At 38.3% G+C, this 72,089-nt stretch overlaps 1 pseudogene; it reads left to right on the top strand.

Annotated features, from left to right (window-relative positions):
• The first annotated feature begins 37,172 nt into the window (after positions 1–37,172).
• On the top strand, positions 37,173–44,116 carry LOC131642598 (uncharacterized; annotated as a pseudogene).
• The last annotated feature ends 27,973 nt before the right edge of the window (positions 44,117–72,089 follow it).

Below are 72,089 nucleotides of genomic sequence, written 5' to 3'. Positions count from 1 at the left end.
GGCAAGGTGTGTAATTTGCTCTGTAATAACCCTGAATCCTATTTGAGATCTCTTCAACAAGTTCATGATATTCAATTACTAAATCTTTAGAGTGTTTGCCCCTAAATCCTTATTGGGCAAACCTTTGGTTTTGCATCTACAAACCCTAAGTCCTTAGAGAAATTAGATAAAACCAAGCTTATTTTCTATCAAGAGTTCTTAGTGACCGTAGGGTATCCCTAGTCCTAGGTGATATCTACTAAGGTTCAATTTAATACAAACCTTAACAATTGCGATCCGGCAAATTGTTAATCATAAAACAATTTTTATTTGTCTGATAAAAAAGGCATTAAAAACGGTATAAAATTGAACTGAATAACATAAACATGAAGTCGATCAAATCAAAATATCAAAGTCATTACAAACCAAATCAGGGACACACCCCTAGCATTGGGGGTTTAGCTACTCATATTGTTCAAAAGAAATTCAAAAGTATCAAAGTTAAACATTACAGATAATTGGGGAATTTGTGATCTTCAATTGCTCTTGCTCATGAATGATCTCTCTTCTCCAATAATCTCCTATGTTGCTCTGCTTCAGATTCAATTTCTTTGGTTGTGTAAAAGATACCCCTTCTCTTCTCCATCCTTCACTATATATTGCAAACACTTCTTTTTAAGTCGGAAAGTACCAAAACGCCCTTCTGGATCACTTTTTGAGTAAAAATCATAAAAACATGAAAATCAGCGTAACAAGCCAACACGGGTCGTGTTGGGCAACACGGGTGCCCGTGTTGGTACTCTGGATCCTTTAAAAAATATTTTGCGCTCAGTAGCAGCAACACGGGTCGTGTTAGGCAACACTGGTGCCCGTGTTGCACCACTGCTTCTCCACTTTTGCCTCTTGCTTGCATGCCCAGCAACACGGGTCGTGTTACTCAACAAGGGCGCCCGTGTTGCACCACTGATTCTCTCCTTTCTTCTTTGTCTTGCTCTTTACTTCCGACATTTCTTGCACTGGGTCGAGTGAAGAATCTCCTAGATCTAAAATACCATTAAACAACCAAACCAACGCATAAAATGGGAAAATAAACTCGAAAACTAATAAACGGATAAAACTTGCAAACACAAACATAATTACTTAAACAGATTAAAAAGACTACACTATGACATTAAGCAGTGCAAAATACCTGGATTATCATCAGGAAAGTGACAAAAACATAGTGAGAATCGTGACTGATCACAACCCCAAACTTACTTCATTGCTTGTCCTCAAGTGATGCTCGAGAAACTAGCAAGGGTCCCCCAAATTATCCGCAGATATCTTACCACAGTACTGCTGAGATCTTTCGCAACTTTCTTTCTGTTGGCCTTTCAATTGATTCCTTCTTCCCTGAATTGAGCGATTCAGCTATACTTCCACAATGAGGTGTCTTTTTACCTGTAAGCTTATTCACACTCTCACCAAAACTCTCGGGTTAAAGTGTTTGCACTCAATGTTCAAGGCATGCAAAGTCAGCTCATAGGTTTGTATAACATTTATCTTCATCTCCTACGCACAAGAAACACACTTTTTGAGGTCTTTTACGGTTGTAACGGGGCTAAGGGACAAGGTGGGATGAACAAACAAACGGGAGAACTAGTGGCTTTTGGCTTAGAATCAGAGTTATTATCTCGCTCACTGTGTTAGTATGAAGTTCAGAATCACAAATGTCGGACACCGTTTCTTAAGATCCTTGACTGACTACTCATGTATTTCTTTGAGCATCTCTTTTCTTTCGCATTTTTATTATTAGATCAAATTCTCCTATAGGTAAGTGCCCCTTTTTGTATTTATCATTTCTTTTTATCTTTTTTTTTTCTTTTTGGTTCTTTTGCACTTACCTACTTTTCTGATTTCAGTGTACCGACCCCAAACTTAAATTGTTTCACAGCTTGCAACCATAACAACTCTTATCTAAGCAGGGTAAGGAAGTGTTTGGGTTATTGGTTAATTCATGCATGTAATCAAACAAACAAAAGGCTGTATGGCTCAAACGGGGTGAACAAGGGATAACGTGAAAAGGTTAGCTTGAAAGGCTCAGGTGTAAAACAAACAAGTGCCTCAGTGTGTAAACAGGTGCATTAGAAATTCCGACAAATACGTACACAAACCAAGAGTGACGATGACATACCTGACAACTCTCATGATGATTTTGTATTTGGCTTTTTATGATCCTCACCATGTTTGGTCAAGCTCACAGGGTCCAGGAACACTTCTTGTATGGTCCAACTTTATCGCTTCATCAGTTCTACAAGTCTATCGTCTGGTCCAAAGCTTAAAAGTGCGTCCAATCATTAAGTTCAACAGTACTAACTCTTTGGGGGTTCCTTTCATCACTGTGGGGTGCAATTTGGTTCACTATCTCCGGTTCTCATCACTTGTCCTGCTAATAATATCAGCATCCTGCACTGACATGTCATAGCTAACACACAAACTAACATAAAGTACTGACAAATTTAAAAGAAAAACGAAATAAAAAAAAAGAAACTACTAAAAGCGATAAATAGAACTCCCCCCCACACTTGAACTAAACATTGTCCGCAATGTTTTTGTACAAGCGTGAGAGGTACATACCGGACCTACTGAGGAGGGGGAGGAAACTACAACATCAGACGCTGCATCATCTCATGCATATCAGTGATCATAATTCCTTGCCGGGTCTGCTCCTCGCCTTGCCGGGTTTGCTCAGTTCGTAGATGCCTAATTTCAGATTGAATCCATTCCCATTGATTCGGAGCCATAGAGGAAGATCCTGAACCATAGGTGTTAAAATGAGAGGGCTCCTGTGGGAACTGATGCTGAGTCGAGTCTTCGCCGTCTCCTTGATTACCTGCATCAAAATCATCATATTGGTCGTGTCCTTCCGGAGCGACATTAGTGTAGAGCCAGTTAGCACGATTAGTCGTGCTGGCTTTTGCCGGGTCAAGTAATTCAAACAAGAATCGACTTCTGCTTGTCAACCAATAGCCACCATTAGAAATAGTAATCATGGATTGATGAATAAGGGATTCCATATCAATCTTAGTTTTACCTGCAATAGGAGTGTCAGTGTCCAATAATTCTTTGTAACCAAAATGAACCGCAATTTGGGTGATAAGACCACCCACAGAAATTCCACCCGACGAGGCACGACCTACTTTGCCTAGAAAATCAGCCACGAACGCGGCGGCATTAAGCGCATCATGATGAAGCATTGCATAGAGGAAAAAGAGTTCCCTCATGGTCGCAACACCATGACTATCACCCCGGCCAAATACAATGTATGCAAGACCCTTTTGGGCATAGCGAATACATGGATTCTGAATCCATGAGGACTTAGCACTCGCGGCGACATACGCCTCCAATCCTGTGATATCGCCCCAAAATTGTTGTCCCGGGAATTCATCCGGAACAGCCCCTGGTCCATAGATGGGCAAACTGAGGACACCCCCTAACTCCTCTACGGTTAACTCATGAGCTTGGTTAAACATGTGGAACTTAAGAGTACCAAAGAAGTACATAATAGACCCATTCCACTTTCTTTCTAAATGAAACTCTATTGTGCTTAGAAACTCAAGAGTGAGGCGTTCATAGGATGGTGCCTCCATATACATAAATTCCAGCATACCCACAGAATGAAATAGCCTATCAATTTCGGTTTTAATGCCTAGGGTATTCATAGTGTTTTCACAGATATACCTTGTGGGAATGAGCTTCCGTTTGACATGAGCCAAATATCTTTGGTGATGCTTAGGGTCCTCAAAGAGAATGTCATGAGGGTTGGATTGGCGGACCGGCCTTTTGCGAGTGCCTGCAGACTCAGCGACTTGCTTACCCGTGTTGGTTCTTTTCTTTTGTGGCATTATGTGTACCTACAAGAAAAAAATTCAAAACGAAAAATTGATGAATTAGGATAAAAAGTTACCGTAGGGTTGGAGAGAGTGAGGAGTAGAACAACTTTTGTGAAGGTTGATAAGGGTTTTGAGTAGTGTAGAAGGAGAAGTTGGAAGCTTTAGGGAAGAGTTGTAATGGAGGTTTAGGTTTTCGGTGAGAAAGAGAGAGGTTGAAGAAGAAGGTTTATGAGAGAAAGAGAAAATAGAATAAAAAGAAAATAGGGATATTTGGAGAGAGAGTCGATTCTGATTGGATGGAAGTGAGGTGGGATGGGTGGGGTCCATGGGCCCATTTTAAAAAAATTTGAAAAATTTTCACGCACAGGCAACACGGCCCGTGTTACGCAACACGGCCACCCGTGTTGCCTCACTGATTGGTTTTGAAAAAAAAGGCTTGCTTCCAGTGGACGCAACACAGCCCGTGTTGTGCAACACGGCCACCCGTGTTGCTCCACTATTTTTCACCCCTTCTTCTCCCTTTTTTTTTTAGTTTTACGTTTGGGGCAACACGGCCCGTGTTCTACAACACGGCCACCCGTGTTCTACAACACGGCCACCCGTGTTGCACCCCTGGTTCCACTTCACAAAATTTTGCTTCTTCACTTTTCCTTGTCTTTCCTCACCTTGTATCCACCACTGGACTAGCTTTTCCTGAAAAATTAAAAAAACACACAAAAAAGAAAACAACGAGAATACATTAGGGAAAATCCATGGGTTGCCTCCCACGAAGCGCTTCGTTTAACATCGCTTGGCTCGACGGTCGTTCATCTTATCCTGTAAGACGAACACTGTGAATCAGACCACTTTCTTGTCCTTGATAATACGGCTTCACCCGCTGTCCATTCACTTTAAATGTATCCCCGTTGGTTTGATTTTTTAATTCTATTGCTCCATGAGGGAATACTTTGTGAATTAGGAATGGTCTTGACCATCGTGACTTTAACTTTCCAGGGAATAGTTTCAACCTGGAATTAAACAGCAATACCAATTGACCTTCCCGCAGTTCCTTTTTCTGAATCCTCTGATCATGCCATATTTTTGTTTGTTCCTTGTAGATTTTGGCATTCTCGTATTCTTGATTTCGGAACTCTTCCAATTCATGAATTTGAGTCGTTCGAGTTTCACCGGCTTTCAGAAAATCACAGTTCAGGAGTTTGGTGGCCCAAAACGCTTTGTGTTCGAGTTCGAGCGGTAGGTGACATGCCTTACCATACACCAATTGATACGGAGACATACCTATTGGGGTCTTGTACGCTGTTCTGTATGCCCAGAGAGTATCATCTAACTTGATCGACCAGTCTTTGCGAGAGGCACTGACAGTTTTTTCCAAAATTTGTTTTATTTGCCTGTTAGAAACCTCGACTTGCCCACTTGTTTGAGGATGATATGGGGTGGCGATCTTGTATTTCACATTGTATTTTTTTATCAAATTCTCCATTAGTCTATTTAAGAAGTGAGTACCTTCATCACTGATTAGTGCTCTAGGTACTCCAAACCTAGAGAAGATGTTATGCTTGAGAAAAGTCACCACCACTTTCGCATCATTGGTGGGTAAGGCCACAACTTCCACCCACTTTGATACGTAGTCAACTGCCACCAAAATATAATTCTTCCCGAAGGACGGTGGAAACGGTCCCATAAAATCAATCCCTCATAAGTCGAACAGTTCTACTTCCAACATAGCATTCTGAGGCATCTGATTTCGCTTTGAGATGTTCCCTGTTCTTTGACATCTGTCACATTCTCGAACAACATGGTGAGCATCCTTGAATAAGGTCAGCCAGTATAACCCAGATTGTAAGACTTTCGCAGCAGTTCTATCTCCACTAAAGTGTCCCTCATAGTCTGAGTCATGGCATGCTTTTAGCACATCCCTTTGTTCCTCCTCTGGTACGCACCTTCTGACCAGCCCATCTATCCCTTTCTTGTATAGGAAGGGGTCATCCCATAAGTAGAACCTGCAATCATGTAGAAACTTTTACTTGCGGTTAGAATCAAAATCTTCTGGAATTACCCCACCTACCAGATAATTTGCATAATCGGCAAACCAAGGTGCACCAATAACAGCAAGGATATGCTCATCTGCGAATTCATCCTGTATTGGGCGTTTTTCCTCTGTTTCCTCGATAGGCGACATTCGGGAAAGGTGGTCTGCGACTGTGTTTTCGCATCCTTTTTTATCACGAATCTCCATATCAAACTCCTGAAGGATTAAGATCCATCTCAGAAGCCTTGGCTTAGAATCCTGTTTGGCAAAAAGATACTTCAAAGCAGCATGGTCAGTGTAAACAATAACTTTGGAACCCAACAGATATTGCCTGAATTTATCAAAGGCATAAACAACAGCTAGCAACTCTTTTTCAGTTGTTGCGTAATTTATCTGTGCAGGGTTTAAAACATGACTAGCATAGTAAATAACATGTAACAATTTGTCCCTACGTTGTCCTAGAACCGCCCCTACTGCAATGTCACTTGCATCACACATGATCTCGAAAGGAAGAGACCAATCTGGGGCCACAACAATTGGTGCCGAAACTAGTTTTTTCTTAATTGTTTCAAATGCTACGACACACTCATTATCAAAATTAAAGACCCTGTCCTTAACCAACAGTGTAGTTAAGGATTTAGCTATTTTAGAAAAATCTCTTATGAACCGGCGGTAGAAACCCGCATGCCCTAAGAAACTTCGAATACCTTTCTCATTCATTGGTGGCGGTAGCTTTGATATGACTTCTATTTTTGCTTGGTCAACTTCTATTCCTTTGTGGGAAATTTTGTGACCCAACACTATACCTTCACGCACCATGAAGTGACACTTCTCCTAGTTGAGGATCAAGTTGGTCTGTTGACATCTTTCTAACACAAGAGAAAGATTAGTTAAACAATTATCAAAAGACTTACCAAAAACCGAGAAGTCGTCCATAAATACTTCCATATGCTTTTCAAGCATATCATCAAAGATGGCTTGCATGCATCTTTAAGAAGTAGCTGGAGCATTACATAACCCGAATGGCATCCTTCTATAGGCAAAAATACCAAACGGGCAAGTGAAGGCCGTCTTTTCTTGATCTTCTGGTGCGACCGCTATTTGATTATACCCCGAATACCCATCGAGGAAGCAATAGTAGTCATGACCCGCTAACCTTTCCAACATTTGGTCTATGAAAGGTAACGGGAAGTGATCCTTTCTTGTCGCCAGATTTAGCCTTCTGTAATCAATGCAAACTCTCCACCCTGTTACTGTCCTTGTAGGAATTAACTCATTTTCCTCATTTTTTATCACTGTAGTTCCTCCCTTTTTCGGCACTACATGTACAGGACTCACCCAAGCACTATCAGATATAGGGTAGATCATCCCCGCATCCAATAGTTTCACCACTTCTTTTCTGACAACCTCCTTCATTGCTGGATTCAACCTCCGTTGAGGTTGGACTACAGGTTTGTGATCATCCTCCATGAGAATTTTGTGCATGCAAACCGTAGGACTAATACCTTTCAAATCGTCAATCGACCATCCCATGGCCCCTTTGTGCTTTTTCAGAACTTCAACAAGTTTGTTCTCTTGGATAACTTCAAGGTGTGAACTTATGATAGCCGGACATTTGCTTTCTGTGTCTAGGAAGACATATTTGAGGTTTTCCGGTAGTTGTTTCAATTCAGCCCACTTCTTTGGTTCATCTTTCTTTTCCTCTACTAATGGTTGCCTTAAATCCTCCCACCGATTTTGTCGAGAACTTTTAAAGAAAAGTTTTGCTTCCATCATATTCAACACTTCTATCTCTTTTTCGTCAACCTCTTCAGTTTCGTTGAAAATCGATAAACTCAACACTCTTTCTAAAGGTAGTTGTTGTGACTTCAAAGCATTCTCATTGTTAACAATTTGATCAATCACCTCAATATGTTGACTAGTAGCAACATCATCCTTGTATTCCATGGTGTTTCGCACATCAATTTTTAACTCTTCATCATACACGTTCAAGGTCATCGTGCCCTCTTCTATGTCTATCAAACATCTCCCGGTCTCTAAGAATGGTCTCCCCAAAATGATCGGAATTTCTTCATCTTCTGGCATCTCTAAAATTACAAAATCCACTGGAAACACCAACTTGTCAATTTTTACGAGCACATCTTCTACTATCCCGTACGGTCTTTTTACGGAATGATCTGCAAATTGGAGTGTCATTCTTGTATCTTGAACTTTACCAATTCCCAATCTCTTGTAGATGGACAACGACATAAGGCTAACACTTGCTCCTAAATCAATAAGAGCCTTTTTAAATGATCTATCCCCAATAGTACAAGGAATATTTACAGAGCCGCGATCTTTCTTCTTCACCGGAATCTTCATACCCTGCAAAATAGCACTACAAGTTTCAGTTAGAATAATTGGGTCACAATCGGTTGTCCTTTTCTTGGAGATGATATCTTTCATGAACTTGGCATATGTAGGCATTTGTTCTAATGCCTCCAGGAATGGTATGTTCAACTCAAGTTTCTTAAACATTTCCAAGAATTTTTGGAAATTTTTCTCGTGCTGCCCTTTCTTCTTATTTCTTGTTGGAAAAGGTAATTTAATTTCTGGTTTTTCTTCACTAGTCTTCCCTTTAGTTGTTGGTTCCAACACACCTAAGTCTTCCACTTCTGCCTCACTCTCTTTTATTTCTACATCCACTTCAAGCAATGGCTCTCCTTCTTCAACACTCTCCTCTACAACTTCTTTCGCTTTACCATTTCTAGTTACTATAGCGCTCACATTATTATGGTCTTTGGGATTCGTAACCGTGGCACTAGGTAGAGCACCAGGTTGCTGAGGACTTGCCAATTGTTGTGCTATTTGACTCATCTGAATTTCAAGATTTTTAATTGATGCTCCTGTATTCCGAAAATTACTTCTTGTTTCTTCTTGAAATTGGGAGCTTTGAGCAGCCATTTTTTCAATGGCAATCTCCCAATCTGCTTTTCTTGGCCCTTGTTGCTGGAATTGTTGTTGAGGTTGCTGATAAGGTTGTTGATATGGTTGTTGTTGTTGTGGCCGATATTGTTGTTGTTGGTGTGGAAGACTTTGATAAGGAGAAGCCCCTTGTTTTGGAACGTTCCCTTGTTGATCTTTCCATGAGAAATTCGGATGATTCTTCCACCCTGGATTGTAAGTATTAGAGTAAGGGTTGTTCTGTTTCAAAAAGTTGATTTCTTCCACCTGCTGGGTTGTTACCACACAATGCACAGCAAAGTGAGGTCCTCCACATATTTCATAATTCACTGCTTGCATCGGTTGAACCGGCTGAACTTGAGCCACCGTTTGTTTTTCAAGAGCCATTAGTTTTATTCTACGCTCAACTTCAGCTGCGATCTGCTCTTCCATCTTAATAACTTGATTCGTTAACTTCAAATCAACTAACCCTTCTGGTTGATTTACACTGCGGTCATACAGCTCTAAGTGTTCGTTTGCTGCAATAGCATCAATGATCTTCTTTATCTCAGTGGCTGTTTTAAAATTCGTTGAACCACCAGCAGCTGTGTCAATTAGTTGTTTAGTCTTAAGCTTAAGACCATTCACAAAATTCTGCATTTGTTCGGTTGCATCCATATTATAAGTAGGGCATGCCACCAACAACCGCTTGAATCTCTTATATGCATCTCCAAGTGATTCTCCTTCCTTTTGTTTGAAATTGACTATATCATATCTTTTGCGGATATACACAGAAGCTGGAAAATATTCATTCAGAAATGTTGTCTCCATTTGTTGCCAAGTTGTGATACTTCCAGCAGGTAAAGAGTAAAACCACTCTTCAGCATCGTCTGACAATGTAAATGGAAACATCACCAATTTCTTGGCTTCTTCAGAATGCCCCTCTATCTTTAATGACGTTGTCATAGTAAGAAACCTTTGTAAGTTCTTATTTGCATCTTCATTGATTCTTCCAGAGAACGGTTTCTTTTCTAGTTGTCTTATTGTTGCCGGGTGTAGTTGAAAATGGGCAACATTGACCGGTTGGTTAACAATTGTCATCCGGCCAAGAGGTGCATTTGCTCTTCCATAATCACCTAAAAGCCTTTCCACAGGAGGTGGGTCTTCGGCCATAGTTTCAGGTTCAGAATCTGAATGCTCAGAATGGATTGAATTAGTCTTCTCTGTTTCGGGATCTGAAACTATCAGCGGTTCTTCTTTTGCTTCCAGTTCTCTTTGTTTAGCTTCTCGGCGTCTTGCTCGAAATAATCTTTCTGGTTCTGCGTCAAAAAGAAGTTCAGTTGAGGCCTTACCTCGCATACAAAGATTAGATGAATATTAGTACGAGCAATTCAAATAACAAAAAATCAAATTTTGGTTGCAGAGCAACAAAAATTCAATTGAATTATTATTTAACTTATATTTGGCAGTCCCCGACAACGGCGCCAAAATCTTGATCGGAAAAATAGCAAGTGTACTATTTTTACGAAGTAGTAATAAAAGGTTAAAACCATGTATCGATCTCGAGGACTGCGTTGGAATATAAGTTTTACAATTATTCAATTAAATAAAAAGTCAACTGGGGTTTTTGATTGAGTTATAGTTTCTAAATTTAGAATAAAAATAGCAGACAGTAAATTTAAACCTTTTTCACTAATATGAGTAAATGCCAAGGCAAGGTGTGTAATTTTCTCTGTAATAACCCTGAATCCTATTTGAGATCTCTTCAACAAGTTCATGATATTCAATTACTAAATCTTTAGAGTGTTTGCCCCTAAATCCTTATTGGGCAAACCTTTGGTTTTGCATCTACAAACCCTAAGTCTTTAGAGAAATTAGATAAAACCAAGCTTATTTTCTATCAAGAGTTCTTAGTGACCATAGGGTATCCCTAGTCCTAGGTGATATCTACTAAGGTTCAATTTAATACAAACCTTAAGAATTGCGATCTGGCAAATTGTTAATCATAAAACAATCTTTATTTGTCCGATAAAGAAGGCATTAAAAACGGTATAAAATTGAACTGAATAACATAAACATGAAGTCGATCAAATCAAAATATCAAAGTCATTACAAACCAAATCAGGGACACCCCCCTAGCATTGGGAGGTTTAGCTACTCATATTGTTCAAAAGAAATTCAAAAGTATCAAAGTTAAACATTACAGATAATTGGGGAATTTGTGATCTTCAATTGCTCTTGCTCATGAATGATCTCTCTTCTCCAATAATCTCCTACGTTGCTCTGCTTTAGATTCAATTTCTTTGGTTGTGTAAAAGATACCCCTTCTCTTCTCCATCCTTCACTATATATTGCAAACCCTTCTTTTTAAGTCGGAAAGTACCAAAACGCCCTTTTGGATCACTTTTTGAGTAAAAACCATAAAAACATGAAAATCAGCGTAACAAGCCAACACGGGTCGTGTTGGGCAACACGGGTGCCCGTGTTGGTACTCTGGATCCTTTAAAAAAGATTTTGCGCTCAGTAGCAGCAACACGGGTCGTGTTAGGCAACACGGGTGCCCGTGTTGCACCACTGCTTCTCCACTTTTGCTTCTTGCTTGCATGCCCAACAACACGGGTCGTGTTACTCAACACGGGCGCCCGTGTTGCACCCCTGATTCTCTCCTTTCTTCTTTGTCTTGCTCTTTACTTCCGACATTTCTTGCACTGGGTCGAGTGAAGAATCTCTTAGATTTGAAATACCATTAAACAACCAAACCAATGCATAAAATGGGAAAATAAACTCGTAAACTAATAAATGGATTAAACTTGCAAACACAAACATAATTACTTAAACAGATTAAAAAGACTACACTATGACATTAAGCAGTGCAAAATACCTGGATTATCATTAGGAAAGTGACAAAAACATAGTGAGAATCGTGACCGATCAGAATTCCAACAATAGTGATGGCAGGACTGCACGACAGTTATTCGATGTTTATTGAAAATTCGGCATCAAAGTTCTCACCCTATCAGGTGTCGAGCCCTTTAGGAAATTAGTTTGATCATCCAACTTGTTTAGGATTTTCGTCCCAAGCAAGAGAAGAAGTTGTATGCAAAGTTATCCAAGTGTGAGTTCTAGTTGCGAGAAGTGAGTTTTCTTGGCCATGGGATTTCTAGTGGTGGTAGTGTTATTGATCCTTCAAAGGTTGATGTTGTGTTATAGTAGGAAAGTCCGAAGTCTGTTACTAAGATCAGAAGTTTTGTGAGTTTGGCTGGTTATTACAGAAGGTTTATTGAAGGCTTTTCAAAGTTAGTGTTTCCTTTAACTCATTTGACTCAAAAGGTTCAAGCTCATGTTTGGGATGTGTAGTGTGGAGAGAGTTTTCAAGAACTCAAGAAGAGTTAAATTCTGCTCAAATTTTAATTTTTCCAAGTCTAAGTGAATATTTTGTTGTGTATTGTGATGCTTCGAACATAGGTCTAGGTGGTGTGCTTATGCAGAATGGTTAGGTCGTGGCTTTATGCTTTGAAACAGTTGAAGGTTCAAGAGAAGAATTACCCTTGCATGATCTAGAGTTGACTGTAGTGATGTTTGTGTTAAAAATTTGGAGGCATTATCTATTTGGTTCCAGATTTGTAGTGTTCAATAGTCACAAGAGTTTGAAGTACTTATTCGATCAAAATGAGTTGAATATGGGGATGAGGAGGTGGCTCGAATTTCTGAAGGATTATGATTTTGTTTCAGTTACCATTGTAACACCCTAGAACTTGAAACTTATATATTAAGCATTACACAACATTCTAAGGTGTCACCAATGAAACTCCTTTAATAATTCAAACACCTAGAAAATATGCAGCAGAAATAACAACGTGACACAACACATGGCATCACACCCTCAACTTCACTTAGGGTATCATTGTGGTGGTATCTACGTTGTTTCTAATAAATAAAACATCACAACTTAGGACATTTAGTTTCAATATTCAAATTATATAAAACTGCTTTCAAGGAAATGAGTTATCATATTCAACTATCAACAACTTCAAACATAAACCGAGTAATTAATTAAACTCCAACAGTAACATAATAAGCAAAACAAGTATTCTCAACCCCAATGTTACAAAATAAGAGCAAGATTTCAAAAAATAATGTCAAAACTAAAAGTAGTAACTCCAAGAGCTATCTTCCATTTACAACGACAAATTTCTTGAGAATCTACAAGATGTTCATGGTGGACAACATCAAAGCAAATGAATGAGAATTCACATCAACAATTAAACGACATAAGCTGCAAGGCATAATCACAAACATCTACATACATATTCCATAAAACACCACACTAACATATTCCCACACCCAACTCATTATCATACACGTCGTAATCACACACATCTCATCATCATATAATTCATAATCACACATCAATCATTTAAACGTATTCAATAGGGATCAGAAAGTCCAATAGACTCATATGTATGTGTTACCAAATCATCAACAATTGGTTCACTAAGGAATCGGGTTCACCCAGATCGAACCTGAATCCAACCTATTTGTACACCATATAAAACCAAATTTATGCATACTGTTGCACCCCAAAATTTGCCCATTTATTTATATCCAATCGGCTTTCATATCACATTCATGTACATATCGCATGTAGGTCATTCATCTAACACATTCATCCATATCACAGTTATTGCCCAAGAAAATTGACAAAAAAAGGCCGAGGTTGAGAAAACCCCTTGGTTCAGAAGAAAGGATCTGAAGTCTGATTATAGAGGATCATTTCCATCAGCATACTCCTAAAATCAGGGTTTTATTCTCTCCAAATCAAAGCTCAAGTTAAAAGATACAAATCTCATATTCATCAGGGCTTTCAGATTAAGGTTTTGACCAAATTCAACCCTGTTGACGTCCTGGTCAGGATTTAATCAGGAGGTGTCTGTGGACGTGAAATATGGCTGTCTTGAAGAAATATCATTCACTGGAGTTCATCTGGTTGGAAGTTGATTGAGAATTGGTTCCGAAATGGATTAATCAGGAAATTCATCCGAAGTTAGAAAAATCAGAAAATGTTGACTTTTTGGTCAAAGTCAAAGTCAAACAGTCAAACATTGACTTTTTGTGGGTAATCGGTCAAGGAAAAGTCAAAGAAATAAATAAAATCAAGTAAATCATCAAAAATTCCATTTGTGGAAAGTTAGTTGAAATTTAAGATTTCTAAAAAGGGCAAGTTCTATACTTAGAAAAATTTGGGGAGTTTTGGAATTCTCAAATTTAGCTGGGCAGCTGACTTCAGAGCATATTTACACAAGGATCTAGGTCTTATTTCAAGACAAGTTCAAGAGCAACATTGTTCCTTTCATGGCCCTCTACAACATTGTAGTTGGGAATTTTTTCATATGGGGCAAGGAACGAGAGATAAAGAGGCTCAAAATCAGAAGATTTCACTAAATCAAGGCAAGTTTCCAGGCAGCTTTTTCGCCAATGCATGCAAATGATCAAGCACGTGGCGTGCTTACTTTGAGATTGGTTTTAGAGAAATATAAAGGCTCACAAAGTACAAATTTAGTATGGATCTCTTCATCTCCATGTTGGCTATCCATTGATTCAAGAATTAAGCAATTGGGATGAATTTTGAATTATTTATAGAGCTCTAAAGTCGTGACTTCACCGAGCCTCGTTTTGACTAAGGCAAAGGCATGTTCCAAGTTACACTCATGAGGGCCCATGCAATGAGGATACAGCATATTTATGATCACATTGCTCATACTTCAAAGCTTTATTCCAGAGACCTACAAACATAAAAACTCTTGTCCTCCATACACTCTTTACAATGATCCCAAATCTGAAGCAAATGATGAGCTATGGCATGAGTTATACATGTTGGAAGTTGGTACCTTGGCCTGACATATATAAGGTTCACGTGAGCAATGGTCAAGGGAGAGATTATCACCATAATCCTGTGGCAAAAGGATAGTGTTTGTATGTCAGGGGTGGGCACACCTATTTCCATTTGTAGCCATGCACAAAAGCTGAAACGAAAAGCACGTAAGAACTTACTATAAAAAACAACAACTTGCTCTTTAAGCTGGCAAAAGGAAGGGAATAAATAACTCATAAAAATCTGCTACACCTCATCCTCATGATACAACAATGAACCACCTACCATACACTCCATGCCCTCACTATAAAACCCGAAGTTCACACTACACCAAGGCACACGCTTCACCATGATTTTTCTCTCAATTTCAAATTCTCTTTCACTCTGATCTTTCTCTCTCTCATTACTCTCTCTACGACTCTCTCTCACTTCATCCCTCTCTCACCGTAACAACCTCCTTCAACAAATTCTTCTTGAACCATCCTCACCCCATAACCGAAGCCACAAGGTCCTGCTCCATGAATCATCACCATCTTCAGCACTAGTAGAGTTGCCAAGATCCAAGGTTTTCATCAAACTTGAATGCTCCATAATCATCATCATCTCCTTCAAAGAATAAAGAAAGCAATCTCCTCAAATCTTGATCAATATCTCTCCAAGTAAGTGACTCTCTCCATTGCTTTAGAAGCATATAGGCCTGGAACCCGTCATCAGGGATTGGGTTAGGATTTAGACCACCATGTCTGCATTGAAGTTGTTGCATATTCATTGAGCATGTATTCTGTTTGCGTGATATAGACCTCTTATGAGTGTATGGATTGCGTGTTTGAGTTTCTTGCAGCATGAGGATTGCTTTGGTACCTATTTTGTGTGTTTTAGAGTAGATCTTGAATGTTAGGGTTTACATAATTTGGTTCGGTTTGAATGATAGAGAGAGAATTGGAAGAAACTAATGGTAGATCCTTGATCTACACGAGAAATAGAGTAGGAAGGTGGTGCCTTTTTATTTTTCTGGAAAATTTGACCGAGCTCCGCCGTGGGAGCAAACGGAGAAGACGACCGGAATAGTGACTCCGGCGTCTGTTTCTTTTTCTTTCTTTCTCCGATCTGGATGCGTGGCGCGACGGGACTGGTTCCCTTCCCCATTTTCTGGCTTTTGTTTTCTTTTGCATTATTGAGATGATGAGGTGTAGGCATGTGATTGGTTTGTGGGTGTTCTTTGTCCTATATGACTTAAAATGTGGTGACCAATTGATTTCATGTGAATGTTATATGTGTCACGATACATTTTCTAAAAACTATAGAATAAACAAAATAAATGTTGCATGAAATAAAAGTGGGATAACAAAACAGTCTGGGCCTCAGCTTTTCTTTCTGCACCTCCTCTGATCAGGCCCAAACGCTAACAAATACTTTTTTTAGTTCAAATTGCTTCACTAACACACCCCCTGGTTGACAGATTTTGAGAGTTGTTTTGAAACTTGGTTCTCTTCTAATTTTTTATTCATAATCCAATTTTGGTTAAAATAAAAAATCCATAAAAATATATTTTAGATAGCTTAATGTGTGTAGATAATTGTAATATTTTTCTAAGAATTTTAGGACTTATCTTGGTATTTTTAATGGACTGTTTTCTAAAGTGTAGTCGATTTTGTTTTGGTTTAGATACCTTGTGCATTTAGGCTTGATTGAATAACTTGCAAACTGATTTTTTCCATTCATTTTTGTGTACATTCAATAGAGATATATAGGATGTCATGTATCAAAGAGGAAGTTCTGATTCTAAATTTTAGTAGGGTTTTTAGAGTAGTTCCTTTAGCGTTCGATTATTGTGCATTTATGTACGTTTGTTGTTTGTTTTTGCCCGTAAATGATGATGCAATTGTACAATGCTTTTAATACTTTTTGAGGACATTCCTAGGTTTGTTTAAGAGGTTTTAGGACCTGGAATTAGATTTTTAAATCGTGTCTTCTTATTTCGCTCAAATTTCCTTTCTTACATGTAAATGGCTTGCTTTTAGTTAGCGATTGTATCATAACTTGTCCAAATGACCTATAATTTTGTATGAGACTACTTGACATGATTTTATGGTTGTTTAGAAACCTCTTAGAGGTTATTAACTACTGATTCCCATCATTTGATCACATCTTTCTAACTTCACTCCTAATTTGAATTCTATTAACTAGTTTTGACCTAGTTTTGTGTAGTTTTGTTAGAACTTTGTTTGCTTCAAGTTAATTGACTAACATGGATTGGTATAAGATCTTAGACCTATAAATGAACTAATTGCTACTGACTTTAAGCTTTGTTCATGTTTTTCATTTGCTTTTTGTTTCGATCAATGGATGTTTGTTCGCTAATTGTTAAGTGACGATTTATGCGATACTTTGGTAACTCTTTGTGAATATTTTCGTGTAGTGCCATATGGCTTTTGTGTTTGATTTAGGACACTTATTTCCTTGGTTTGCTACTGCCCTAGGGCTCTCTTCTCATCTTGTTGGAGTTGTAACTCCATTCTTTTGCCATGTTCCCTTAGACTCTTCCTTCTTTGTTAAGAGGAATTGAGATAGGTTAGGATAGTTATCCTTAACCTTAGGGTCATTTGTAGATTAGAATAACTTAGATTAGAAGATAGGTTAGTTCCCCTTTGTTCATTCTTTTCTTTTTCAACATTAAAACACTAATAAATAAAGATCCGAATCACATTAAGAAAGTGATAGAGAAATGAGTGGGATTCATTCCCTAATCTGTTTCTCAATCACTTAGCGGCATAGAAATGAGTGGAATTCATTCCCTAATCTGTTTCTCAATCACTTAGCGGCATAGAAATGAGTGGGATTCATTCCCTAATCTGTTTCTCGGTCACTACTTAATGGGAGAGAAATGAGTGGGATTCATTCCCTAATCTGTTTCTCAAACATTAATTGATGGAATAGAAATGAGTGGGATTCATTTCCTAATCTGTTTCTTGAACATTATATAATGGGATAGAAGTGAGTGGGATTCATTCCCTAATCTGCTTCTCGATCATTATACATTTTTATGTGATTCGAATCGCAAAGTAAATTCCCTTAAAAAATACCCAACCAAAAACATTTAAAACACTTAATAAAGGCTCGAATTAAAACAAAGTAACGAAGTGGTGCGAAACCTTGTATTGGGTTTTGTTCATCATGTAGTTACATAAAAAACACAAACCAAAGTTCATTCTGCTTAAGAACAAGTTAAGTCCTTTCCAAAAATAGGCGTATAAGTCTCCAAAGGTCGAGCGTCGTGGATTGTGACCTTAACCTCTGTTCAACTAAAAAACACAAAACAAATGGAAACTATGGAGCCGAACTACGGTCGTTCTGATTCCTGAAAAGGATACGTAGGCATTGGGTCGCGGGGCCTAAGCGAACACACTTGTAAATAATTCCTTCTTTTCCCAGTGTTTCTTTTGCATTCATTCACATTTAGGCTTTAGACATAGATACACCCTTTAGATAGAAACAAACATAGGTGGATACCATCGAGTACGATGGGCGTGAGGGGTGCTAACACCTTCCCCTTGCGTAACCGACTCCCGTGCCCTGTTCTCTGGTCGAAAGACCTTGTTCTTGTTCTGAGTTAGGTTTTCTGATATTCCTTTCGCGCGATGGGATGAATATATTAGTGGCGACTCTGATTCCATTTTTCGCGGTAGCGACAGCTGGCGACTCTGCTGGGGACGTTGCTAGACCTGTGCTGGTCCGTTCTTAGCGAGTCGATCCTAGCCTTTGTTTGTTTGTTTATTTGGTGTTTCTTTGTTTGTTTGTTTATTTGTTTACATGTTGTATATATGCTTGCATATCATGTTTATTTTCCGCTTGCATATCATGCATCTGGACTATACTATGGGTCCCCGTGGGGGCCACATATTTTTCTGCTTTGTTTTGCAGGTTGGGTGGGATGTTCTATGAGGTAAAAGGCCCAATACCCAGGCCAGAGTTAACACATAGGATACCTAGGATAGAGTGGATAGTCATGACGCCAACAGAATGTTAGGTTCTGTTGATTGCGATCATGAGACCCACGACCAGCCGAGACTCGAATGGGATACCGTTGTTGGCATGTATTTGCAACAATGATGGTGTTTCAGGAGAGTTGCTAACGCTGGAGACCTTTTGACCTACCTTGACCTAGATTCACCTATGAGTGGGGTGGGATATTCATGACAGGTACCGTTGGTGACTGTTCTATTATGTTGGTGACCATGGTTCTTATGGGTTTGTGGTATCTATGCCGGACTTTTGATCCTGCAACATCTGATCTGGTTCAGAAGCAACATACACTTCTCCTATATGGGGAGGATCTTTCATTGCATCATACTCATCATAGCATGTTTAATTTCAAAAAAAAAAAGAAAGAAAAAAAGAAGAAAGAAAAAAAAGAAAAAAAAAAGAAAAAAAAGAGAAAAGAGATTAACATTCATATGCATGTCATTTTTCAGGTATCCAAAGTCAACACTTCTCATCAAGAATGGCTAACAGTGTGACCGTCAACAAAAAGACTACGAAGCATACCTTCTCTTGCAGTTTCTACCGTGAGGATATAACACCTTTGGTTCGATTGAGCACCCGAGTTACTGGGCAAAATTTGGATGAATTCAGAAAGACTTATGGCCACATTCTGCTTATGTTAACTACTCGTATTGATGAGTGGGGTCTCTACACTCTTCTTCGGTTTTATGATTCTGAGCTGCGCTGCTTTACCTTTCAAGATTACCAACTAGCCCCTACCCTCGAAGAGTATGCACATATTCTTCAAATCAAAGTTCAACATAAGGTTCCTTTTGTGTGTGCACCTGAGAAGCCCAAAATGGATCGCATTGCTGATGCTCTTTATTTGAGCATGAAGGACGTTAAGGATAACTAGAAGCCTAATGGTGGGACCCATGGATTCTATGTGAAATTTCTGATGAGGGAAGTTGAAGCCCTTGCTGATAAGGAAAAGTGGAAAGAGTTCAATGCTCTCCTGGCCGTCATGATCTATGGATTAGTGATGTTCCCGAATATTCCAAATTTTGTTGATCTCACTGCCATTTGTCTCTTCATGGATAAAAATCCTGTACCCACTCTGTTGGCCGACACTTATTATGCCATCCATTCTAGGTATGGGAAAAAAGGATCAGTTGGGGGTTGTTTACCGATACTGTACGAATGGTTTTCTTCACATTTTCCTAAAAGCGGAGCATTTGTCACTACAAGAGATTCACAGAAGTGGCCCCAAAGGATTATGGGACTTACTGCAAATGATATTGTTTGGTATCACCTCCGAACAGACATCGAGCAAGTTATAACCAGATGTGGCAGTTTTGGCAATGTTCCTCTCATAGGGACAAAAGGAGTTATCAACTATAATCCGAAGCTAGCACTGCGCCAGTTGGGTTTTGTACTGAAGGACAAGCCGTTGGATAAAGAGATATTTGAGTCCGTTTGCTTTGAAAAAGGAACCGATCCAGAAGGTTTAGAGAAAGTAAGGAGTGCGTGGAACAAAATTCATACAGAAGACCGAACTACCTTGGGGGGAAAGAACGCTATTGCTAAGAAAGCTTATACTGAATGGGTTGAAGAGAGAGTTAAGGAGCGTCTGTTTCCTTTCCCGAAGGTTAGCCCTCTCTATGAACAACCACCTGAGATTTTAACTGCCACTGTACCAGCTGAGGAGTACAACCAAGTACATGTGGAGAATATCAGGTTGCGAGAAAAAGGGGAAGACGCTAAAATAAAGTACTTCTTGGTGGATCAGAAAAGGGCTGAATTAGCACATGAGGTTAAAATACTGAAAGGAGGATCTTCCAGAGTTCAAAAAAGGGCTAGAACTGAAAAGGGTGAAAGAGTTACCACTGTTCGTATTGAGGACCATCAAAGGGTTATAGAAGAAGCGGTGAAGAAAGCAGAAGAAAAGCTCAAGCGAGAGTACAGAGAAGATTTAAGGGCTCACAAGCTCAGAGTAGAGAAAGAGGCTAGGGCCGAAGTAAAGAGTTTGAAAAAGAAGCTTGAAGAGGAAACCACTCAGAGGGTAGCAATCAAGAAGAAGCTTGAAGAGGAAATTACTCAAAGGATAGCCGTGGAGACACAACTTAAAGGTAGTCATCTCCGTTCCGCTCGACTAACAGAAGAGAATGCAAAGCTTAGAAACCAGATAGCAGAAATGGAAAGTACATCTGAAAAGAATACCCTCCCTGATTGCAAAGGATGTGAGAGCTTGGTGGCCCACTGTGATATGTTAGATGGGCAGTTGTTTCGCAAAGATGTGGTGATTCAAAGTTTTGTCAAAGGAATAGATCGAGAAGTGACCAAGAAGATGTTTGATGAAACTAAGAAGTGGAGCGACGAGCACTTTAAACAAGGAGGACCTTTGTTTTACACCAAGATGGATTAGTGTTTGAGCTTGTATTTCATGACCACCACCAGGCTTGTTGGATGGGGTCCTTTATCTTTTCTGTTGTTTGAACTATCTTGTCAATGTATGGGTATGCCCAAACTCAAAAGGAGATTATTAATGAAATTTGAGTCTTTTGTTTCCTCTTGATGCTTATCTTTTGTCACATTGTTAAACATTCTTGATTAATATTAAATATTTTGGATACTCTGAAAATGGCACCTCACATCATATGCACACATGCACCCCATGCACATCATGCACAAACAGGTACATCAGATGGTGTTCTTATCTGACTGATCAGGTTTTCTCTTTCAGCAATTGCACCTCTGCTTACACATCGCTACTTGTTAGCTGAAGATTTCGTTTTATATTATTTATCCTTCGAAGAAGTAGAAAATCGAAGGAAAGATGGTTACTGATGGCCATCCCTTAAAAATAAAAGAATGGCTACTGATGGTCATGCTTCGAGAGTAAAGATTTCTAAGTTCACTATGAAGATAATGAATACTGAAAGCTAGTGAAAAGTATGTGTCTTCGGGGACTTAGACAAATTTGTAAATATATTCAAGTATTACTACTTAGCGTGTTTTTTCGTAGTGTTTGTTTAATACACTGCCACGCGTCGAAGACAGACTCAGGCGGGAAGATTTGAAATTCGAAGACGGTTTCGTAACTGTCCAAGTAACAGATGGCATCGCTAGAAGTCCTTATGAGAAACGTGGCAGCAGATTAGTATAGGACCGTTAAGGTCGAAACTAGTATAAATAGGAGTCTTAATGTTAGGATTCCGTGTGTTCATTTTGTACAAATCACTCACATATTTACTCAAGTATCAAGCGTTAAGAGAAAGAGTTCGCTGAGAAAATGTACGTATGACACCACCATTTTAATACATGTGTATTATCTTTTGTTTTTAAATATTTTCCAGAATTACTGCATTTCGTTTACTTCTTGCCATTTACATTTCTGTATCTTTACTTTAACGTCATTTACTTTCGAATTACTTTCATGTTATTTACTTTCAAAGTCTTTTACATTTCTACAGTTTAAGATTCTTTACGTTTCAATAGTCCTTTTAATTTTTTATGTTATGTTACTTATCTTTTCGTTGAAGTCACATTTATATGTAACAAAGTGATTATCAAGACTATTTGTTCTTTAATCGAACGACGCTTATTGAAGAAGACAAATAATGAATATGGTTCGAATGAACGTTGATGACAATCTTCTTGGCTATGTGTCCTAGGATCAATCTAGTCGATCCTGCGAGTAACCAAATCATATTTATTATAGTTTGGAAGACTACCGGTTGTTTACCGGAAATCACCGTAAACAAATTGGCACGCCCAGTGGGACAGTGTCAAGCAGATTGTTTTAATCAATTGCTTTATTTTTGTCTAGACAATATCAAGATCTTGTATGAACCTTAGGAACGGTAAATTAAAGAACAGTGCACAACCGATTCCCAAACGAAGGTACAACAGGAAAATGGTCGTTACGGCCAGTGCAGGGGGTAATCAAGATCCCCCACAAGGTTCAGGATCAGGAGCGGCAAATTCGACTTCTACTCAAGAAACACGAGATGCAACGGGTCAAAATGGATCGAGACCTGCAGATAATTCCCAAGCTATGCCTAAAAATAATACAGGACCCTCAGGGACTATTCCAGTTTCAGTGTCGACAACCGCACCCTCATCCACAAGCGCAGAGGACGTATTGTTTGCCTCGACAAATGCTGCAAACAATTTGTTTGGTCAAGGCACGAATTCTGCTTTCGAATGGAGACCAAATAATCCATACGGAATGCCATACCAATATGGAACAGGCGTACGAGGGGCAGGACCTATATATGCCCCAACTAACAATGCGACATTTTCACCGAATGTTAGTTCAGTGGGTCGAAGTGCACATAACACTGGTTTTTCTACCCAGGTGCCTCACTTTACCACAAATAACCAAGCAGCATTTCGACAAGAAATGGATGCAAGCAACCATGATATGGTAGGGGTTTTGGCCAGAGAATTGACTTCAGTTTTAAGCCCACTAATGGCAAATGTTACTACTACAAATAGAGAAAACATGGAGATTTTCCAAAAGATATCATCTCAAATGAATCGAATGGCAGAATTCATGGGAATAACACCACCTAAAAGGAAAGACAAACAGCCTTCGAATCAAGAAGAGAGGCCCATTTTAGAACGTGTACAAGACATAGTTCCGTCATCTAGGACAGCCACTAGGGATGTAGGCCCCTCACGAAGAACAGAGATGTTCGAAGGAACTCCAATAATTAACTTAGAAGCTTCAAATCAAAGAACCGTCCCCGTTCGACAAGAAACGGAGGAGGAGCAACCCAGATTAAGGATTGTGGGTAGGAACGAACACCCAGATGAGGTTGTTCAAAGAGTCAGAAGAGAAAATCTGGCTACAGAAAATAACTTAACTGCCATGATAGAAAGGGTTATGGCTAATAATGGCCTTAGTACCGGACTTAGACGTCCAAACTATACATCCCCTATATCAGATTATATCATGCAGACAGAATTGCCTAGGGGCACTAAGGTACCCAAATTTACAAAATTTTCAGGCGAAACTAATGAGTCAACGGTGGAACATATTGCTAGATATTTGACAGAAGCAGGAGACTTAGCGGGAAACGAGGATTTAAGGATCAAATATTTCCCTAGTTCGCTGACAAAAAATGCCTTCATTTGGTTTACTACTTTGCCACCAAATTCGATAGATGCATGGGCATACTTGGAAAGGCTTTTCCATGAGCAATTCTACATGGGTCAAACGAAGATAAGTTTGAAAGAATTGGCCAGTGTTGAAAGAAAATTCACAGAAACAATTGATGATTATTTAAATAGGTTCCGTTTGTTGAAATCAAGGTGTTTTACAACAGTCCCAGAGCATGAACTTGTTGAAATGGCTGCAGGTGGTCTAGATTATTCAATAAGAAAGAAATTAGATACCCAATACCTCAGGGACATGGCCCAATTAGCAGACAGGGTTCGACAAGTCGAACGACTGAAGGCAGAAAAAGTTAGGGCGAATAAAAGTTATAAGAAAGAGAGAGTAGCGTACGTCGAAGCCGAGGACGCTGATGATGAGTCTTTCAATGACTCGTATAGCCCTGAAGAAGTCGAAATAGATTTAGCTGAATTGAAAGAAGCGCCACCTTACGCCTGTAAATTGCTAAATCCTGCCAATGGAAAAAACCCAGTAGAAAACGATAAGAATGATAGGTTCCCTAAGAAAACTTATACATTCGACATTACCAAGTGTGATGAAATATTTGATTTATTGGTAAAAGATGGCCAAATGATACTACCTCCAAATTCAAAAATTCCTCCGTTGGAACAACGGAAGAAAAGAGGTTTTTGTAAATATCATGGGTTTTTAGGCCATAAAACTTCTCAATGTTTTCTTTTCAGGGATCTAATTCAAAATGCTCTCAATGATGGAAGGTTGAAGTTTTCTGACAAGACCAAGAGTCATATGAGGGTCGATACCAATCCCCTAAACATTGCTGACGCTAGCCTCTGCGAGGTAGAAGATATCAACATGGTGGAGGCCTCTGAAGTTGAGGTTGTGGAGACTAAAGCAATGTTCAATGGAAAGCAGGCTACTGAAAGCCTAAAAGGTGAAATAGTCTTCAACACTGTTGTTGAAGAATCTTCCAAGACAGAAATAACCGAAGCATCGAAGGAAGAAAACAGTGAGGCCACTGAAGACCTCAGGATGAAACTCCAAAAAATCCAGATCTCTGAAGTTCCTCCAGCAGTGATTAACATGGTCAGCGCCAGACGACCAGTGTCTGAATTTGGCGAACTAGAGACATGGTTGACGAAGCGAAGTGGGGGCATCGAAGTTCCTCCAAGAACCGAAAGCCTCAAAGAATATCTCTGGAATTGCCACGAGAGAAATGGTGGTAAGCAATGGATGTGTCCAAGGTGTTCGATCATGCTAAATCGAAGGGTCGAAGCCAACTTCGAAAGGGTTCGACGCGAAAGGTGGGAACACCCAGGAAGAGAGCCAAATCCCCTGCTACAACTATACCCAAAGATGGAGGAAAGCTTGGTAGGATTTTTGGTCAGATGCCACAAAGAAAACACTGAAGTTGCTCTCTGCCCAAGATGTGGGGCAGTCTATGACGAAATGCTAGCACGATCGTTCGAACGTGTGTATTGCTACATGAATCAAGAAACTCAGGGGTTACGTCCTAACCTGTACGGTTTCGACATATGGACTCCAACAAAGAGGCCTGATAGCCCACACCCCAGAACTCGAAGGGTAACTTTCAGAATCCCTGCAGATGCGCCAAGAGATAGGTGGGTGCAAGTTGATGCAAGAACCAACAAATGGCGAAGTTGGGACCAAGGTGGTAGAACTGCAATGGCATATAGGAAACAATTTCAAAGACCAAATCGAGAGGCGTACCGATTGGAGAATTATAAAGGAAAAAATCCTATGTCTCGGTCCCAGTGGAGAAGGCATCAGAGAATAAAAAAGGCTCAGAAGGAATACAGGCCAAGAGAAGCTGGAGAATCTAGTAGCAACCAAGTCCCATACCAGGGGGCAAAGTCAAACAAACCTCCGGTGGAACGCAGATTATTCGAAGCTGAAAAACTCTTGGATGAAGAAGAAAAGATGCGTTCAAATTCTTGGAAAGAAGAGGATAGAATGACAAATGATTTTGATTCTGATGGAGTGTCATCTATAAACTTGAATTGCAATGTTGTTTCTGTACTCCCTCACGAGTTTAATCAGGAAACTAAAGTAGAAGACTGTGAAGAGGCTGATATCGAAGAAATGACAAAACACAAACCTGTGTGTTACTATGTGCTGAATAATGGTGCAGTAGAAGAACAGAATGCTTTCTTCGAAAGGCCTGATGAGGGTATGCGAAATCATTTGAAGCCACTCTATATCAGGGCTAAGATTGAGAACGTTGGCATTAATAAAGTCCTAGTTGATGGGGGAGCAGCAGTGAACCTAATGCCTCAATACATGCTAAAAAGAATTGGTATGTTCGATACGGATATAAGGCCACATAACATGGTTTTATCTAACTACGAAGGCAAAATAGGACAAACACTGGGAGTTGTTCAAGTCAATTTGACAGTAGGCTCAGTTACCAGGCCAACCATGTTCATGGTTATACCAGCAAAGGCAAACTACAATCTTTTGCTTGGTAGGGAATGGATTCATGGGGTAGCAGCTGTGCCCTCAACAATGCATCAGAGGGTGACAATTTGGAGAGAATATGGTATAGTGGAGAATATCGAAGGTGATCAGAGTTACTACATGGCTGAGGTCAACCAGGTGAACAAAACCAACTTCGACAGGAACCTGGCAAACATAGGCCCTTGTCATGCTGCAGAAGAAATGTATACCCCAAATAAAAATGCATTATACTATTTAACTTTACACCCAAATGGATTCCAATGGGATAGAGAGATCATGGATGGTCCACCAGATACAGCACCATTGGAGAATTATCCGACAGTACGGCCAACAGGCTGGGACGATGACATTAATCATGTCTGAGTCTTCGTTCTTCGAAAAGATTTCGGCCTATGTGGCCGAGAACAAAAGGAAGGCGGCTCTCGAAGCCGAACTATCAGATACAAAGATAGATGCAGTTTTAACCAAAGAAGGAATAACAGAATTGGAGATACGTGCGAGTTTCGAACTCCCTGAACACACGACTCCAGACGAAGAGATCATAAGAGAAGAACCAAACCAAAGGCTGGATGCAATATACGACGAGGAACCTTTGGGGTTCGAAAAAGACCCAATGGCGTCGAATATAAAGATGTTGGCCCAAGATCCACTTGAAGAAGTAAATCTTGGAGACAATGATCAAAAAAGGATAACATATATCAGCGCGAAACTAGAACCAGAATTGAAAGCAACGGTCATCAAAATGCTGAAAGAAAATAGAGATTGTTTTGCTTGGGACTATGATGAGATGCCTGGTCTAGGAAGGGATTTAGTCGAACTAAAATTACCAATAAAAGAAGGGAAGAAGCCCATAAAGCAAACTCCCAGAAGATTCGCGCCAGAGATTCACTCGAAGATTAAAGCAGAGGTCGAAAGACTCTTACGTTGCAAGTTTATCCAAACTACAAGGTATGTTGAGTGGATTGCTAATATAGTACCTGTAATTAAAAAGAATGGCTCATTAAGAGTATGCATAGACTTTCGTGACCTTAATGCAGCTACTCCTAAAGACGAGTATCCCATGCCTATAGCAGAAATGTTAGTAGACTCAGCCGCAGGTTTTGAGTATTTGAGCATGTTGGATGGGTATTCGGGATACAATCAAATTTTTATAGTAGAAGATGATGTATCCAAGACAGCATTTCGTTGCCCAGGGGCAATAGGCACTTACGAATGGGTTGTGATGCCTTTTGGCTTAAAAAATGCTGGGGCAACTTATCAAAGAGCAATGAATTCTATATTTCATGACTTTATAGAAACATTCATGCAAGTGTATATAGATGACATTGTGGTAAAATCTACCTCGGGTATGAGTCATCTCGATCATCTGAGCCAATCATTCGAAAGAATGAGGAAATATGGCTTGAAGATGAACCCCCTTAAATGTGCTTTCTTTGTGCAGGCAGGTGATTTCTTGGGGTTCGTAGTCCACAAAAAAGGGATAGAAATTAACCAGAACAAGACGAAAGCCATTAGGGAAACCAAGTCCCCATCCACGAAGAAAGAACTACAATCATTATTGGGCAAGATAAATTTCTTAAGGAGATTTATCTCTAACTTGAGTGGACGCACGCAAGTTTTCTCACCTCTACTTCGGCTCAAGCAAGGAAAATTCGAATGGCGTGCTGAACATCAAGAAGCTTTCGATCAGATAAAGCAATACTTGACTTGTCCACCAATTCTGTCTTCCCCAAATGGGAAGAAGCACATGCGCCTATACATTTCAGCATCAGATAAAACAATAGGCAGCATGCTTGCCCAGGAGGATGAGAATGGCATCGAGAGAGCCATTTATTACTTAAGTAGAGTACTCAATGATGATATAGAAAAACTCTGCCTTTGTTTGTATTTCTCCTGTATCAAACTTAAGTATTATATAAAGCCAGTTGATGTTTACGTTTCATCTCATTGTGATGTTGTTAAACATATGTTATCTAAGCCAATATTACATAGTCGAATTGGCAAATGGGCTTTGGCCCTTACTGAATATTCATTAATATTTCAGCCTCTCAAGGCAATGAAAGGTCAGATTGTGTCAGACTTCATTGTCGACCATGCGGTGGTTGAGAATCATCAGCATTATGTGGACTTAAAACCTTGGAAGTTATACTTCGATGGTTCAACGCATAGAGAAGGTACTGGGGTTGGAATATTGATAATTTCTCCTGATGGAATTCCAACAAAGCTCAAGTTTAAAATCGAAGGTCCATTATGCTCCAACAATGAAGCTGAATACGAAGCATTAATTGCTGGACTTGAGGCTTTGTTAGAATTGGGGGCAACCAGAGTCGAAATTAAAGGAGACTCCGAATTGGTCATCAAACAATTGACAAAGGAGTACAAGTGTATCAAAGAGAATTTGATCATGTATTTTGTCATCGCAAATAGGCTACTCAAGAAATTCGAATATGTGGAATTAAAACACGTATCAAGGGTGAATAACCAGGAAGCAAACGACTTGGCACAATTACCTTCAGGATATAAAGTATCAAAAGAAAAGTTGGAGGAATTGATTGAAGTAAGAGGAAGAGCAATGTTTACTAAACTTTTGCCAAGTGATCTAGAGAACTCACAATTGGGTTATGCCAGCAAAGAACAATTCGAAGTACTAAATATAGACTCGTTGGCAGACACAGATTGGAGGAGTCCAATTATTAGCTACCTAAAAAACCCTTCGACGGATACAGACAGGAGAATCAAGTATAGAGCATTGTCATATTTTTTGATGGGAAATGAATTATTCAAGAAAACTCCTGAAGGGGTATTGTTGAAATGCTTGGGTGAAGCAGAAGCATATTTAGCTCTGTCGAACGTACATAGTGGGGCATGTGGTGCACATCAAGCAGGGCACAAAATGAAATGGCTCTTGTTTCGTTATGGGATGTATTGGCCTTCGATGTTAAAGGATTGCATAGAGTTTGCGAAAGGGTGCCAAGAGTGCCAAGAACATGCAGGTATCCAACACGCTCCAGCAAACGAATTAAGTACGATAGTAAAACCATGGCCTTTCAGGGGATGGGCATTAGATTTGATTGGAGAAATTCACCCCAAGTCATCTAAAGGTCAAAGGTACATTTTGGTAGGAATAGACTATTTCACAAAATAGGTCGAAGCAATACCACTGGCAAATATGGACCAAGAGGCTGTGATTGAGTTTATTCAGAAACACATTATATATAGGTTTGGAATCCCAGAAAGTATAACAACTGATCAGGGATCAGTCTTTACTGGACGAAAAATGCAAGATTTTGCCAGAGAAATAGGTTTCAAGTTATTTACTTCTACACCTTATTACGCCCAAGCAAATGGACAGGTTGAAGCAGCAAATAAAGTAATAATTGGCCTTATTAAGAAACATGTGGGAAAGAAACCTAAGAATTGGCATAAGACCTTAGATCAAGCGCTCTGGGCTTGTCGGACATCTCCAAAAGAAGCCACAAATACAACTCCTTTCCAGTTGACGTTTGGACATGATGCAGTACTCCCAATTGAGATATGTTTGCAATCAGTAAGAATACAAAGACAAGCAGACATTCTTCCCAACGTATACTGGGAGTTAATGATGAATGAGTTAGTAGATTTGGACAAAGACAGACTTCGAGCACTGGAAATGATAAAAAGGCAAAAGGAAAGAGTATCCAAAGCATATAATAAAAAGGTGAAAGGTAAAACTTTTGTTAATAATGACTTAGTTTGGAAAGTTATTTTACCTATAGATCGAAAGAGTCAGGCACTTGGTAAATGGTCCCCACATTGGGAAGGACCCTTTCGAATCTTGAAAGTATTCTCGAACAATGCTTACGAAATTGAAGAATTAGCAGAAGATCGTAGGATCTTAAGAGTAAACGGGAAATATTTGAAGAGATATAAACCAAGTATGTACGAAGTAAGGATTGCAAAAACGTAGATACTCAGGGTACTACGAAAAGCCAAAATGGTCAGGCATGTGTCAAAACATATACGCTACGTTGATCAAAATGGCTTTGCGAACAGAATAAGTTTTAAATGGAAGGAAAAGAGTCTAAGGAGACGCTAAAAGTGTTTTTCATTTTAAAAGCATAGAAGTACATGCATTACAAGGGATCCAAAGAACAGGGTCCAAGATTACAAAAAAAAAAAAAAAAAGAGAAAAAGAGGGCATATAAATAAAAAAAAACCCTAAGGAAAAAACTAGTTAGTTGATCCTTTGGTCCAAGCCTTCCAAGGACAGCACAGGCGAAGGTTCAGCTTCGAACATATCCGTGGCTCCAGAGCCTCGCATCCGCCTCACTACACCTTTCTTCAGGAAAATATAACTGAGGAGTCTCCCGTAGGGAAGACAAGTCACACTCCCCCGACGATCAACACCGGCAGAGACAGCTTTAACAAGTCCTTTAAAGATCATTAAAGGAATGTTAATTTTCCTCCCTCGAAGACCACAGAGGATGAACTCCAAGTCTTCAACCATGATGTTGTTTTCATTGATCCGCCGAGGTTGGAAGTTCCCCACGAGCATCTGGTGCCAGATCCTGATGACTTTGGCACTGAAGCGATCATTGTCCATAAGAGTTCTCAACATGAGATGAGTAGTCATGCTGAAACTATTGTCATCAAAAGTTTCACCAGAGTTATTGCATCTTATTAGGTTGGCAATAGTGGTGGGAGTAATGCTGAGACGAGCGTGTCGAATTTCAGAATCAATGGTGGTCCTACCTTCAGGATCTATGCGTAAAGACGCATTCATCCAGAATTCTGCCACCATGTTGGGATAAATAGCACCCTCCAAGACTTCTTCAAAATAGAAGTCCAGTTCTTGGTTGACAAAGAGGGTTTCGATGTTGATGAAATGACGAACAAGTTCATCCTCAGAGAGTCTGAACTCGCCTCTGATGAGGGCTTTGATGTCGTTAAAGAAGAGAGGTTCAGCCATTGCAAGATAAGAGAGGTGTTCTGAGAAAGAAGTTGTGTCTTTTCTTTTTTCTGTGTTTGGTTTGGAGAGAAAATGCATGAATGAAGAAGTGAAGACAATATTTGACCCTTTATATAGACTGGGAATACTGAAGGGTGGTTTTTAATTGTTAATGAGTGATTGGACTGCGGTTGGTTTTCCAAAGAAAGAAGTTATGGCTTCCGTCGTTTCCCGCCCTTGGAAGTTGAAAAGTAATCATGAAACGGATGCACGCACGTCTTAAACCGACGTTTTGGAGAAAGTGACGTCACTGTTTAATAATGATTATGGCTAGAGAAGGGGAAACGTCAAGTCTAGAGGCAAGGATGCTGCGAAAGATGTTCAGGATTCTACACGTTGCATTAAATAAAAAGCACTGTAGAGAATCTAAAGATATATTTTGGCAGAAATGTTTAGATTCGCTAAAAGTAATGCTGGCAAACGTTATAGATATAGATGGGAGTCAAGCATACAAATATTATGAGTCTACAGTAGTTTCGATTACAAAATAAAGATGCAATAAGTAACAGGATTGAAAACATCTAGTTAAAATCCTCAGGGAGATCCGTTTTGATCTTCAAGTATTGAGTCTCCCACGAAGACATACGAAGCTCGATTAGTGCCCGTTGTTTCTTCAATCCTTCGATTTTTGGCACTAATTTCTGTGCAGTCTCGAAATGTCTAATTCCCGACTGCACCACTTCGAGCAAATCTTGTTGGTTAGATTTTTGTATGGCTGCCTGACAATGTTCAGCTTCTTTTATCTTGTCCTCGAGTGCCTTTATCTCTTGTTTCCAGGAGTTGATGTTCTTCTCATAATCATCAAAGGCCTTCTGATTTTCTGAATGTTTGAGCTTGAGGGCCTCACCTTGTTTCGTTGCGTCCACAGCAAAGTTCCATGAAGAGTCATGAGAGGCCTTTGTCTCAGATAGCTCTTTTTCGACATTTTGCTTTCGAAGAATGTTGGCCTGGAGTTGCTCGAGTAGAGAGCCTAACAGAACAATTACCTCTGAAACTTCTGTGGAAACTTGAAGCAAATCTACCTTCTTTAGAAGTTGATTTAAGTTGTGACTCTTAATAGGTTCCCGGTTAAGGACGTCTACAAGATTGACCCCAAAGAATCTCTCTTTTATTTGTCGGAGGAGGCTAGGAATATCTTCTTTGTCACTAGATTCTACAGTTGCAGCTGGAGAAACATTAAGTTCCGAAGGCGAAGAAGTATTCACATCCATGATGGCCTTTAAGAAACTAAGAGGATCAGTTTGCTTAAGTTGTTCCAGCTCCAAAGGAGTAGGCCTCACGGGGGCAAGCGTCGAAGTTGTCTCACGAATGGTTTTCGTATCAAGAGTCGAAGTCTCTTGAGGATCTTGTTTTTCTGGTTGAGAGATTTCTTCCATAGCATCTTGCTCCGACGCAGTATCTTCACTGTCATGTGTTTGGGGGTTCACATTGTCACTGCCTGAGAATGGGTGATCTTCTTCCAAAATTTTGTCTTGATGAGTAGGTGGGGATTCGTCAGTAGAGTGACTTTCTTCGACTGGTTCATTAGGCAATATGGTAGCAATTGGCCTAACATCTTCAAAGACTGGCGAGAGAACATGGGTTTGATTTTGAGATGTACCTATGTTAAATAGATCAAAGTTAGTCATAAAGATAAGCCTTTGAGGGGTTTACGAAAGTTAAAGTTTGACAATTACCGTAAAGTTTGTCAACATTAATGGTAAAGCCATGGTCCTTGAAACCTGAAGTGGCAGTGCCAGCGTCTTCCTGCAATAACCAGGTAAATGACAGTTTAATTATTTGGTTAAGATCATAAGATAATATGTGGGGTGGAACCCAAATACCTTGGTTGGGATACTGTCTGGACTTGAATTATGACTTTCCACAACGAAAGCATTACTAGCAGTTTTCAGAGGAGACTCTTCAGAGGACGCCTTACCACCAGGAGAAACAGTTTTAGAGGGGCTTGTCCTTTTCCCTTTTCTTGAAGGGGTAACAGCTTTTTGTCTCTTCTTGTGTCCTTGTCTAGTTTGGGGAGGAGATTTATCTTCGCCATCTGAGGCAGATGTCGAGGAAGCTTTTCGCTTCGAACCTGTTGGGGGTTTCGAGCTCTGGCAAATAGACGATAAGTAAGAAGGATACTACTCACAGATTGTACAAAATCAAGAATATGAGATGAGTACGTACCATGGGCTTCTTGTCAGTAACGATGGAATCACTTTCACTTGGTTTGTTGCTCTTAGATGTCCCAGAATCTTTTTGGGCAGAAGCTTCCTTGATCTTCCTCCTTCGTGCAACAGCTGTAGTTGAAACTGAAATCAGTATATCAGCAAAGAAAAGGAAAGTCAGTCGAAAAGATTGTCTTAATCCAAACCTTCAGGTATTGGGGTCAGGACACGAACATGTTTAAGATCTATATGAAGATGTCCTTTGAAAGTATCCAAGGTATGCTTAGTCGGAACCACTCGTTCAGCGCGTTTTTTGGTACTCTCTCGAAGAATTTTGAGAGCATTCCCACACACGAACCAGTCTGGGAAAGGAGGACTTAGAGCCACACCAAAATCAGCACTTGGTAGTGGAGGGAATTTTGGAGGATTAAGTTTGAAAGCCACTTCATAACGTAGTTCTGGTCGAACATACGAGGGCAACTTCAACTTATCCAGTTTGGCGGAAAACTTTTCGCGCAAAATGACTACAGCCTCACGAACGGTCCGACTAAGATCATCAGGCCTGTAGATAGTTTCAAAGAATTTTTGAAAAGCTTGGATTTCTTTAATATGAGTTGAAGTACCTTTTTGAAAATTCTCCTGCACATCAGTAAAAGCTGCAGTTAGTTCTTGAGCAAGGCTATCAGCATCAAAGATTTGGGAGCTATAATAATCCGTCCACCATTGATGGAAGTCTGGTGTAGAATAAAAAGCAGGTTCGAAAGAGACAGGAGGAAGTTTCGTGGTGCCAACATATTTGTTGATTTTTGTTTTACATTCTTCTTCAGTCAAGTACAAGGTATGGAAACACATATGGTTTCTTTTCTCATATAAACACTTGGGTTTTATTTGAACCAACCCAAACTGTCTTGAGACCAAATTTGGTTGGTAGCACATGAGAATGCATTGACCTTTTGATGGTCGAAGACGATGGGAAAATAACCTTGGAGTCAGAAAGGCTTCCCAAATTTCCATAGACTCAGTTTGTTGATCCTGAGATGTTGATGGAAATTTTCGAGTAAACCATTCAGGACCTATTGTTCTGTGTACAAAGGGGGCCATAGAAGGATCGAACTGGTTACGCCGGGCAAACATCATTGAATACGCCAAGAAGTGTTCACGAAGCTTTCCAATTTCTTCTTTTGGAGTTAGGTAAGCTAACCTGGTCCCTTCTATAGTTCGATTCTTGATTTTGCTATCCTCCTCATTGACGTTTCCTCGAAAGGGAAGATGAGTTTCGAATGTAGCATTAAGCCACAGTTGTAATAGCCAGAAAGGGCCAGCATAAAGTAAACTACCGGATTTGAAATTCTTGGTGAGGGTTGCAGCTTCGCTGAGGTTTTCATAAAGAGACCCTAAAAGCAGTTGGCTGAGGTTGAGCTTTTTTCCAGCATGCAACTGATTAGCCATGCAAAGGTATCTCTTTGCAACTTGAATAGATCTTGAGCAGAAGGCACATCGTGAAAGCCATAGCGCTAGAAAAGCAATATGTTCTTCATCGGATACTGCCGTTTCGGTGGTAATATGATGCTTCTGGATGAATGCAGTATAAGTGACTTGTGAGTCATTAAAACCAATAGTATCATTATCCATTTCGTTAGGATCGAAGGTTTCGCCAGTTGGTCGAAGTCCTGTAATCGCAGCCACATCAAAAAGAGTAGGGGTAACCATTCCACAGGGGAGATGGAAAGTGTTGTGAGAAGCATCCCAAAAGTGAACCGCTGCTACTAACATGGGTTGGTTGTATTCTAAGCCTGTCTTTGACAGTTGAATCAAATCGTATATTCCTAACGATTTCCAGAAGGATTCTTTCTGTTTCTCTACTTTTTCTAACCAGGCATAGTACAAATCAGGATCCTTGGCCAAGGGAATTGACCTAAACACTTTTACAGAGTTGGTCATATAGTTTACCCTAATTTTCGCTAAAGCTAAAGGAGTTACAGTTGGAGTTTCTTCCATGTTAGCAGATTTTCCTGAGGGAGAACAGCCATCTTCATCTATCTTAATTTTGCTAACTAATGGTCTAGTCTTGTAATAGGCAGGGAAGAATTTATTCAGAGATGGGATATTTTCACCTGGTAATGGACCCATAAAAGCGAGAGATTTTCCAGAAAGTTCAAAGGGAATGATTACCTGGGAAGCGTAAATAGCGCGTATTTCTTCGGTGTTAGGGTTTTGAATGTACTCTTGTTCTCCAGACCGTGTTGTTGATTGGAGCTTCAGAGCAGGTTGAAGAACATTTGAAGATGAAGCCATAGAGAAATTTCTGATTAAGAGAACGAGATTTTGAAGAAATTGAAGATGTTTGATTTTTTGAAGAAAATGAAGAAATAGGAATGAAAGGTTGTGTAGAAGTGCAAGACCAAGTATTTAAAGGTTTAACGGAAACCCTTTTTAAATCTTTTGGGTAAAATCCAAAGAACACGTGGCGGCTGGTGATTTAATCCAACGGCGGTCGAATAAAGTTAGCTTCACTCCTAGTATGTAGGAGTAATGATCAAGAAGTAAGGTTAAAACGTGGGAATGTAAGTTATGAGAAGACATCTTTGAAAATGACAAGACGTTTCGGAAACAGGGTCATCAATGATTATGACGTTAGTCAGCAGTCTTGGAACTCTCAAAGATCAATAAAGAACGAAATCTTATAATGACAAGAAACGCCTATTTCTGTTGACTCTCGAAACAGGCATTTATTGGGGGCAATTTGTTAGCTGAAGATTTCGTTTTATATTATTTATCCTTCGAAGAAGTAGAAAATCGAAGGAAAGATGGTTACTGATGGCCATCCCTTAAAAATAAAAGAATGGCTACTGATGGTCATGCTTCGAGAGTAAAGATTTCTAAGTTCACTATGAAGATAATGAATACTGAAAGCTAGTGAAAAGTATGTGTCTTCGGGGACTTAGACAAATTTGTAAATATATTCAAGTATTACTACTTAGCGTGTTTTTTCGTAGTGTTTGTTTAATACACTGCCACGCGTCGAAGACAGACTCAGGCGGGAAGATTTGAAATTCGAAGACGGTTTCGTAACTGTCCAAGTAACAGATGGCATCGCTAGAAGTCCTTATGAGAAACGTGGCAGCAGATTAGTATAGGACCGTTAAGGTCGAAACTAGTATAAATAGGAGTCTTAATGTTAGGATTCCGTGTGTTCATTTTGTACAAATCACTCACATATTTACTCAAGTATCAAGCGTTAAGAGAAAGAGTTCGCTGAGAAAATGTACGTATGACACCACCATTTTAATACATGTGTATTATCTTTTGTTTTTAAATATTTTCCAGAATTACTGCATTTCGTTTACTTCTTGCCATTTACATTTCTGTATCTTTACTTTAACGTCATTTACTTTCGAATTACTTTCATGTTATTTACTTTCAAAGTCTTTTACATTTCTGCAGTTTAAGATTCTTTACGTTTCAATAGTCCTTTTAATTTTTTATGTTATGTTACTTATCTTTTCGTTGAAGTCACATTTATATGTAACAAAGTGATTATCAAGACTATTTGTTCTTTAATCGAACGACGCTTATTGAAGAAGACAAATAATGAATATGGTTCGAATGAACGTTGATGACAATCTTCTTGGCTATGTGTCTTAGGATCAATCTAGTCGATCCTGCGAGTAACCAAATCATATTTATTATAGTTTGGAAGACTAGCGGTTGTTTACCGGAAATCACCGTAAACACTACTACACAAGGGCTAATCATTCACTGCAAATGGATCAGTTAAGGGACGATCTTATCCAGATGAGAACTCAGGTCACTGCTCAGATGGCTCAGTTCATGGAAGTCATGCAAAACATGGCTGATCGCCAAGAAGAGCTCAGAATCAGGATGGACACAGTTGCTCAGGTTGTTGCGGACCCCCCGCAAAGAAATCCTGCTGATATTCGTGTCAGTGGTGAGCCTGTGATCGGAGGACCTGGTGTAATTCCTCCTGCTAATCAAGGTAATCCTCGTGGGCCTCCCCAGCCTACTCCTGAAGGACAACCCACACAACAAATCAGAAGGGCTGCTGCTATCCCCGTGTTGGAAGAGGACCGACATGAGGACTTGTTTCCTGAAAGTGAATGGGGATTTCCACATGATGCTGGAAGAATGTTTAGAGGTCTGGAAGAAAGGATGAGGGCAATGGAAGGCCAAGGACTGGGTATGGATATCAATGACTTGGGTTTAGTTCCTGGCGTCCGTGTGCCACCAAAGTTCAAAGTACCTGATTTTGAGAAATACAAGGGGAATACCTGTCCTAAGACACATGTCCGAGCTTACTTTCGCAAAATGCATGTATACTCTGAGGACGAAGGACTGTTGATGCACTTCTTCCAAGATAGCCTGACTGGGGCATCCTTGGAATGGTATATGAGATTGGAGAGAGCTAATATCCGAAGTTGGAGGGACCTAGTCGATGCTTTCATAAAACAGTATCAGTATAATGTTGATATGGCACCGAACCGTACTCAGTTACAGAATCTTGCCCAGAAAGCTAATGAGTCCTTCAAAGAATATGCACAGAAATGGCGCGAGTTGGCGGCTAGAGTCTAACCACCTATGCTGGAAAGAGAGATGATGGACATGTTCACCAACACTCTGGAGGGCCAATACTACTCCGCTTGCTCTGCATCCTCGAGTTTCGCCGAGTTGGTCATGATTGGTGAACGAATTGAAAGTGGGATTAAGGCTGGCAGAATACAGAATCCAAGTGCTGCTAGTTCCTCCTCTTGGGCTGGTGGAAAGAAGCCATACAATGGGTTTGCCAAGAAAAGGGAAGGTGAGACTAGTGCTGCTTACTATGGTGGTGGCAGAAATCAGGCTCATCAACAAGTAGCCGCTGTGACTATCCCGAATGCTCCCTTCCAACGTCAACAACAAGGGTATCCGTCGCGTCAGTATCAACAAAGGCCGAAATTTCCAGAAAGGGCTTTCGATCCGATCCCGATGACATATGCACAAGTGTTGCCATACCTCCTCGATTTGAATTTGGTCCAATTGAGGACCTTGGCCACTCCTGCTAAGTTGCCTCCTGGTTGGGATGCCAATGCAAGATGTGAGTTCCACTCTGGGTCACCTGGACATAATATTGAAAACTGCAAGGCATTGAAGCATAAAGTCCAGGATCTTCTCGACTCTAAAGCCATCGAGTTTACTCCTACTCAAGGACCTAATGTTGTTCAGAATCCTATGCCTCCCCATGGAGCTCACGCGGCAAATGCTATTGAGGTTGTTGAAGATACTCGCCTAGTCAAGGATGTGATCGCATTGGGCTCTCTGTTGCCCTTATTGAAGAAGGAATTATTGAAGATGGGTTTATACTCTGGTTGTGGAGAATGTTGTATTGATTGTATGGCCATTTCCTCAGTTTGCGATAAGGTGAAAAGGGGTATTCAACAGTTGATAGATAGTGGGTATCTACAGTTTGAACATGTGCGACGTCCTGAAATGGTTGAAAACGAAGTTAATGTGGCATCCATCCCGTATACTCCTGCCAAGATTCCAATTCCTGCCATAGCACCTCCTTTGGTTATCACACTCCCTGGTCCTGTCCCATATAACAGTGAAAAAGCAATCCCTTGGAACTATGGGGGAGAAGTTTTTTACCAAGGGGCCAAGTATGAGGTTAAAGCTCCGGTTGAGAAAGAAGATGTTGACTATGTTGTGGGCATTGGAAGAATGACGAGAAGTGGCCGTATTTTCAATCCTCCCCAGAATACTCGCGATGACAATGCAGAAGCTTTAGCTAAAGCAAAAGGGAAAAGAGTGGTAGAAGATACGGTGGATCCGGGGCAAAGCTCTAACTCTGAAGATACTGTGGCCAAAGAGATGGAAGAGTTCCTAAAGATTATCAAGAAAAGTGAGTATAAAGTGGTTGATCAACTGAGTCAAACTCAATCAAAGATTTCGATCTTGCAGTTGCTCTTGTGTTCGGAGACACATCGAAACGCTTTGTTGAGACTTTTAAGCACTGCTTTCGTCCCTCCAGAGATCTCAGTGAATCAACTTGAAGGGGTGGTGTCAAACATCAATGCTGGTAATGGATTGGGATTCACTGATGCAGACTTGCCCTCCGAAGGTAGAAACCACAATAGAGCTTTGCATATATCAGTGGAATGTAAAGGGACTATGTTATCTCGTGTTCTCGTGGATAATGGATCTTCTCTGAATGTATTACCGAAGTCGTCTTTGATGAGGCTGGATTATTCTGGTGTCGAGATAAGACCGAGTGAATTGACATTGAGAGCCTTTGATGGGTCAAAGAGATCAGTATTTGGGGAGGTTGACTTGCCAATAATGATAGGCCCTCAGCTTTTCACTATTACCTTCTTTGTGATGGATATCCACCCGTCTTACAGTTGTCTCCTGGGACGTCCATGGATCCATGCTGCTGGGGCCGTGACTTCCACATTGCATCAGAAACTCAAATTCGCGACTCAAGGAAAGATAGTCACAATATGTGGGGAGGAAGAACACGTGGTAAGCCATCTTGCGTCCTTCAGGTATATTGATGTGGAAGGAGAGGTCCACGAGACGCCTTGCCAAGCCTTTGAGGCTGTCCAGACTATCAAGATCCCTTATGTTGACAATAAGAAGTTGGAGGCTCCCATGTCTTCACTAAAGGAAGCTAAAGCTGTGGTTGAATCTGGTCATCCCGAAGGATGGGGCCGAGTCTTGGATCTACCAATCAAGAAGGATAAATGTGGGATTGGATATCAGTTGGGTCAGAGTTCATCTAATGAGGCCTCCAAGAAGCCCGGAACCTTCGTTCCGATCAAGTTCTCTAGTGCTGGCATCGTCAAGGATCATATTTGCGCTGCTGATGATGATATGGATAGTGATTATGACATTGAAGAATGGATCAAGCCGTGTGTCCCGGGACAGAAGCTTCTCAACTGGTCATCTGAAGACATCATCTCAATTGCTCTTGATCAAAAGTAATACTGTTTGTTTTTGTTTATCATGCAATAATTCCTGTGTTCTGCCCAAGACACAGTGAACATATGTAGGGCCTCATTTGTTGTTTTTCAATGTTAAAATCATTAATAAAAGGACGTTTTTGCATTCAAATATTTTGTTCCCTGTCTTTCATTTTTTTACTTTTACATTTATAATTAATAAAAAAAATAAAAATGGCAACGTTTCTTATTCATCATCTTCCCTCCACTCTAAAATAAAGCATAAATCATAATTCATGCAGATCCACTTCTCCTCCAGATTCTGTTGGTAACGATCTTGCTATGCCTCGTTATGACTTTGACAATCCTATCTACACCGCTGAAGAAGGGGATGAAGAAGATTGTGAATTGCCTGATGAGTTGGCCAGATTGTTGAAACAAGAAGAGAAAGTGATCGAGCCACATCAAGAGCCTATTGAGACGGTGAATCTTGGCACCGAAGAGATGAGAAGGGAGGTTAAAATAGGGGCTTCTTTGAATGAGAATGTGAAAGAAAAGTTGATTGGAATGTTGAAGGAGTATTCTGATATCTTCGCATGGTCTTACGAAGATATGCCTGGATTAGATATTGATATTGTTGTGCACAGGCTACCCCTTAAAGAAAATTCTCCGCCCGTCAAACAGAAACTCAGGAGAACACGTCCTGATATGTCCAAGAAAATCCAAGAAGAGGTTCAGAAGCAGTTTGATGCAGGTTTTCTTGCTGTAACAGTCTATCCACCATGGGTCGCCAACATTGTACCTGTACCTAAGAAAGATGGGAAGGTACGAATGTGTGTCGACTATCGAGATCTGAATAGGGCGAGCCCGAAGGATGATTTCCCGCTTCCTCACATTGATGTATTGGTAGATAATACTGCTCAGTTCTCGGTTTTCTCCTTCATGGACGGTTTTTCTGGTTACAATCAAATAAAGATGGCACCCGAGGACATGGAAAAGACAACATTCATTACACCTTGGGGCACCTTTTGTTACAAGTTCATGCCATTCGGGTTGAAGAATGCTGGGGCAACCTATCAAAGAGCTATGGTGACTTTGTTTCACGACATGATTCATAAAGAGATTGAGGTCTATGTGGATGACATGATCGCAAAGTCCCATACAGAAGAGGAGCACCTTGTTCACCTGAAGAAATTGTTCGAAAGGTTAAGAAAGTTCAGGTTAAGGTTGAATCCCAATAAATGTACCTTCGGAGTGAGATCGGGAAAGTTGCTTGGTTTCGTTGTAAGTGAAAGGGGTATCGAGGTCGATCCCGCCAAGGTAAAAGCTATACAAGAGATGCCTGAGCCGAGGACTGAGAAGCAGGTTCGTGGGTTCCTGGGAAGGTTGAATTATATTGCAAGGTTCATCTCACACCTTGCCGCCACGTGTGAACCTATCTTCAAGTTATTGAGAAAGAATCAGGCAATAAAGTGGGATGACAATTGTCAAAAGGCATTTGATAAGGTTAAAGAGTATTTGCAAGAGCCTCCAATCCTCATGCCTCCAGTGGAAGGTAGACCGTTGATTATGTACCTGACGGTCCTCGAGAATTCAATGGGGTGTGTGCTGGGTCAGCATGACGAGTCCGGTCGAAAAGAGCACGCAATTTATTACCTTAGCAAAAAGTTTACCGATTGTGAATCAAGATACTCACTACTCGAGAAAACTTGCTGTGCTTTGGCATGGGCTGCTCGCCGACTGAGACAGTATATGTTGACTCACACCACTTTATTGATTTCAAAGATGGACCCAATCAAATATATATTTGAGAAACCGGCATTGACAGGGAGGATTGCCCGTTGGCAAATGATCTTGACAGAATATGACATACAATACACTACTCAGAAGGCCATTAAAAGTAGTGTAATTGCTGATTATCTTGCGCATCAACCTGTGGACGATTACCAGTCTATGTACTTTGAGTTTCCTGATGAAGATATAATGTGCGTGGCAGAGACTTCCAAAAGTCAAGATCAAGAGGAAGGACCTGAACCAGGGGCGCGATGGACGCTCGTGTTCGATGGTGCCTCTAATGCATTGGGTAATGGTATTGGGGTTGTGCTTACTTCTCCAACAGGTTTTCATATTCCATTTACGGCCAGGATTTGTTTTGATTGTACTAATAATGTGGCTGAATACGAGGCTTGCATATATGGTATTGAGGCGGCCATTGATTTGAGGATTAAAAATCTCGCAGTTTATGGAGATTCTGCTTTGGTGATTAGTCAGATCAACGGAGATTGGGAAACACGCCACCCCAACTTGATTCCCTATAGAGAACATGTGGTGAAACTGGCTCAATACTTTGATGAGATCACCTTCGATCACATCCCTCGAGAAGAAAATCATTTGGCTGATGCTTTGGCCACTTTAGCATCCATGTTCAAAGTCAAATGGGACAATGAAGCGCCGTCAATTGTGATCAAAAGGTTGGATGAACCTGCATTCTGTGGCGTCATTGATAATGTGCCTGATGAGAAACCATGGTTTTATGACATTAAGAAATTTCTGGAAACCCAAGAGTATCCTGAGGGTGCTTCCCTTACAGATAGGAAAACTTTGAAGAGACTGTCTGCCAAGTTCTTCATTGCTGGAGGTGTGTTATACAAGAGGAACTTTGATTCTGTGTTGCTCAGATGCGTGGATAGGCACGAAGCAGCAAAGATCATGCAAGAGGTGCATGAAGGATCCTTTGGTACACATGCAAGTGGGCACACCATGGCTAGAAAAATATTGAGAGCAGGTTATTATTGGTCGACCCTGGAACACGATTGTTTCAACCATGTGGTGGTATGTTACAAATGTCAAGTGTATGCAGATAGGGTTCATGTACCTCCGGTTCCTCTGAATGTGTTGACATCTCCTTGGCCGTTTGCTATGTGGGGCATCGATATGATTGGGGAAATTAAGCCCACCGCCTCTAACGGACATCGCTTCATCCTCGTTGCTATTGACTACTTCACAAAGTGGGTTGAAGCTGCGTCTTATGCAAATGTCTCCAAGCAAGTAGTGACTCGCTTCATCAAGCACCATATAATTTGTCGTTATGGGGTTCCTGAGAGAATTATCACTGATAATGGATCCAACCTCAATAATAAGATGATGAAGGAATTATGCGAGAATTTCAAGATTACGCATCATAACTCCTCCCCGTATCGGCCAAAGATGAATGGCGCAGTTGAAGCGGCCAATAAAAACATCAAGAAGATTGTGCAAAAGATGGTGGTCACTTATAAGGACTGGCATGAGATGTTGCCCTTTGCTTTACATGGTTATCGTACCTCGGTGCGTACTTCCACAGGGGCAACTCCTTTCTCGTTAGTATATGGCATGGAAGCGATTCTTCCGGTTGAGGTTGAGATTCCTTCATTAAGGGTATTAACAGATGTGAAGCTCAGCGAAGCTGATTGGGTCCAGACCAGATTTGATCAACTGAACCTCATTGATGAAAAGAGACTAGCAGCCATATGCCACGGGCAAGCCTATCAAAAGAAGATAAAACGAGCCTTCGACAAGAAGATTCGACCTCGACACTTTCAAGTTGGTGACCTTGTGCTCAAGAAGATCCTGCCTATTCACAACGATCCTAGGGGAAAGTGGACTCCGAATTACGAAGGGCCTTATGTCGTAAAGAAAGTCTTCTCAGGTGGCGCCATGATCCTCTCAACTATGGATGGCGAAGACTTCCCACTTCCCGTGAATGCCGACGCAGTTAAAAAATACTTCGCATAAACCTGATCAAATATAAAAATAAAAGAAAAGGAAGAGATCAGGCAAAAGAATTAAAAATAAATAAAGTACACCCGCTAAGTTGAAAACCCGAAAGGGCGACTTAGGCAAAAAAAGGGGTCCTGGTGGATTGAAAACCCGAAAGGGCGGTCCAGGCAAAAGAGGGACAAAAAGCGAATGACTGCATCGCGCATTAGATCCTCGAGTATAGCTAGTCACCACAATTGGAGGGCTCACAAGGGCAAAGGATCAATCCATTCATCCATTTCGGAAAGCAAAGCAGAAGGAATATCGAAGATCTGCAAGGCATAGCAAGATTGGAACCCAATGGAATCTTTTCTTACGTTGCCATGTTTGTAAATGCTGTTTGTTTTCCTTTTTGGTGGCCACCTCCTTAAGGGGCCACTTCCTGATGTACTCGCCTATGTTAGGCATTTCTTTTTATTAATAAAAAGTTTTTTCACTAAAAAAATTTCCTACATTGTATTATTTTTATTGTTTTGTTTACAAAAACGTCCAATTATTTTGGTAAGCATTGCATTTCTAACATCGAAGTCCTACAAAAAGAACATGAGCTAAAACAAATAGAATTGCTTAAAGATTTTGAGTACTTGAGATGATGGACGAGGTAGAACCATCATACCTGGGGCATATTTGCTTGATTTGTTTTGCAGGAAGCACCGATCATTCAGCACAGTCAGATGCCAGCACCTACGCTTCAAGAACCCAAAGGTCTCATTTCCTTCAAAAAAAACCTGAGTTCATTCCTCTGAAGAGCTCTCATCCAAGGTTCAAATGCTCCGCAGTGTTGATTAGATTCCCTCATGCTTCGACAAAAATGTGGAAGTTCAAAAAGGGAGGTGCAATCTTCAAAGTTTCCAAACATGATCACGATAATGTCTCTCAAAAGTGTCATCGTGTCTCCTTCCCCACAAATCATCTGGTGCAAGTTTTTCCCTGCAGAAGCGACACATTAAGGGTCGGTCAAGAAACCATCTGGTGTGGCCTCGCAAAGTCAGGGCGCCAAGAGGAAGCCCCCACAGAGTGCTTAAGACAGAAGGCTCCCTCCGATGTCCATCCATTATCTCTTGCATATAGTAATCATTGCATTCATATTGCATTTACAAAATGGGTAGCATTTCCATGAATATGGAGCATTACGCTATGAGAAAAATCAAGCATGCACCAATGCATAAGCCAAACGGGCATGTGCTCCAAAGGCACAAGGTAATATATCCCCAAAAGAAGTCTCATTTTCTCTCTCCAGTGTGGATTGGATACAAAGTCATTCTGCACAAAGATCATTATCTCTTTGGTGATTTCCCGTTTGCTGAGTTCAATCGTTTAGATAACTCATACTTTGTGTATGGCAATTCGATTGATTGTCACTCTTGTATAATTACATCCCGCTTTTCGGCCTGAAGGAACCTTGTAGTTCTTGTGTTTCGCCAAGTCCAATGATTATTGGCATACCCTTTTAGATCTCGAGTCACCCTTCGGCTGTGTCTCTCTTTGAAGTCTAACTGAGGTTAGCAATTTGGTAAGATTCCCCTTCGGTTGTTTTCTTCCTTTTGGAGTCGTCCTTCGGCTACGTCTCCTTGTTCAAGTCTAACCGAGGTTAGCAAAATAGGATCGGATTCCCCTTCGGCTGGTTTCATCCTTTATCGAGTCACCCTTCGGTTGTGTCTCTTTTTTGAAGTCTAACTGAGGTTAGCAAAATAGGATCGGAATCCCCTTCGGCTGGTTTCATCCTTTATCGAGTCACCCTTCGGCTGTGTCTCTTTTTGAAGTCTAACTGAGGTTAGCAACCTGTTTAAGGTCCACCTTCAGCTGGTATCCTTTGATAACATTTAGCACTCTTTGATTTACCGCAGAATGCAAATTTTGATGGTACTTTCGGGTATTCAATCCACTTACACCTCTCATGTCCAGAACTTGTATCATTTGTACATTCAGGTCTAAGAAGATTGAATAGGGGCAGCTGTTGCACCCCAAAATTTGCCCATTTATTTATATCCAATCGGCTTTCATATCACATTCATGTACATACCGCATGTAGGTCATTCATCTAACACATTCATCCATATCACAGTTATTGCCCAAGAAAATTGACAAAAAGAGGTCGAGGTTGAGAAAACCCCTTGGTTCAGAAGAAAGGATCTGAAGTCTGATTATAGAGGATCATTTCCATCAGCATACTCCTAAAATCAGGGTTTTATTCTCTCCAAATCAAAGCTCAAGTTAAAAGATACAAATCTCATATTCATCAGGGCTTTCAGATTAAGGTTTTGACCAAATTCAACCCTGTTGACGTCCTGGTCAGGATTTAATCAGGAGGTGTCTGTGGACGTGAAATATGGCTGTCTTGAAGAAATATCATTCACTGGAGTTCATCTGGTTGGAAGTTGATTGAGAATTGGTTCCGAAATGGATTAATCAGGAAATTCATCCGAAGTTAGAAAAATCAGAAAATGTTGACTTTTTGGTCAAAGTCAAACAGTCAAACATTGACTTTTTGTGGGTAATCGGTCAAGGAAAAGTCAAAGAAATAAATAAAATCAAGTAAATCATCAAAAATTCCATTTGTGGAAAGTTAGTTGAAATTTAAGATTTCTAAAAAGGGCAAGTTCTATACTTAGAAAAATTTGGGGAGTTTTGGAATTCTCAAATTTAGCTGGGCAGCTGACTTCAGAGCATATTTACACAAGGATCTAGGTCTTATTTCAAGACAAGTTCAAGAGCAACATTGTTCCTTTCATGGCCCTCTACAACATTGTAGTTGGGAATTTTTTCATATGGGGCAAGGAACGAGAGATAAAGAGGCTCAAAATCAGAAGATTTCACTAAATCAAGGCAAGTTTCCAGGCAGCTTTTTCGCCAATGCATGCAAATGATCAAGCACGTGGCGTGCTTACTTTGAGATTGGTTTTAGAGAAATATAAAGGCTCACAAAGTACAAATTTAGTATGGATCTCTTCATCTCCATGTTGGCTATCCATTGATTCAAGAATTAAGCAATTGGGATGAATTTTGAATTATTTATAGAGCTCTAAAGTCGTGACTTCACCGAGCCTCGTTTTGACTAAGGCAAAGGCATGTTCCAAGTTACACTCATGAGGGCCCATGCAATGAGGATACAGCATATTTATGATCACATTGCTCATACTTCAAAGCTTTATTCCAGAGACCTACAAACATAAAAACTCTTGTCCTCCATACACTCTTTACAATGATCCCAAATCTGAAGCAAATGATGAGCTATGGCATGAGTTATACATGTTGGAAGTTGGTACCTTGGCCTGACATATATAAGGTTCACGTGAGCAATGGTCAAGGGAGAGATTATCACCATAATCCTGTGGCAAAAGGATAGTGTTTGTATGTCAGGGGTGGGCACACCTATTTCCATTTGTAGCCATGCACAAAAGCTGAAACGAAAAGCACGTAAGAACTTACTATAAAAAACAACAACTTGCTCTTTAAGCTGGCAAAAGGAAGGGAATAAATAACTCATAAAAATCTGCTACACCTCATCCTCATGATACAACAATGAACCACCTACCATACACTCCATGCCCTCACTATAAAACCCGAAGTTCACACTACACCAAGGCACACGCTTCACCATGATTTTTCTCTCAATTTCAAATTCTCTTTCCCTCTGATCTTTCTCTCTCTCATTACTCTCTCTACGACTCTCTCTCACTTCATCCCTCTCTCACCGTAACAACCTCCTTCAACAAATTCTTCTTGAACCATCCTCACCCCATAACCGAAGCCACAAGGTCCTGCTCCATGAATCATCACCATCTTCAGCACTAGTAGAGTTGCCAAGATCCAAGGTTTTCATCAAACTTGAATGCTCCATAATCATCATCATCTCCTTCAAAGAATAAAGAAAGCAATCTCCTCAAATATTGATCAATATCTCTCCAAGTAAGTGACTCTCTCCATTGCTTTAGAAGCATATAGGCCTGGAACCCGTCATCAGGGATTAGGTTAGGATTTAGACCACCATGTCTGCATTGAAGTTGTTGCATATTCATTGAGCATGTATTCTGTTTGCGTGGTATAGACCTCTTATGAGTGTATGGATTGCGTGTTTGAGTTTCTTGCAGCATGAGGATTGCTTTGGTACCTATTTTGTGTGTTTTAGAGTAGATCTTGAATGTTAGGGTTTACATAATTTGGTTCGGTTTGAATGATAGAGAGAGAATTGGAAGAAACTAATGGTAGATCCTTGATCTACACGAGAAATAGAGAAGGAAGGTGGTGCCTTTTTATTTTTCTGGAAAATTTGACCGAGCTCCGCCGTGGGAGCAAACGGAGAAGACGACCGGAATAGTGATTCCGGCGTCTGTTTCTTTTTCTTTCTTTCTCCGATCTGGACGCGTGGCGCGACGGGACTGATTCCCTTCCCCATTTTCTGGCTTTTGTTTTCTTTTGCATTATTGAGATGATGAGGTGTAGGCATGTGATTGGTTTGTGGGTGTTCTTTGTCCTATATGACTTAAAATGTGGTGACCAATTGATTTCATGTGAATGTTATATGTGTCACGATACATTTTCTAAAAACTATAGAATAAACGAAATAAATGTTGCATGAAATAAAAGTGGGATAACAAAACAGTCTGGGCCTCAGCTTTTCTTTCTGCACCTCCTCTGATCAGGCCCAAACGCTAACAAATACTTTTTTTAGTTCAAATTGCTTCACTAACACACCCCCTGGTTGACAGATTTTGAGAGTTGTTTTGAAACTTGGTTCTCTTCTAATTTTTTATTCATAATCCAATTTTGGTTAAAATAAAAAATCCATAAAAATATATTTTAGATAGCTTAATGTGTGTAAATAATTGTAATATTTTTCTAAGAATTTTAGGACTTATCTTGGTATTTTTAATGGACTGTTTTCTAAAGTGTAGTCGATTTTGTTTCGGTTTAGATACCTTGTGCATTTAGGCTTGATTGAATAACTTGCAAACTGATTTTTTCCATTCCTTTTTGTGTACATTCAATAGAGATATATAGGATGTCATGTATCAAAGAGGAAGTTCTGATTCTAAATTTTAGTAGGGTTTTTAGAGTAGTTCCTTTAGCGTTCGATTATTGTGCATTTATGTACGTTTGTTGTTTGTTTTTGCCCGTAAATGATGATGCAATTGTACAATGCTTTTAATACTTTTTGAGGACATTCCTAGGTTTGTTTAAGAGGTTTTAGGACCTGGAATTAGATTTTTAAATCGTGTCTTCTTATTTTGCTCAAATTTCCTTTCTTACATGTAAATGACTTGCTTTTAGTTAGCGATTGTATCATAACTTGTCCAAATGACCTATAATTTTGTATGAGACTACTTGACATGATTTTATGGTTGTTTAGACACCTCTTAGAGGTTATTAACTACTGATTCCCATCATTTGATCACATCTTTCTAACTTCACTCCTAATTTGAATTCTATTAACTAGTTTTGACCTAGTTTTGTGTAGTTTTGTTAGAACTTTGTTTGCTTCAAGTTAATTTACTAACATGGATTGGTATAAGATCTTAGACCTATAAATGAACTAATTGCTACTGACTTTAAGCTTTTTTCATGTTTTTCATTTGCTTTTTGTTTCGATCAATGGATGTTTGTTCGCTAATTGTTAAGTGACGATTTATGCGATACTTTGGTAACTCTTTGTGAATATTTTCGTGTAGTGCCATATGGCTTTTGTGTTTGATTTAGGACACTCATTTTTTCTTGGTTTGCTACTGCCCTAGGGCTCTCTTCTCATCTTGTTGGAGTTGTAACTCCATTCTTTTGCCATGTTCCCTTAGACTCTTCCTTCTTTGTTAAGAGGAATTGAGATAGGTTAGGATAGTTATCCTTAACCTTAGGGTCATTTGTAGATTAGAATAACTTAGATTAGAAGATAGGTTAGTTCCCCTTTGTTCATTCTTTTCTTTTTCAACATTAAAACACTAATAAATAAAGATCCGAATCACATTAAGAAAGTGATAGAGAAATGAGTGGGATTCATTCCCTAATCTGTTTCTCAATCACTTAGCGGCATAGAAATGAGTGGGATTCATTCCCTAATCTGTTTCTCAATCACTTAGCGGCATAGAAATGAGTGGGATTCATTCCCTAATCTGTTTCTCGGTCACTACTTAATGGGAGAGAAATGAGTGGGATTCATTCCCTAATCTGTTTCTCAAACATTAATTGATGGAATAGAAATGAGTGGGATTCATTCCCTAATCTGTTTCTTGAACATTATATAATGGGATAGAAGTGAGTGGGATTCATTCCCTAATCTGCTTCTCGATCATTATACATTTTTATGTGATTCGAATCGCAAAGTAAATTCCCTTAAAAAATACCCAACCAAAAACAGTTAAAACACTTAATAAAGGCTCGAATTAAAACAAAGTGACGAAGTGGTGCGAAACCTTGTATTGGGTTTTGTTCATCATGTAGTTACATAAAAAACACAAACCAAAGTTCATTCTGCTTAAGAACAAGTTAAGTCCTTTCCAAAAATAGGCGTATAAGTCTCCAAAGGTCGAGCGTCGTGGATTGTGACCTTAACCTCTGTTCAACTAAAAAACACAAAACAAATGGAAACTATGGAGCCGAACTACGGTCGTTCTGATTCCTGAAAAGGATACGTAGGCATTGGGTCGCGGGGCCTAAGCGAACACACTTGTAAATAATTCCTTCTTTTCCCCGTGTTTCTTTTGCATTCATTCACATTTAGGCTTTAGACATAGATATACCCTTTAGATAGAATCAAACATAGGTGGATACCATCGAGTACGATGGGCGTGAGGGGTGCTAACACCTTCCCCTTGCGTAACCGACTCCCGTGCCCTGTTCTCTGGTCGAAAGACCTTGTTCTTGTTCTGAGTTAGGTTTTCTGATATTCCTTTCCCGCGATGGGATGAATATATTAGTGGCGACTCTGATTCCATTTTTCGCGGTAGCGACACATACAAAACATCATCTTTCGTTAATCACATAACCACACAAAATGGCATCATCAATTTAATTATAGCAATTAAATATTTTTTAAAATCAATTATTAACACTCAACAACACAATGTAATCATAAAATTAACTAATTTAAGTCACCCAAAACATGCCCAACATTAGTTAACATAAATCGCACGACAACACATAAAACCCAACTCGGCAGCTAGAAACACATCCATCGACATTACACCTTAAGTAAAAAAATATATTCAGGTCATTAAGTGAACTTTTAACCTCTTAAGGCATCACCATGAGATAGAATCGCGTCTCAAACGGAGTTACGGAACAAAAGTTATGATATTTTTCATTAAACACTAGCGCGGTTCAAAAAATACTCGAGAGGTGAAACACTTGAGAGGCAAGGAGATTGCGTTGGTGAAGGTGGTGTGGGGAGGACTTGCTAGGGGTGGAAGCTTGACGTGGGAGCTGGAGAATCAGATGAGGGAGTCTTATACAAAGTTTTTTCATTCTGGTACTTTTTAAGGAAGAAAATTCTATAAATGAGGGGAGAGTTGTAACATCCAGAAATTTGATTAATTTATTTAATCAGTTTTTGTGTTTTTATTTGATTAATTAGTAGGTGGTATACTTTTAATTAAATAAATTTTGATTTTATATGTGTATTTGATATATGTTGGGGTGTAGTAAGAGTAATGGTAATTTGGTAGAATAATTAGAAAGAATTAGATTTAATGTGGTTATTTTTAATTAATTAAATAAATAAGAAAATAGTGAAAATTGTAAAGTTTGAGTTAAAGTGAGAAAAAGGGATATTAAGGGGAATAAGATTTTGAAGAGAATAGTGGAGGGAAGAAAAAAAGAATTATTATTAAGATGGAATAAAAAGATTAAACCTAATTATTTAAGGTTATAATTAACCTAGAACGGTCGGTACGTGAAATTAGAACTTTAAGGAGAAGAGGCAAGAGCGAGGCTAAGGCTTGAAGAGGGGAGAACACAAACCACCAACGTTAATCAAATTAGGATTTTTTATGCTAGGAATATGAGGTAAGGGGGAGAAAGTTCTTCTATGTGGGTGTTTTGCATGAAAGAGTAAAAGAGGGACCCTTAATCTCTCTAAGAATATGTTGAGGTTTGTGATAATATTTGGATTTGCTATTGGTACATGTTAATCTGAGTTTTTGAGAAGGATTACTTTTATAATCTAATTTTTATGCTTGATTTTCATATGGATTATAAGGTGTAAAATCATGTTGATGGTTGTGTTGAATTTTCTCCATTGTTGTATTGTGAAAGCTTTGAAAACCTATCATAAACCATTGAAAATTTTCGATTTTGATGTGCTAAAACTCGATTGGTTTCTACTTAGTTAATGTATAATATGTGTGAATATTTTTCTAGGTGTTTGGAGTTTGCATATTTTAATAGCATGACGGGCATCATGGGGATGGTCAATTAGGAATCACACGTTTGAAGCAGCTGTAGGGCATCAGCGCTATGACGGGGAGACCGTCATGGTCTACAAGCTTATTTTGTTGAGTCGGTCGTCATGGGAATGATAGGTTAGGACTGTGGGGTGGATGACGAGCGTCACCCTAGTGATGGGCAACCTGTCATGTTGTCAAAAGGGGTGTAAGTTGCCCAGTTTGTATAGTTGGAGTTGTCAGATTGAAATTTTGATTATGTTTTATTGTTTAGTCGATAGTTGGCTATTGTTTGGTAGAACTTGGTATTGTTTGAATAATAACTAATTTATTTAAATGTTATTGTTCAAGTTGTGTCGCAATCATATTGATGCATATACTATTGTTTGGTGATGTTTTTAATTATATGCGGTGAATATGACTAGTGTTGTTATTATTGTTTGATAGTGATTTAGAATAGGGACTACTACTTTGTTGTCAATGCATGTTGTTTATGGTCAGAAGGGGACCTTGAATATTGTTATTATTATTGCCTTGATTTGTATGACATGCATCATTTGTGTCCTGTCGATGAAATAGGCATGTTCGCGAGTTAAAAAGGGGATACTAATGGCTTGTTCCGAGCTTAGAAAACGGGCTCATGAATTCAAAATGGGGACCCAGTTTCTGAGAGAACCAAATGTTAAGTTTGTACCACATGCATAGTGTCACGTTGTGTCGTAAGTCTCATTGCATATATGTATATGTTGTCGCAAAATGGGTGTGAGATTGTGATGATGTTGGTTGTGTATTGAATGTATGATAGGTTGTGTGTTTATCTACCCTTGGATTCTTTACCATTTTATATCGAAGTTTATTTCTCACCGCTTTTTCTTTATGTTGTCAACCATGGACATCTTGCAGATAATCAAGAGTAGAGTTGTTATTGTGTGTGGAAAGTGGCTTGTTGGAGCTATTCTTTATTTTTTTATCGTTTATCGCATCTTAGTGGTTTTAGTCCTCTGATCTTGTAACATCGCGAATGAGGCATTTTGCTATGTTTTTGAGTTAATGTTGAATTATGTGGTTTAAAGTTTACTACTTTATTTGAGAAGTTTAAAGTGAAGTTGAAATGATATGATTTTTCCGCTGCATGCTGTTAATTGTTTTAGAGGTCTTTGGATGGTTGTCGCAATGACATCTTAAATTTTCGAATAAATCTTTTATCTAAGTTTCAGGGTTTGGAGGGTTAGGGCGTGCAGATTCTAAAATCTGGACTTTTTTATCTTTGATTTAGCTAGATTTAGAGAGAGTTTATTGTGTATTTGACTTGATGCATCGGGATTTTGAAGGTAATTTGTGAATTTCATCTAAGTGTGTGAGGAAGGCATGACGTGTAATGAGTAATGTCCATTTATTTTTGTTATGGGCCAAAAAATGTAAATGAGGCCCAAATTTGAAAATCTCTTAATGTTGAACCGAATTCTCGCTCGCAGTGGTTGTATTGCGCTCCATTAATGCAGCAAAATCATTTTTCTTCCGATGCACATATGTTTCGTCTTTTATTTCGTCTTCCTCCTCTACTTCTTAGAAGAACTCCTATGCATTTTCATCAACGAGAGTCTTCATCGTCTTCAAGTACTAGAAACACTTTATCCTTTCCCAATAGAATTAATCTTAATGATGGAACACCTACATCATCCTTCTCTTGAGTTTTTGCGTTAGCATTCCTCTTTGCTGAAAATTGATAAGCTTCAACTACTTAAAATTATACAAAAAAAATTGTTTAACTAAAAAATTGAAAAAAAAAAGTGTGTGTATAAGGTTGGGCTCACTAAAGAACCAATGTTACCTTACATATTAAAAACGTCTTTTTTTTCATGAAAAATTAAATAAAGGTCTCTTACTAATGTCAAAAATAATAAATAGTTATTGAGAGAAAAAAGAGAGAAAGATTAGTCGAATGACAATTCATTATGTTTAAATATTAAATTTTGATTTAATAATTATAAAAAACACAATATTTCTACTATTTTCTAAAACGTACTCCTTTCAATTGTAAATATAAGTAATTATTTTTCAAAAAACAATACTTAAATTATAATCTTTCATTTTTTTTATGGAAAACTACTTGTTTTTTTGTTAAATACTTTATTTAATAGACTCACAAACATTTAAAGATCTACATATTTATATGATAATTTATTGTATAGTACTTTTTTTTACTTAAAGTAATCATGTAATATAGTTAATATTAACTCATAAATAATATGTGGTATAACCATATCGAGTATAAATATTATGCAAACTATATATTTTAGTTACTCTCACACAAAATATACTCGCATATACTAATTATGATGTTGTGTAAAAAAAAGTGTACAAAGTATAAACTACTTTATATTAATGGAAAATGTATGTGCAAGTTTACTATATAAATACTTTTTCATATTTAACGTTTTATATTGAGTTTTATTTGTTAACATTTTTTTTTTACAAGTATCTTACTTTCTATCTTAATTCTTTTATTTATTTATTTATTATAGTTGTTTGTATACTATAATTAAAAAATTTAAATAGGGATCAGTGAACATGGAGATCTTTTTTCATTCTCATCCTGTGCAACTAAGTAGAAAGATTTTAGTAATATGTTTTATGAGATTTATTTATATAAAGTGTCAAAATATCAAATTAGTCCAAAAATAAGATAGTCCAAAATTTTACTTTAGGTCTAAAAGAAATGTGTTTAATTAGGTTTCTAAATACAAAATAAATATATTGTTCATACAATACTATACTTTATAAATTGTAAATAAATAAAAATAATTTTTAATCAATTTTTATTTCACTATTATAAAATTTGAATTTAAAGAGGATAGTTTTCCGTCATTAATGGAATAAAATTCCGTCACAAAATATTTTGTGATGATTATAAATTTATATAGAATTTCAATATTACAAAATTTTAGAAATGGAATTTTCATAAATACTTAAAAAATAAATCCATCATTAATTTTATTATCTCATTACTAAAAATAAAAATAAAACACCTATAAACATATGTTTCCGTTACTAACTAGTGACATATTTATATTTTCATCACAAGAAATTGGTATTACTTATTTAGTGACGAAATCTATTTTCCTCAATAAATTATTAATAATGATATTTAAATTTCTTAATATTTTGTTGAAAATAATGTTAGTCCAAATTCATTTTTTATATTTAAAATAAGCCAAAATCATACATAGAAAAAAACACAAATGTAATAGTCATTAAAGCTAATATTTTAATATTTTAATATATAATTTTTTCCAATTTCATACACCTTTCTCTAATTAATTAATTAGAACAAACATTTACACGCATTGAAAATTGAACAGTAACATGTGTCGGGAGAGATGTATGCATTTACTCGTAACTATCAGCATTTTTGAACTTTAGTCTCTCTTTTTCATTATGCAACTATCAACATTTTTGAACTTTAGCTTCTTCTTAATCTTCATGTTAGCAAATGAAAATTCCAAGAATTAAGTAGTTGAGTTACTTCCTGGAAAAGAATTGATCTTTAACTATTATATTTTTTGGAAGTCAAGGCAAATGATCAAAGTGTTTCTGGTGATCATGATTAGTTGCTTTATATGTTTTTCATCCAAAACTTTTTTTTGAATATAGAATAAACTTTTGATAAAAAAACTCTTTTCTCAATATATTTAGTTATAGATAATAGATTGATGGAAAATTACTGTAAATGATTTTGGAGCACATTTATAATCCATTTATGAAATATTGTTTATCTTTAAATTCACACTCTAATTTTCATGCCTTATTGAAACTCCTTGATATAAAAAAAAAGAGCTCATTGCAGTAGTCCTTGATATAAAAAAAAAGAATATAGCTAGCAGGTTTCGAACCTGAGATCTTGAGAGTAGCACACTCTCATGACCCAAGCGTTTCACCGTTAGACCACACACACGCACACGGACCGAGGAAATATTAGTTCTAAGGCGCTTTTCTTTTTTTATTTATTTTAAAAGTATATATTCGTTCAATTGAATTGTTTAACTAGAAGGAAATATCTTTTCCCTGTATTTTCCAGAACTAGACTCGGTCTGTTCATTTATTTTTCAACACTCATTTCATCTTGATTCTCCTACGAAACTGGACAATTTGTTGCAAAAATATACTTTAGATAATTTTCATCTTCATCTCCTTCGTCTAAATTCCCTAACATATTCCATAATCGATTTTTAAAAATCATCCCTTCCAATACATGTAAGTGTTCGAATATCAACTCTTCAATCACACATGTTTCCTCCCTTTGAACGTCATAACACCATTGAAACTCAAGTGTAGCTTGAAACACAAGAATGACAACCAAACATAAACAAAATTTTCTCTACCATAGTATATCTTCTTCATCACTTATTTGGCACATAATTGGCTCATTTTATCCATGAACATAACTTAGAAATGTTAGTTTTTTCTTGTGTGGATTGCCTATTGCTTGTAGTTTCTGCTATTTTGATTATGTTGATAAAACTAAAAATAGTTTTTTTTTCTTTTTTGTGTTGATTTTGAAAAAAGTCCATATGTATCATTAGTCAAGTAAAGTTTAAATGTACAATGAGTTAAGTAAAATAGGTTATTCCTTTTTAGTATTGATTTTGTTGATGTTGTTTTAAGTAAAATGTTTATGATGCTATTATAATGAAGTGTTGTTAGAAATATGTTAAGTTGAGACTAAAGTCATTGATTGACTTAGCTCAGATATTTTAGTAGAGTTGCCACCGCGCTTTATTGTTTCCAAAGAAAATGGGGAAAACACGAAATAAAATCCAAAGAAGTTTATTAACACCCCTTAGGTTCTGGGGTTGGTTATGCAAGGAGAAGGTATTAATAGCCCTCACATCTACGGTACTCCGTAGGAACCTCTTTGAAATATATATTTGTTATTATTGTTATTGTTTTCGCTTATGTGTTTTGTTTAAATAGAATGGGAGGATGAGAAAAGAAATTTTACAAGTGAGATCGGCAAGATATCACATCTTGTGCCTACATATCCCTCAAGCGCAATAGGTAAGTAAGAGATTTTGTAGTTCCCCTTAAAAGAAAAATAAAAAGAGCCAAGTGGTAAAATCTTTTTGGATGTTGAGCTTTAACAATACTCAACGGGTTTTTAAAATGTTAAGCTTTAATAATACTTAAAAAGTTTTAAAAGGTGTCAAGCTTTAACAATACAAGGCAATGGCGATTTAGAAAAAGTGGTGGTTGAGCTTTAACAATACAAAATCAAGCGTTGATTTTAAAGTGGTTGAGCTTTAACAATATAAAAACATTTTTAAAACAAGGAGGAGTGCAAAGCTATAACAATACTAAGCACAAAGTAAAAGAGTTGGAAAATAGAGTGAGTACCTGACAATTTTAGTCAATACCATTCTCATTTCTTTGGAGATCTAGGTACGGTGGTTGGTTATGCAATGGGGAGGTATTAGCATCCCTCGCATCTATGGTACTCTGTAAGAACCTCTTTGAAATATATATTATTGTTTTTATTGTTATAAAATTGTTACTTTGTGTTTTTTGTTTAAATAGAATGGGGGGATGAGAAAAGAATATTTTAAAAGTGAGCTCGGTAAGACAACGTATCTTAGGCCTACACACCCCTTAAGTGCAATAGGGAGAGCTTTTGTAGTTCCCCTTAAAAGGAAAATAAAGAGCCAAGTGGCAAAATCTTTTTGGGTGTTGAGCATTAACTATACTCAAAGAGTTTTTTAAATTGTTAAGCTTTAACAATATTAATAAGTTTTTAAAAAGGTGTCAAGATTTAACAATACAAGGCAAGGGTAATTAAAAGAGATTGGTTGAGCTTTAACAATACAAAACCAAGGGTTGATTTAAAAAGGTTGAGCTTTAACAATACAAAACCATTTTCAAAACAACTGGGGTGCAAAGCTTTAACAATACTAAGCACTAATTAAAAGAGTTGGAAAATAGAGTGAGTACCTTGACAATTTTAGGCTTTATCAACTAACCATAATGGGTTCACAAAAGTATGTACAAGTCAAATGGTGAAGAATATTTTTAAAAATGTTTGATTTAAAAGGCTTTTAAAAGGCATAAAAATATCAATTTTGTTTTAATTTAAAATTGATTAAACAATAAATATTTTTGGAATTTTTAAATATATTCCTAAAATATACAAGGTAACTAAAGAGTGTACAAAATTTCAAGTGAAAATGATTTAATTTTCTATTTTAAATAAAATATCAAAGTTGTTAAAAAAGTGAAATAAACAAGTGATAAAAATTATATTTTGGCCTCTAAGGGTGTTGAACTCACGCCTTCTTACCCATGGTTTAAAACAGTAACCACTGGGGCAACGCACTTGGTTTGATAACATAATGGTCTTGCTTCATTAAATATATAACCCATTCAGAAATATGAGAAAACCAAATAAAAATCATAAAAATGGCAAAAGATGGGGATCGAACACGTGACCTAGGCAAGGGAGAGAGACTTTAGAGCGTGCGCATTACCACTGGGGTAGCCATACATCCAAGATTTAAAGCACATTCAACCAAATATATTTTAAACTAAGTTCTCGAATTTAGAGGATGAACTTCATCTTCTTCCTTGGGACAACCATGGACCTCAAATCGTGATTCACCAATTCTTAACCATTTCAAAAGATTTAAACATGAAGTTTACTTAATTTTCAACCACCAATCCAACCATATGACTCTCATTAATTTATTTAAACTCTAACTCATTAATTTTCCAGAAAAATCGTATGAACCCTAAAACTTCTAAATGAAATTAAATGGTGTACAAGAACAATCAATAACAACTAATTGAGGGTTAATGATCCTCACATGATTCTTATCACAATGGTATCAAGTTTTATTAAAAAGGATGCAGAAATAAGGGAGTTAAAATTTGAATGACTTACCTCTGAAGCTGGAAATCAAATTCTTTGTTGGAGGTGCTTGAAATGGCTTGAAACCTTCTAGAACTTCCTACTCGGCCTCAACTGCAGCTAGCTTAAAGTGAAGATAGGGGTGGTGTTCCCGGGTTTACAAAAGTGTAACAGGTGTTTGGATCACTTCAATATGATGTATGTGAGGTGTATAAAGTGGAAATTTGGAGAATGCACAAGTGGATTTTAAGTTGGGTGTTTGAAGCTCAAAAAAGCAACAATGGTGGTTTTGTGGGTGATTTTGAGTTAGAGAGGTTTTGTTGATTAGTATGGGTGATGAACAGCTTCTAAATGATGTTTAGAAACTACTTGAATGGTTGGTTTACAAAGATTTTAAGAGGAACTCAAAATTTGCAATTTTATGCAAAGTGGCACAAAATGGCGATTTCAAGTGAGGTAGTGACTTTGGGATTTTTTGTATTTCATTTCAGAAGCAAGGCCTTCTATTTATAGGCAAGATTTATAATTTGTGGGTGGGGGGATCATACCATTTGGTTGATTCAAACAAAAGTTATGTGACTTTGCTTCATGGTGAAGAAATGAGAAAATTAATATTCCCATGGTATAGTACAAGCTTTAAGCATGCCTTAGGGTGACTCTTCTGCACATTAGGGTGTTATTTTTTGGCTTTGGATTACTTTTGGTGCAGACCAAACAAGTTAGAAGCTCAGTGCAAGAGTTGTTGCTGATTAAAGTCACTTTTCCAAAATGGAATTGTGATCTTTATGCTTGAAATGGAATGATTCAATAGTTAATGAATAAATCACTTGGACAATGGCTCAAAAGAGTGTGTAATATTTTGATTACGGGGGGATTTACAAGCAACAGGGTCTGCAAATAAGGAGTATACAAATTTGTTTCAAGATTGCAATTTGGTTCTTCATGGAAATGGACTTGTAATTCAAGAATGAAACCCGAACTTCATCTCTTCAAATCTACTAGCTCACAAATGCTATGGAGGAGTTATAGTACTTTTGTAAAAGCCCTAAACATCTTCTAAAACTTTTATGTATGGTGTTTCTTCAAATTCTCAAGAAATATTGATGAGAAGTGGCCTCAAAGATGTTTACTTTTGAGGAAAAATCTGCCTTGTAAAAATTTCTAAGTGTTGAAAAAGTAAACAACTTTGAAACTTCATAACCTAAAAACCATTGATTTGTGAAAAAATCTTCAGATTGACAAAGTTGTAGATCTTCACTTTTAATTTTAGTGAGGATTTTGAGCACAAGATTTGGCCAAGTATTGAAGAAGTTATGATCATTCAAAGTTTAACCTTAAAACATGTATTTCTTCATTAAAAAGTCAAAAACCCTAATTGATGACTTTTTGACTCTTGATTGATTTTCTTGATTTTTCTTGATCAAATGACTTCAATAAACATATATTCATGATTTTGATCTTCAAAAGTCCATGGTTGGCCAAATTTCGCAAAAGTCAAATGTGATCTTGAATAGTTGACTTTTTTCACATGAATTATATTCTTGTAAGTATCAATTGAATCAAGCTCTTCCAACCAAAATGAATGATGTGAGTGGATTATAATGAGGCATTTGTTTGGTCACTAGCCTTAACAAAAATGGTTTTGTTAGAACTTGGTTTTGAGAACTTTGAATAACCAAGCCCACGTTTATCATTAGAGTATCTTTGTTGACTAAGGACACCCTCTAAACCAATTTGTCCTTTCTCATATCTTTCAAGGACTCTCTTCAATTAGACAATTTGAAAGGAAAGTAATTAACAACTATTACATGTAGATTTTTGTTTTTCTCTATCAACATATTGTTTCTTTTCTATCTCAAAGTCTTTTGCATGGTATCAATTTTTTCTTCAAGAGATTTGATTTGTTTCTCTTGTGTTGATAAGGTTCTATATAGCATTTTGCATTCATTTAATAGTTTGTTTATAGCACCTTGTGCATCATGATCATAAATGGAAAATTCATTACTAACCTCATCGTTCTCATCATCGGAATGGTGTGAAGCCATCAATGCTAGGTTTGCACTTTCGTCGCTATCCGAATCGGATGATGAACTTATCTCATTATCTTCCCAAGAAACATAGGCTTTTTTATTTTTGAAGTCCTTCTTGAAGGATAGAAAAACACTTAGAAAGGGGGGGATTGAATAAGTGTGACTTAAAATCTTGAGTGATAAAAATAAAATGCACAATTATTTTTATCCTGGTTCGCTGTTAACGAAGCTACTCCAGTCCACCCCCGCAGAGATGATTTACCTCAACTGAGGATTTAATCCACTAATCGCACGGATTACAATGGTTTTCCACTTAGCCGCAACTAAGTCTTCCAGAGTCTTCTGATCACAACCTGATCACTCCAGGAACAACTGCTTAGTTCACTCCTAAGACTTTTCTAGAGTCTACTGATCAACACGATCACTCTAGGCTTAGTTCACTCCTAAGACTTTCTGCTCAGCCAACTGCCAAGACTTCCTGCTCAGCTAACTGCCAAGACTTCCTGCTCAGCTAACTGCTAAGACTTCCTAGAGTATACTGATCAACTGATCACTCTAGTTCCTTACAACTTAATGTAATCTATTCAAGAGTTTACAAATGCTTCTTAAAAGCGATAATCACAACTGTGATATTTCTCTTACAATTTAAGCTTAATCTCACTAAGATATTACAACAGCAATGTAGTGAGCTTTGATGAAGATGAAGATTCTGAGTTTAGAGTTGAACAGCGTTTCAGCAAGTTAATTTGAATTGTCTTTGTTCAGGATCGTTAACCTTGCTTCTCATCAGAACTTCATATTTATAGGCGTTGAGAAGATGACCGTTGAATGCATTTAATGCTTTGCGTGTTCCGTACAGCTTTGCATTTAATGTTATACGCTTTTGTCAACTACCTCGAGCCTTGTTCACGCTGTGTCTACTGACGTAGCCTTTAGTAGCTTTAACGTTCCTTTTGTCAGTCAGCGTAGTCTGCCACGTGTACTTCCTTCTGATCTGATGTTTGTGAATACGACGTTTGAATATCATCAGAGTCAAACAGCTTGGTGCACAGCATCTTCTGATCTTCTGACCTTGAAGTGCTTCTGAGCGTGATACCATCTTCTGATCTTCAGTGCTTCTGATCTCATGTTCTTCTGATGCTTCCATAGACCCATGTTCTGATTCTGCTTCGACCATCTTCTGATGTCTTGCCAGACCATGTTCTGATGTTGCATGCTGAACCATTCGAGACACATCTTCTGAGCGCTGAATTATGCGTACTCTTTATATATTTCCTGAAAGGGAAATTGCATTGGATTAGAGTACCATATTATCTTAAGCAAAATTCATATTATTGTTATCATCAAAACTAAGATAATTGATAAGAACAAATCTTGTTCTAACAATCTCCCCCTTTTTGATGATGACAAAAACATATATAAATGATATGAATTTGCGATCAGAAAGAGTAGACGGCAAAAGACAAATTACACAGCTATAGCATAAGCATATGAATATGTCTCCCCCTGAGATTAACAATCTCCCCCTGAGATAAATAATCTCCCCCTGAAATAAATACTCGAAGAACTTTGATAAAAGACTTCCCTAATTATTTCGGTAGAGACGATCATATGAGCTTCTGTCTTCAGAGAATTCATAGCTTCTGACTTCTGCTTCCATTGGACAGCTTCAGAACTTGAATTTCTTTAGATCCTTAGAACACTCACAGCTTCTGACTTCTGCTTCCATTCAGGATAGCTTCAGAACTTGAGTTTCTTTGATCTTCAGAACATTCACAGCTTCTGATTTCTGCTTCCATTCAGGACAGCTTCAGAACTTGAATTTCTTTGATCTTCAGAACATTCACAGCTTCTGATTTCTGCTTCCATTCAGGACAGCTTCAGAACTTGAATTTCTGGATCTTTTGGAGCATTCACATCTTCTGATTTCTGCTTCCCTCGGATAGCTTCAGAACTTTGAATGTCTACCAACATCACTTCATGCTAGATTTGTATCAGAACATTGTTGAATGTACCAGAGCATTATCTGAGCATCTCAGAACAAAAAACTAAACGACAAAAGTCAGCATGAACGAGTTAGAACATAGAATGTATATTCAAATACATGATATGTATCAGAGCCAAATGTATCAGAGCATTTAGGCTAAAAACATGTATCAGAGCAAATAATGTATCAGAGCCATAACATTATATGTATCAGGGCAAATAGAATTTTGTCATAACAGGATAGACAATGATATTCAAATTCTATTATCAGTGCTTCTGATTCATTCTTCTTTCTTGCTTCTGATCTCTGAAGCTTGACAGCACTCAGCTTGCTTCAGTTTCCATGGTTTTGCTTCTAGTGTTTGCTTTGAAGATTCACTTCACTTCTCTGTACCTGCAAAACACTTAAACCATATAGAACTTGCAGTTCTTGTTAGTGAATGCAACTGATTAAATCAAATCATTTATCACAGTATTTCTCCCCCTTTTTTGTCATATCATCAAAAAATAGAAAAGATTCAGATGAATAAAAACAGAACACATGGAGGAAGAAAATGATTTCATTTAGGTTCAACCAATGGGTACAGAAGTACAAGATGAAAAAATCAGATGCACAGAAACAAAACAGATGCAAAGAAAAGAAAGAAACAACATAGACTCAATCTAAGATGGCCCTAGTCTTGACAAGATCTTGGCCAGCATCTGTTTAACATCGTTGTTGTGTCCTTCTTGCCTTTCAATGAAAGCATCATACTTGTCATTGAGTGAGCTTTGCTCATCCTGTCTCCTCTGAATCGCTTCTAGAGTCCTTGCAAGACGAGAAGGTTCATCAGAAGAAGCTTCACCGCTTTCAACCACAGGAATGACAACATGATCTGCAGCTTCCATAGAAGTATCATTTGCTGGGATGTCCTCAACAGGGTCTGATTTAGCAACATAATCTTCAGCATCTGCTTCTTGCATAGAAGCATCTCCATACTCTGCAGCAGGAATTTCCGAGTCTCCATTCTCAAGTGCCTGAAGAATGGCAGCTAGATTCCTTGGAGCAGAGGGACCTTCAACTACTGGTGGATCAACAACTTCTGGAATGACCAAGCTAGGGTCTTTCCTAGAAGGGTTTTCCCTCAGAAAGTCAAATAAGGTCTTGAAGTCTCCTAGCAGAACAGGATACTCAGGAATCCAGAGAACCATGTCCCTGCATGGGTTTGCTTCCATTGCAGCAGCCAGTCTCAATACTTCCAATTCATCCACAAAGGGCTTCTCCTCAGCAGCAACACAGTTTCTGAGAGGATGGTAGTATATACCATTATCTTCCTCCAGAAGGTAACCAGGGTAACCAGGGGCAGCAGCCACTAGTCTTTTCTGAACACCCATTGCTTCTACTTGAAAATCCTTGCGAAATCTTCTCCAGAGATTTCTTGTAGAAACATCATCCAGACCATTTAGGAATGCATCCTTCAGAAGGTCTAGACTACTAATCACCTCATGTCTGAAGAGTTCCAGGTATGTAGAAGGTTCAGGTTCAGGCGGATTGAAGGTAAATTTGTAGTCAGGATAGAGAAGACAGTAGGGTTGGGATTTTCTGGTAGGTAATGGATGAGATAAAGAAGATGGAGGTGCGGTGGTTGAGGAGGAGGGAATATCTGAGAGAATGATTGATGATGTTGGAGTGTCAGATGGAATGACTTGAGGAGAGGGTGGAGTATTTGTAAAGGGAATTGGTGAGGAGAAATTATCAGAAGGAGTTGGTGGAAGAATGCTCAACGGTGTGGGGTTTAGAATGGGAGAGGAGAAGGATGATGGAGAAGGATTTTGTAGAGTGAAGTTTACTTTTGGTTCAGATGGAGGTGATTGGAAAGATGGTTTAGGGACAGAAGGAGGTGGAGTAAGGACATTTCTGGAGATTTGTACAGAAGAAGAAGAAGAAGAAGATCTGGTTCTGCGAAAGGAATCTCTGATCCTTTTATCTCTTCGTTCTTTAGAGTCCACCTTGTCAGGATCATAGGTGACCCTCAACTTCTTGGCTCTTTCAGCCTCATCTTCTTCAGCCTTTCTTTTTAACCTTGCCTGTCGTTCCTTCTTATCCTTCTTCAGAATATCCTCTTTAGACGGAAGTACTCTGCCACGGATCCAAGCAGGATCAACATCCGATTGCTTCCTCACGCAATCTTCCAAGTAAAACTTGACAACTTGATCAAGTTCTTTATGAAACAGAGAGATGAACCCTTTAACAGCAATTCTTCTAGACAGAATGTCAGGAAAGCTCGTGCACATAACAGGTACATTCTTAATGACTTCCAGTCCGAACAGATCAACACCATTGAAGATGGGACCTTGAGTTACTCCAAGAAAATGCGAGGCATTACTATTTCTGATGGAGTCCACCACTTTGCTTTCAATCAGAATGTCTGAAATCATCCTTCCGAAAGGAATGGTTGTTCTTGGAATATGAGGATACTTCGCCCTTTCATCTTCTCTTGACTCAAAGATAGAGGTTTTCAGATTCTCAAATAGAATATGGGAGATGTTGATCTCTATCTTTTTGCCAATGCAGGAGAGAGTGTACTTGTGAGTCGGACTGATGTAGGAGGAGCAGCGCATCTTTTTTCTATGGTAAAGAGAACCCAGAATAATCTCAGCCCATACTTTATAAAAAGGCTTTAAGTTGCCCGTAAAAGCAGAGTCAGTTCCAACAACCGTAGAGATTTGTTTTTCAACTAAAGTCCAGTCAACTGTATGGGGTTGAAACTCAGACCAACCTTCTTCATCATCAAGATTGTACAGCTTTCTGATGAGTTTCTCAGTGATAGTCACTTCATGCCCTAGCACGAATGAAATGATGGCTGTTGGGGTAACTGTTGCATGTACCCAAAATTCCTTTACAAGTTCAGGATAAATTGGACCAACCAATCTATCAAGATATTTAGACCATCCTTGCTCAAAGATTCTTGCATCACACTGAAAGCCATTTGCTTTAAGGTTGTTGACGTCCACAGCCGATTCACATAGAACTTCCAGTTCTTTCGTGGGTATTAAACAAGTTTTCAACGGAGCATCATTTTTGTTTAAACGGTTCTGTGTGGAAGTGATACTGTCTTTAGAGATAGATGAACGAGAGGATGGATTCATTATGATAATGCTTTGTGATCAAATCAAGAACTAGGGTTTGAAGAAAGATGCAACAAGGTGAATGCACAATAGAGAGAGAAAGAGAGAAAAAAAAGGGAATGAAGATGAAGCGGGTTATTTAAAAGATTTAAAAAGAAATCAATATGCATTTAATGAGAATTGACATTAGGAGAGAGAGGACACAGTAAATGAAATGATTTAATACAGTTACCTAGGTCGGCGTCTTTTCAACTGCACGCTTTGTACTAACCGTACAGATACGTGTTCATCATCAGATAATAGATGACAGCTGTATTAAGAATAGACTTTACGCCTTCAGATTCTGATCACTGCTTCTGAGTTGATCAAGTTTCTCTTCTGGAAATACTCCTTCTGAAGTGCTGATATAAGTTTGAATGATCTTCTGATCCATTACTTCTGATATACACAGCTTTTGGAGGTTTACTTCATTGTTCTGCAGCTTCTGATAAGACAAAACTGTATCTGCAGAAATTCTTAAGCTCTTTGTTTCATCAGAAATAAGTTTATCATCAAAACAGATGTTTATTGATTTGTCCACAATCAATGTTTCAATGTTGTATATTCTGTAGCATTTAGAGCAATCAGAATAATCAAGAATGAAACACCAAAGCTTTAGAGACAAACAAAACAGATGGTTCCAAGACTAATAAACTTTCTTTTCTGAATTCCTACAAACAAAGTTTCTTCAACAGATTTAAGAACCAGAACTTGAAAGACAATCTTTCTTCCCTTCAAGTGTTGAGACCAACTTGAATCCAGGTGTCAAGTCATGTTGAATGTTGTCTTCTTTGTTATCAAGAGAATCTGCAAAAGAAATAATCTTTTTCTTTGGTACCCACATCTTCTTGGGTCCTTTCTTGTTAGATTTCCTCAAGTTCTGATTGAACTTGGGTTTTACATTATAAGCAATAGGAGGAACAGCATGATAATTCTTAATGTGAGTTTCATGATATTTCCTAGGTTGTGTCACATGCTTCTTAGTGTGTGTTATGTGAAAACTTTGTGCATGTGAGGTGTGCCTAATATCATGAGAGTGGCCATACTTGAACTGATCATACAATGGCTTGTATGTAATTTTCATTTCATCAACAGGTTCAAGTTTGTATGGGGTTTCACCCTCATAACCAATGCCAACTCTTTTGTTTCCAGACACAGCATATATCATAGAAGCTAGCTGACTTCTGCCAATACTTCTAGATAAGAACTTTCTGAAACTTAAATCATATTCTTTCAGAATATGGTTCAGACTAGGAGTAGATTTTTCTGAATCAGAAGGAGATCCAACATTATTGGATAATTTTAAAAGTTTTTCTTTTAATTCAGAATTCTCCAACTCAAGCTTCTTTGTTTCAAATTCAAATTGCTTTTTCAGCTTTTTGTATTTGAGACTAATCTGAGACTTGAGTTCCAGAAGTTCAGTTAGACCGGAAACTAACTCATCTCTAGTAAGTTCAGAAAATACCTCTTCAGAATCTGATTCTGATGTAGATTCTGATCCGTCATCTTCTGTCGCCATCAGCGCACAGTTGGCCTGCTCATCTTCTGAATCATCTTCTGACTCATCCCAGGTTGCCATAAGACCTTTCTTCTTATGAAACTTTTTCTTGGGACTTTCCTTCTGAAGATTTGGACATTCATACTTGTAGTGTCCAGGCTCATTGCATTCATAGCACATGACCTTCTTTTTGTCAAATCTTCTTTCATCAGAAGATTCTCCATGTTCAAATTTCCTTGAACTTCTGAAGCCTCTGAACTTCCTTTGCTTGGTCTTCCAGAGTTGATTTAGCCTTCTGGAAATCATGGACAGTTCATCTTCTTCTTCAGATTCTGATTCTTCAGGATCTTCTTCTCTAGCCTGAAAAGCGTTAGTGCATTTCTTGATATTAGATTTTAATGCAATAGATTTACCTTTCTTTTGAGGCTCATTTGCGTCCAGCTCAATCTCATGGCTTCTCAAGGCACTGATAAGCTCTTCCAGAGAAACTTCATTCAGATTCTTCGCAATCTTGAATGCAGTCACCATCGGACCCCATCTTCTGGGTAAGCTTCTGATGATCTTCTTCACATGATCAGCCTTGGTGTATCCTTTGTCAAGAACTCTCAATCCAGCAGTAAGAGTTTGAAATCTCGAAAACATCTTTTCAATGTCTTCATCATCCTCCATCTTGAAGGCTTCATACTTCTGGATTAAGGCAAGAGCTTTTGTCTCCTTGACTTGAGCATTTCCTTCATGAGTCATTTTCAAGGACTCATATATGTCATAGGCCGTTTCCCTGTTAGATATCTTCTCATACTCAGCATGAGAGATAGCATTCAGCAAAACAGTTCTACATTTATGATGATTCCTGAAAAGCTTCTTTTGATCATCATTCATTTCTTGCCTTGACAGCTTTACGCCTCTGGCATTTACAGGATGTTTGTAACCATCCATCAGAAGATCCCATAGATCACCATCTAGACCCAGAAAGTAACTTTCCAGTTTATCTTTCCAGTATTCAAAGTTTTCACCATCAAATACCGGCGGTCTAGTATAACCATTGTTACCGTTGTATTGCTCAGCAGAGCCAGATGTAGATGCAGGTGTAGGTATAGTCCTTTCACTTTCATCAACCATCTTTTAGATGAAGCGTTTTTCTCTTCCTGAATCTTTTCTAAACACGGTTAAGTGCTTGCACCTTAGAACCGGCGCTCTGATGCCAATTGAAGGATAGAAAAACACTTAGAAAGGGGGGGATTGAATAAGTGTGACTTAAAATCTTGAGTGATAAAAATAAAATGCACAATTATTTTTATCCTGGTTCGCTGTTAACGAAGCTACTCCAGTCCACCCCCGCAGAGATGATTTACCTCAACTGAGGATTTAATCCACTAATCGCACGGATTACAATGGTTTTCCACTTAGCCGCAACTAAGTCTTCCAGAGTCTTCTGATCACAACCTGATCACTCCAGGAACAACTGCTTAGTTCACTCCTAAGACTTTTCTAGAGTCTACTGATCAACACGATCACTCTAGGCTTAGTTCACTCCTAAGACTTTCTGCTCAGCCAACTGCCAAGACTTCCTGCTCAGCTAACTGCCAAGACTTCCTGCTCAGCTAACTGCTAAGACTTCCTAGAGTATACTGATCAACTGATCACTCTAGTTCCTTACAACTTAATGTAATCTATTCAAGAGTTTACAAATGCTTCTTAAAAGCGATAATCACAACTGTGATATTTCTCTTACAATTTAAGCTTAATCTCACTAAGATATTACAACAGCAATGTAGTGAGCTTTGATGAAGATGAAGATTCTGAGTTTAGAGTTGAACAGCGTTTCAGCAAGTTAATTTGAATTGTCTTTGTTCAGGATCGTTAACCTTGCTTCTCATCAGAACTTCATATTTATAGGCGTTGAGAAGATGACCGTTGAATGCATTTAATGCTTTGCGTGTTCCGTACAGCTTTGCATTTAATGTTATACGCTTTTGTCAACTACCTCGAGCCTTGTTCACGCTGTGTCTACTGACGTAGCCTTTAGTAGCTTTAACGTTCCTTTTGTCAGTCAGCGTAGTCTGCCACGTGTACTTCCTTCTGATCTGATGTTTGTGAATACGACGTTTGAATATCATCAGAGTCAAACAGCTTGGTGCACAGCATCTTCTGATCTTTTGACCTTGAAGTGCTTCTGAGCGTGATACCATCTTCTGATCTTCAGTGCTTCTGATCTCATGTTCTTCTGATGCTTCCATAGACCCATGTTCTGATTCTGCTTCGACCATCTTCTGATGTCTTGCCAGACCATGTTCTGATGTTGCATGCTGAACCATTCGAGACACATCTTCTGAGCGCTGAATTATGCGTACTCTTTATATATTTCCTGAAAGGGAAATTGCATTGGATTAGAGTACCATATTATCTTAAGCAAAATTCATATTATTGTTATCATCAAAACTAAGATAATTGATAAGAACAAATCTTGTTCTAACACTTCTTGCCTTTGACACCACCATTCTTAGAAAGTTTAGGAAAATTTGGTTTTATATAACCTTGCTTACCACATTTATAGCATGTGACATCTTGTGTTGAAGTGAAAGCCTCATTTTTTCAGAAATGTTTCTTTCTATTTACATGAGAGGATTTATCATTTTTACCAAAGAACTTACCAAGTCTTTTAACAAGGATCATGAGATCTGAGCGGTTAAATTGGTGAGACTAGACTTATGGGAAGACTTAGCTCATTTTAAACAGAATTGCCACCGCGCTTTATTGTTTCCAAAAAGGAATGGGTGAAAGAGAAAATAAAACCTACAGAAGTTTTTAAAATCAAAACTAATAAACTTATCAGAGTTCTGGCTACAGAGGGTTTATTATACAAGGGGAAGGTTTTAAGGACCCCTCATATCCATGTTACTCCATGGGAACCTCTTTGTTTTTGTGTTATTATTTTTTTTATAAATACCTTTTTTGAAAACCTATGTGAAAAACTTGTATGAAGTAGAGGGTGGGGACAGGAAGAGAAGTTTTTGAAAGTGAGCTCGATAAGATATTGCATCTCAGACCTACATACCCCTTACGTGTAAATAGGGAAGTTAGAGCTTTTGTAGTTCCTCTTTTTTGTTTTTAAAAAAGGAAAAAAAGGGGGCCAAAGTGGCCAAAATATTTTTGGGTGTGAGCTTTAAAATACTCACAAGTTTTAAAAGAGGGTTAAGCTTTTAAAATAATTAACAAGTTTAAAACAAGATTAGGCTTTAAAATAGATAATAAGTTTAAAAGGTTAAGCTTTAAAATACTTAACAAATTTGGAAAAGGAATTAGGCTTTAAAATACCTAATAAGTTTTAAAAGGTTAAGCTTTAAAATACTTAACAAGATTAAAATAAAAGGGACCAAGTTTTAAAAGACAAGGTCAATGGGTTAAGAGAAGTTTCACCGGTAATAATTCATCTCTTAACACCAAGGTTTAAAAACAAAGGATCAGGTTTTAACAAAATCAATGGATTAAGAATAGTTTCACCGGGAATAATTCTATTCTTAATACCAAGGTTCCAAAACAAAAAGGGTTTGGTTAAACTTTAACAATACTAAACCATAAACAAGTGAAAAGCTTTAACAATACTTGACACAAAAATAAAAGAGATTGAAAAAGAATTTAAGTACCTTGACAATTTAGTCAATATCATTCCCATCCTTTGGATAAAACATCAAGCTTAAACAATTAACAATAAATACCTCATGTATGTACAAGAACAAACAAGTGAGTACGATAATCAATAAGAGAGATGGATGTATCTAAACCCTTGGAATCAAACTCATCTATGAATGATGAATGATTAGTATAATGCATAAACATGGGGTTAGATGAACAAAACATAAGGTGAATTAATAAGATATGATCAAAATAACAATTAAGTACAAGACATGGATTAAAAGAAATCAACAAGTATGTATAAATACAAATAGATATGGATAAACAACGATCAACATGTTGCAAATTTTGGTTAGGGTTTTTAAACCTATGGTTTTTTTCAAAT

Source organism: Vicia villosa, unplaced genomic scaffold (assembly GCF_029867415.1).
Source record: "Vicia villosa cultivar HV-30 ecotype Madison, WI unplaced genomic scaffold, Vvil1.0 ctg.005397F_1_1, whole genome shotgun sequence".
Taxonomy (NCBI): domain Eukaryota; kingdom Viridiplantae; phylum Streptophyta; class Magnoliopsida; order Fabales; family Fabaceae; genus Vicia; species Vicia villosa.
Note: the sequence above shows the minus strand (reverse complement) of the source record. Positions and strands in the feature narration are given on the sequence as shown.